Genomic DNA, 72,089 nt, shown 5'->3' with positions numbered 1-72,089 from the left:
AATTTCTTTTTTTAAGAATTTAGATGCTACACCACTTGGTGCATATATGTTTAATATTGATATTGCTTCATTATCCATGCTACCCTTTAGCAAAATATAGTGTCCTTCCTTATCTCTTTTAATTAGATCAATTGTTACTTTAGCTTGATCTGAGATCAGGATGGCTACCCCTGCTTTTTTGACTTCACCTGAAGCATAGTAGATTTTGCTCCAACCTTTTACCTTTAACCTGTATGTATCTTCCTGTTTCAGGTGTGTTTCCTGTAAACAACATATTGTAGGATTCTGGCTTTTAATCCATTCTGCTAACCACTTCCTCTTTATGGGGGAGTTTATCCCATTCACATTTATGGTTAAAATGACCAATTCTGTATTACTTGCCATCTTGTTAACCCCTGTTTATGCTTTTCTCCTTTCTTTCCCCCTTAAACTCTCTCCAGTATTAAACTTGTGAGCACCGCTTGCTTCTTATAGCCCTCCCTTTTTAGTATCCCTCCCCCGACCTTAGAGTTCCTTCCCCTATCTTACTCCTTTTCCTCACAGTTTCCGTATTCCTTTCCGCTTAGCTTATTCCTTCCCTTTTCACTTTTCCCTTCCCACTTTTCAATGAGGTGGGAGAAGTTTCACCATAAATTGAATATGTCTAAAATTTTTCTCTTAAAGCCAATTCTGATGGCAGTAAGATACCCACTATATTCATCCTCCTCCATTATTTCTCTCAGATATAATAGGTTTCCTTTGCCTCTTTGTGAGATGTAGTACCCCACTTTACCTTTTTTCTGGTACAATGTCCTTTCCACCTCTACTTTCTAGAACAAGGTATACATGTATTCTTTATACATCTTTATAGCAGAAATATAGTTCCCAAGATTTCTTTTTACCTTGTTAGATTTCTCTTGAGTTCTATATTTGTAGATCAAACTTTTTGTTAAGTTCTGATTTTTTCATAAAAAATAGGTGAAATTCGCTTATTTCGTTGAATGTCCATCTTCTTCCCTGGAAAAAGACGCTCATTCTGGCTGGGTAACTTATTTTTGGTTGCATACCGAGTTCCTTAGCCTTTTGGAATATCATATTCCAGACCCTTCAATCTTTTAATGTGGACGCTGCTAGATCCTGGGTAATCCTTATTGTGGCTCCTCTATATTTGAATTGGGTTTTTCTAGCTGCTTGCAGTATTTTTTCCTTCATCTGAGGGTTCTGGCATTTGGCCACTATATTTCTTGGTGTTTTGATTTTAAGATCCCTTTCTGTAGGTGATTGATGAATTCTTTCAATGTCTATTTTACCCTCTATTTCTATGACTTCTGGGCAGTTCTCTTTGATAATTTCCTGGAAAATAATGTCCAGGCTCTTTTTTTCATCATACTTTTCTGGGAGTCCAATAATTTTCAGACTGTCTCTTCTGGATCTATTTTCCAGGTCTATCATTTTCCCAAGAAGGTATTTCACATTTTTTTCCATTGTTCGAATTTTTTGGTTTTGCTTGACTTGTTGTCTCCTCAAGTCATTCAATTCCATTTGTTCAATTCTGATTTTCAATGAAGTATTTTCTTCACTCACTTTTTAAATATCTTTTTCTAATTGTCCAATTGAGTTTTTTTTTAATTTAAATTTTATTTTATTTAATAATAACTTTGTATTGACAGAATACATGCCAGGGCAATTTTACCAATTGAGTTTTTAAGTGAGTTGTTTTGTTCTATGGAATTTTTTTCCATTTTGCCAATTTTATTTTTTAGAGAATTATTTTCTGTTTCCAGTTCACTAATTCTATTTCTCAACGATTTGATTTCCACTCTGTCTTTAAATGTGTGGGATGACTTCTCTAGACTCTCTTGCCAAGTCTCCCTCTACTTTTCCCATTTTTCTTCTAGTTCTCTTGTGAGAACCTTTTAAGTTTCTTCTATGAGATTCATCTGTGCTGAGGAACAGATGATCTCCTTTGGGAATTCACCTAGAGCAGTCTGTTTTTAGTCTCCTCGAGGTTTAGTGTCTGCTCTCTATCCATATAGAAGCTGTCAGTGGTTATGGTCCTTTTCAATTTTTTGCTCATTTTGTCAGAGAAGAATCAAAAACAAACTAGCAAAGAAAAAAAGAAAAAAAAAAAAGGAATCTGCTTTCTTTTTTGGGATGGGTGGTGTTACCAAGCTTCCTGTACAGACTGGGGGGGATAGCATGGAGGCCCTAACAGGACAGCAATGGCTGTGCTGTGCCTGTGCTCTGAGACTCTGAGAGCATGCTGAGACACTGTGGGGGAGGGATGGCCAAGTCCCGAGAGACTCCAGCTGTTTGGAGTTGTATTCTTCACCCCCTGTGTTTTTAGCTTCTCTGCTCGTCTGCTGGCTTGCTGCCAGGGCAAAGTATCCAATCCTGTAGCAAAGCTCTCCTCACCCCTCCCCACTCTGGTTTGCTCAACTATGAGCTGCCTGTCATGCTCTCGCTGCCACTGCCAGCCCTCAGCCTGCGCCCAATCTAAAACCGTCCCCACCCTCGAGCAAAAACAGACCTTTTCTGGCAAATTTTAAGGATGTCTTCTCTTGGTAACTATTTGTGGGTTTTTTTTTTTCCAGTCAAGCATTGATTCAGAGGCTTGTAATGAAATGAATTCTGAGAGAAAATGCAGAGCTTACGCAGCTGTGTGCTTCCTCTCCCCCATCTTAGCCAGAAGTCGACCAGCAGAGAAATTAAAGCCAAAGGTAGAGGGTATTCTAAAAAAACGCCAAAACCTAACAAGATCTGGCTATATTCACCCAAAACCGGTGAAAAAAAAACCTGTGACTCAGCACAGGCCTCAACACAGCTGTGCAGCGGCATTCTGTAGCACAAGGCTATAGCGGGGCAGTCACAAATCTGCACAGCAGGAGGGCTTAGCCTCGGGCAGCCTCTAATCTGCACAGTGGGAAGCTAGGCCTGGGGCAATAGAACTTCTGCAACTTGACTGTGCTTCCCTGGGCAGAGACACTTCTGGTCTGTTTGGGGCTATTCGCTGGTCAACTGCTAATACCCAAAGCCCCACAGCGAGCTTAGGCTTGGAGTAGTGACACTTTCACTCTAGCCCCAGGCAGTCACTAATCCGCACAGCAGGGTTCTTCACTGGGCATTTCCACAGCTCAGCCCCTCCCAGGCTTGAATCATTTACATTGGGGAACTTTTCCCAGAGCACTCCCATACCTCCCCGCTCTTTGCAGCCCATTTGAAGGACAGCTACTGTCCATATATCTATCCCTGCTCTGCAGAGGAAGCTGGTAACCTCCTTGCCCTCAAGGCAGACCCTAAAGGCTTTTTTTTTAAATGAGTAAAAAAATCAAAAGGACGATTGATAGCTTCTATACAGAAAGAGAGCAGGTTTTCAACCCCAAGGAGACTAATAGCAAACAGTTTCTAGACAATATCCCAAAGGGGGATGTAACCTAGCCCCCATCACACAAATCTCTCCTAGAAGAGACTATTAAAAATCTTAAAAGAGAGCTAGAAGAAAAATGGGAAAAGGAAAAAGAAGCTAAGCAAGAGGGTAACAACTTCCTGAAATGCAAATTGGAAAAGGTAAAGAACTCCCAGGAAGTGCAGAAAAACAGAATTTGTGAATTGGAAAAGGTAAAGGTTTCCCAGGAAAATAGGATTTGTGAATTGAAAAATATAATGAAGTCCCAAGAAAGTAGGATTTGTGAATTGGAAAAAGAAAATAATTCACTAAAAAAAAAAAAATTAGTGAAATGGAAAAAAATTCCATAGAGCAAACAACTCATTTAAAAACTCAATTGCACATATACAAAAAGATGTAAAAAAAAAAAAAAAAAAAAAGCTAATGAAGAAAATAACTCATTAAAAATCAGAATTGAACAAATAGAAATGAATGATTCATTGAGACATCAAGAATCAGTCAAGCAAAACCAAAAAAGTGAAAAATTAGGGAAAAAACGTTAAATATCTGCTTGGAAAAACAACAGATCTGGAAAATAGATCTAAGAGAGATAATCTGAGGATTATTGGACTTCCCGAAAATTATGATGAAAAAAAGAGCCTAGATAGTATTTTACAGGAAATCCTCAAAGAGAACTGCCCAGATATAATAGAATCAGAAGGTAAAATAGACATTGAAAGAATTCATCAAACACCTTCTGAAAAAGACCCTAAAATAAAAACTCCAAGGAATATTGTGGCCAAATTTCAGAACTATCAGACTAAGCAAAAAATATTACAAGAAGCCAGAAGAAAACAATTCAAATACAGAGGTGCCACAATAAAGATCACTCAAGATCTGACTGCCTCCACTTTAAAGGATCAAAGGGCCTGGAATCCGATATTCTGAAAGGCAAAAGAACTTGGAATGCAGCCAAGAATAAACTATTCAGGTAAGCTGAGAATTTTCTTCCATGGAAGAAGATAGACATTTAATGAAATAGAGGAATTCCATTTGTTTCTAAGGAAAAAACTAAACTTAAACAAAAAATTTGCTCTCCAACCACAGGACTCAAGTGAAGCAGAAAAAGGTAAAAGGAACTCTTGAGAACTGTATTTCTGTTGTGGATATACATAAAGACTACATGTATAATTTTATTTTACTGATATAACATAAAAAAGGGAAGTAGAAATGGAAAGGGGATAGTGTCAGAAAAAGGGAAAAGGGGAGCTAAAAAGAGGGAAACTACATCCCATGAAGAGGCAAAGGAAACCTATCATATCTAAGGGAATTTAGAGAGGGGGAGGAACATTGTGTGAATCTTACTCTCATCAGAGCTGGATCAAAGAGAAAATAATTGACATATTAGTTTTACAGAGACTTCTCTCACCTCATTAAAAACTGGGAGAAAAAAAGGGAAAAGGAAAAGCATAATAAGGGAAGGGTACAAGAAAGGGAAAAGGATTCAAAGGGGGGAGGAAAGGATCCTAAAGAGGGAGAGCTGCGTGACGCAAGTGGGGCCCATAAGTTTAATACTGGGAAAGGGAGTAAAAGGGGGCAAGAAAAAGAAAAGCATAATCTGGGGAATAATAAGATGGCAGGAAATACAGAATTCACTGTAAATGTGAATGGGATGAACTCTCCCATAAAGCAGAGGCAGATAGTAGACTGGATCAAAAATCAGAACTCTACAATATGTTGTTTACAGGAAACACATTTAAAGCAGGGAGATACATAGAGAGTATAGGTAAAAGGCTGGAGCAGAATCTATTATGCTTCAGGTAAAGTCAAAAAAGCAGGGGTAGCCATCCTGATCTCAGATCAAGCAAAAGCAAAAATTGATCTAATTAAGAGAGATAAGGAAGGAAACTATATCTTGCTAAAGGGTAGCATAGACAATGAAGCAAATATCAATACTAAACATATATGCACCAAGTGATATAGCATCTAACTTCCTAAAGGAGAAGTTAAGAGAGCTGCAAGAAGAAATAGGGAGATCTCAACCTTACACTCTCAGAATTAGATAAATCAAACCACAAAACAAATAAGAAAGATATTAAAGAGGTAAAAAGAATATTAGAAAAATTAGATATGATAGATATTTGGAGAAAACTGAATGGTGACAGAAAAGAGTATACTTTCTTCTCAGCAGTTCTTGGAATCTATACGAAAATTGACCATATATTAGGACATAAAGACCTCAAAATCAAATGCAGGAAGGCAGAAATAGTAAATGCTTTATTTTCAGATCACGATACAATAAAAACTACATTCAACAAAAAGTTAGGGGTAAATGGACCAAAAAGTAATTGGAAACTAAATAATCTCATCTTAAAGAATGATTGGGTGAAACAGCAAATTATAGACACAATTAATAATTTCACTCAAGATAATGATAATGATGAGACATACCAAAATTTGTGGGATGCAGCCAAAGCAGTAATAAGGGGAAATTTTATATCTTTAGAGGCTTACTTGAATAAAATAGAGAAAGAGAAGATCAATGAATTGGGCTTGCAACTTAAAAAGCTAGAAAAAGGACAAATTAAAAGCCCCCAATCAAATACTAAACTTGAAATTCTAAAATTAAAAGGAGAAATTAATAATATTGAAAGTAAAAAACATTATATTTTTGAATTATAATTAATATTGATTTAATTAATTGAATTAATGAATAAAACTAAGAGTTGGTTTTATTAAAAAAATCAATAAAATTGATAAACCTTTGGTAAATCTGATTAGAAAAAGTTAAGAGGAAAATCAAATTGTTAGTCTTATGAATGAAAAGGGAGAACTTTCCACCAATGAAGAGGAAATTAGAGCAATAATAAGGAGTTACTTTGCCCAACTTTATGCCAATAAATTTGATAACCGACGTGAAATGGATGACTACCTCCAAAAATATAGGCTTCTCAGATTAACAGAGGAGGAAGTAAATTGCTTAAATAGTTCCATTTCAGAAAAAGAAATAGAACAAGCTATTAATCAACTCCCTAAGAAAAAATCCCCAGGACCAGATGGATTTACATGTGAATTCTACCAAACATTTAAAGAACAATTAGCCCCAATGCTATATAAACTATTTTAAAAAATAGGGAATGAAGGAATGCTATCAAAATTCTTTTTATGACACAGACATGGTACTGATACCTAAACTAGGTAGGTTGAAAACAGAGAAAGAAAATTATAGACCAATCTCCCTAATGAATATTGATGCTAAAATCTTAAATAAGATATTAGCAAAAAGACTACAGAAAATCATCCCCAGAATAATATACCATGATCAAATAGGATTTATACCAGGAATGCAGAAAGGTTCAATATTAGGAAAACTATTAGTATAATAGACCATATTAATAACCAAACTAACAAAAACCATATGATCATCTCAAGAGATGCAGAAAAAGTATTTGATAAAATCCAAGATCCATTCCTATTAAAAACACATGAGAATATAGGAATAAATGGACTTTTCCTTAAAATAATCAGTAGCATCTATTTAAAACCACCAGTAAGCATCATATGTAATGGGGATAAACTGGAACCATTCCCAATAAGATCAGTTGTTAAGGCAACTCTTAAGACAATTTACAGTCATTTGAATTTTTGAAAATTTTATTTGGCTACTTTGATAAAGGAAGTCAAACATGGAGGGGGAATTTGCATGACTCCATCTTAAGTATAGGCAATGATGATTATACCCTTGATCTTGTCATCATTCCAAAATGTTTAACTTTCATTTTCATAAATTTAGAAATTCTTTTGACTGATCAAAATCTTTTATAATCTTCTTCTGTATAGCAATTTTTCAGTTATGTCTAACTTCTTGTGATTCCCTTTGGGATTTTCTAGGCAAAGATACTGAAGTGGTTTGTCATTTCCTTTTAGGGTTAAATAATTTACCCAGAGTCACACACATTAAGTATCTGAGGCCAGATTTGAATTCAGGAAGAGAAGTTTTTCTAACTCCAGATCCAGCATTCTACCCACTGTAACTGTCACTTTGCCTAAAGATCCTTATGCTTTTTCTTTGTACACACCAGGACTTTCATTCCTTGCACTCCTTAATTCTTTCCTACATCATCACATTTGGACTGGCTATACTCTTATTTTCCTAATTTCCTAATTCTTGCAGAGTCAGTTCATTATACTAACTTCTACTCTCAAATTCCTTGTACCCTTGTCCCTACTGCTGATCATGTATGGCCAAACTCCCATTCTTTGATCATTCACCTCCTTTGCTCTCATTCATGTTCTGTTGAACAAAGCTGGTTGGGTTCACTACAAATCTAAATTATCTAATCTCAACTGGACCTTCATTTCAGCAAGCCAATCATTTTACTCCAACCTAATTCACTAGCTATCTCACTCTTCATAGATTATTGTTTCTTGTCTAGTCACCTGGCACACTTTCCCCTCTTCCTATTAAGAACCTCACCAAATACTTGACAGAAAAAAGAGTTTATTCTCAAGACAGATTCCTTATACTGGCATTATTAATCCTGCTTCCTTCCTTCTCCAACAAATTGTCCCAAATATCATCTCTGCTCTTCCTTTAATCCTTCCCTACTGCCTAAAAACATATCCATGCCCCCTCTGCCTTCATTCTCAAAAAAACTTCACTTTATCTGATCTGAGTTATGGTTCTGTATCTGTCCTATATTTCCAATCTTCTTACATTTTGCTTTCTTTCATGCACTCAATTCAGCAATAGCCACACTGGTTTACTTGCTATTCATCACATTTGGCACGCCCATATCCCAGCTCTGTGCTGGTTAAATGTTCTCCCTCCTTGCCTAACTCTGTTACCTTGGCTTCTTTCAAGACTTAGCTCAGATTTCATCTTCTACAGGAAAGCTTTCCTAATAGTTACCCATCCCTTCTGCCTGCTGGTATCTTTTACTCTCAGATAACTTTTTATCTCTCCTGTCTGGAATGCAAGTATATACACACATACAAGTGTGTGGTCTGTACCCTATTATGTTTGTCTATATCGTTAAAATGAGCTTCTTAAGAGCTGGGATTGTTTTTGCTCTTCTTTGTATCCTCAGTGCTAAGTATAGGTGCCTGGCCCCTATAAATACTTAATGCTTGTTGACTGACCAGCTGATCCATTTTCATAGTTAATGATCAAACTTTTTACAATTTGGTAATTATCATTTGTACGATGTACAAAGCCTGGGTTTTAAACAAGCTTCATGAGCTTTATGCTCCATAAAGTTACATTTTTGAGTCCTACAGTCAATGCTAGAAGGTACCTCAAATTATCTAATCTAATCCTGTCAATTTATAGGTGAGAAACTTGAGGTCCAGCACCATAAAACTAGTGACAAAGTGAAGAGTAGGACAAAGTTTCGTGATTTTTAATTCAGAATGTTTTATATTGCATCTTACTGCTTGGCTGGGCATCAAGGAAAATATTTATTAAAGAAATAAAGTGATGATTTCCCTATCAAGACATAAATGAGGTCTGACTATTGAATTATTGCCACTTGATCTTTGAAAAATTATGGAGAACAAAAATAGTGTCATTAAAAGCTGGAGATAGGCAAATAGCCTGATTTTCAAAAAAGTTAAGATTGGCATCTACAGTGTCTGAAAGATCCTGCAGATCTGTAGCATGACAGGTTCTGTCTTAGGGTCATTCATCCACTGGATGCTATTTAATGGGTTTTCAAGCATTGAATTAGGGAAAATGATTTTATGTCTGGCAAAAGTCAAGTATATATTATTAAAAGTTTGGTTTGGTTTTAGTAAGAGAAGACACAAAGAACTCTGATGGACTTATTAAGATGGACTAATTTAAATCATGACAGACTAACCTCATTTCCCTTTTTGATAGAATTATGTACTGATAGGTCAAAGGAATATCTCTATAGACAAAGTTTACCTAGATTACCTAGAGTTCAGCAAAGCATTTAAAAACTAATATGCTATTCTTCTGGACAATACGGAGATATATTGGTTAAATAAAGCAGAGGGATTCTTAACTGTGTTTAACAGGAATGTGTTTAACAATGCCAAATATAAAAATTTGATTCATTTAATACATATATATATATGTATATATATATATATATTTATAACAGTCCTATTCTCAGGGCAAAGAATTGGAAATTGAAAGGATGCCCATTAACTGGGGAATGATTGAATAAATTGTGGTACGTGATTATGATGGAATATTATTGATCTGTAAGAAATAATGAACAGGGTGCTATAGAAAAATCTAGAAAGTCCTCCATGAACTCAAAGTGAAATTTACCATGTACATAGTAATAGCAAAGTTATTGGATAATTAGTTGTGAATAACTTTGGTATTCTCAGCAATGCAATGATCCAGGACTACTCTGAAGTTCTGAAAAATGCTACCCATATCCAGAGAAAGAACTGATTGTGCCTAGATACAGACTGAAGCTTTTTTTTTTTTTTAGATTTTTTTCCTTGAGGATTTTGGGAAGGAAAGGAGGAGAGATCTATGTTTTGTTTTGCAACATGATTTCCTCACATGTTCCTTCCCAATGAGGAATGGGTGGGGAGAAGAAAGGAGAAAAGCAATATCTCCAAATTTAAAAACGAATGTAAAAAAATTGTTTTACATGCAACTGATAAAAATGTTGAAACTGAAAAGAATTTGATTCAGAGTTTTCTGATTTTTTGCTTTGTATCTGCATTTCTTGCATCAATCAGCATGTCAATAGGCTAATCTAAAAATGTAAATTCTCTCTAAAAGGTTTCAAATTTGATTTCCTAACAGTAGAGAGAAAATTAATATTTGAACTAACTTTCACTATTTGATCTAGTTTTTGGCAAAGTAAACTTAAAATTGTGTTAAGATCAATTTTGTTGATTTTTAGCAAAAAGAATTCCTACAAGTGACCTGAACCAAAGAAGTCAGTCAGTTGAAAACTACTCAGATTACACCTAAACTTCTCTGAGGGAAAATTGAAAGAAATTGACTACATCAGATGTTTCCAGACAACCAAGTGGCTGTATAAGATGTGATTTCTATGAAATGGACAATTTTTTTTTTTTTTTTTACTGTTTACTTTTCCCCTTTGTGTCTCTTATCTGTAATATCTACTTTCTAAAAGGGATTGCTCCCTTTGATTTTGTCGCCAATCAATCTCCCTCTTTCCCCTCATATTGTTTCTCATCATTATGCCCTACAATTAAGAATCTTTAATGAATTGGTATTATCAATGTCTTTCAACAGAATCAAATAGGGGAATAAGAGCAATGATTAGGGCCCTCCAGCCCTTCATTCACAGGAAAGAGAGAACTGAAGGAGCTGACGTGTTGAACTGTAATGGACTAAAATTTAGGTCATTTTTACAGATGAAACAGCCCCAGAGAGATCACTGTTGTGACTCAAACCCCAGTTCTCCATTGTACAATGCTTAAATTCTTTCAAAAATGAGATCTCATAGAGAGGTTAAGTATTCAAAACTCAAGTTTTAAAAGATGAAGAGAAGGAATGATGAGGTATCCTACTGACTTCCTGACAGAGAAGGGATAGGCTCAAGTAATAGAATTCTCTCTTATGTACTTTTAGATATGACTAATGTGGGAATTTGTTTTGCTTGATTGTATATTATTTGTTATAGGAATTTTGTTTTTTATTTTTCAGTGGGAAAGGAGAAGGTAGGAAGAGAAAATACATTTTTGTTAATTGAAAACATTAAAATTTAAAAATGCAAAAAAAAAAAGTAACGATTTCCTTCTTGAATTTCTCATATTATAGTGTAAGTTTTTGATACACCTGTCCTGTTTGTCTATTAAACTGTAAATCATAAAAGTACAAGGATTCCATCTCCCCAAGGCTTAGTATGGCATTCTACATTACTACAGGCTTTTAATGTTTGTAGAATGAACCCTTTTAAGTAGCAATTTATACAGAGCTGAAGAGCAATTTCCATTCCTAAAAACATACATGGACTGAAGAAAGATTTAGTCAACATTGCAAACCACTACCCAAAGATGACATTCACAAAATTTCAAACTTCATTCATGTTAGCACCACTCAACATCTCTTCTGTCATTGAAGGAACAAGACTAAGTAACTAAATTGTTTCCAAGTGTCATCTCCTGTGGAGTCAGTTCTGTGAAAAATCTAATCCATCTCTCTAGAACCCACTTCTAGAGACAACTAGACAGGAGACAAAAGGATGGGAATTATCTCAGAATAAACTGTGGCTGAAAAAAAAAGACTCAATCTCATCATTATACAATGAACATCCAGCCCCTTCTACTGATTATACCAGGACTTTCAAAGTAGACTATGGGGGTGTAGGAAGCCTTTCATTCATGCTAATACATTGCTCTGCCCAGTGCAGCACAGCACACCACCACATTAGGAATTTTTTGGTTAGGCTGACTATACCCCTCAGTACTTTTCAATCAAAATCACATTTCAACAGAAACTGATCAGTAGTCACATACACAAGTTGAGACTCATCTCTAGGGCTAGTTTTAGGTTGAGATTCATTCATCCCTAGGGCTGGTTTTATATTGGGATAGAGGAAGCAGCCTGCATTGGGAAGTAACCTTGCCCCCAAATCTTCCTGCATCTATTCTGGAAATTCTATCGTTAGAATGTTCTTTCTTTGGGCTAAGACATTTTCCCCAGGGATCTGCTTATGTGAATTTAAAACACCCAGAAAAATTCTCAAGGCAACTAGTAGCCCCTCTTTCAAAAGGGTAGATGAAAATTGAAACTCTGGGCATTTTTCCAGGAATGCAGGCTTGGGTCAGCATTAGGGCACAAAAACTAACTTGGCCTGCTTTACAACTTCGCCTTTAGCAATCCCAGTTTACTCATCACAAAACATGGAAGCCTCACCCTAAGAAAGAGAACTTCTAAAAAGCAAGATAAGACAAGTAAGGGTGTATACCAGAACCATTTCCAGGCTGTAACCTCACTACTTCCAGATTCACTTATTTCATTCAATCCATGTGCAAATAGCCATACCTCAATTATCCATGCCAAATAACTCCTGTGACTCCCTGTTGCCCCACTAATAGGGCTAAAATTTAGTATTTGTGAGTACCAGGTCCCATTACAGCTTTCATCTTGTTCTCTTTATCCTCCATAAACAAAACTACACTTAAGACTCACCCTTCATGATTCCCTTATACCTGGATTAACCCTCTTTTCATTACCTCTCCTCCATGATTCATCAAAAACAAAACAATACAAAAAAGGTTCTCAAAATCCTGCTTCCAAGCAGGTTTTTTGATTAACCCAGTTGCACCTATCAACCAATACTATCTCAATGCAATCAAACTTTTTATGTAATTTATTAAGTTACTTTGTGTAATTTTCTTTCTATCAGTTTGTATTTAACAGTATTATACCTCCTAGCTACTTAAAGCCTTAGTTTTACTTGTATATTACATGATAAAGCACAGTGCCTCCTTGTCACTTTTCACTAAATGTTTTATGATATTCTTCAAAATGGCTGTAATAATTCTCTGGTGAAGTTTTTGTTTTAAAAGGAACACTCACCTACTATAAAAATAGGTTGTATCATGAAAGAGAGAACTATCTGGTAAAAAAAAAAAAAAAAAAGATTAATTTTTGATTCTTCATTACATTTGCTGGGTTTATAAAAGATTCAGTATTCTCAGACCACATGCTATTCTACATCTCCTTAATAGCACAATGTGTACAAACAGAAAACGTTGACTTAATGCATCTAATTTGAACAGCTAAATACTATGTTTTAGTCAAGAGAGATCAAAGATTATTAAAATATGGGACTTTAAAAGTACGTCTTTTGCAAAAAAAAAAAAATACTAGCAGCTTATATAATTAAAAAAAACCTTTTATTTTAATGTTATAAATTTACAGTATACCTATCAGCATAATGTCAATCAGTGTGTGTATGGTGGGGTCGGGGAGGAGAGGGAGATAGAGGAATTAAGATTCAGTAATCATTCTAGTCCCCAAGCAAACTATGTTAACATAGTTGATGTTTACCATCAAAATTGAAACAATCTGTCACATGAACTTGTGCTACCTAGAAATTTTCCTTAAATACTTAAAATCTGATTTCATTAAAACCCAGCTCAGTAGATTATTATATTTCTCTTCTGAGGGCCATTGAGATTAAAAAAAAATGCTATACACACCAAAAATCATTTCAAATATTTAGCATTATTACTAATATACTGATTGTATAATTAAATCATGCTCCTACCACCCTATTAATAGAATGAACTCTGAATTCTAAAGTTTTTGCTATACCCACCAACAAGCTATTCCAGAGTAACATTAAATCTTAAAACAAGTGTGCATGCCACAATATCACTTTCATATAAAAAATATGAGGCAACAAACCTATGTAATTATTTTTATAACCAGGTGAAATGAAAATGCAGCACTAAAGCTACCTTGTAGTCACTGCAAATCACATTCTGATATATTTTATTAAACCAGCAAAATATTCAGTCATTTAAAAAAAATAATATACAGGCATCACCAGCATCTGTTAACATTTCATTTGGTAGATGTTTAAACATTGTTCTCCCCCAAACTTCCAAACACCACAATGGTACAAAAACAATAACCAAATTCAAGTGGAATTTAATGCATTTACATTTATCAGAAGTTCTTCCTTCAGGTTCAGCCAGGCATTGGTTTCTAAGTGCTTAGACTTTGGAGTTAGGTAACTATTAAAGAGGTAAATGTAATATTACCTATAACTTTTTGTTATTAGTTAAGACTGGGATACTATTAGAACAAGTTTTGGCAAAGGAAACACACACTGTATAATCTGCATTTTCAAAGTAAATTAGTAGTCTCTGATGAAAAATCCTCATAGATAGCAACTCTATTACCATTTTATGTAGCAAGCACACCCTTGATTGTATTAAAAAAAATTGGGGGTGGGAGAGGGAAATTAAATTTCAGACTGATAAGAGTTTTAACAATCTTGTAAGCACTCAAGAATACTAGAACCAAGAGTCACTGGAGCAGAATAGCTATTCCAGTAAAATTCACTATTAGAAGACTATGGTTCAGTTAGAGAGGATATCTGGGTCTTTAATCCCATCAATAATCTTCCAAAGGTCTATTTTTAAAGAGTTAAAATGGCCCAAACTCTTTTAGGCAACTGAATCAATTCTTTAGAAGATAAGGAATTATCTTTTCACATTTAACTTTGGAAGTCAGTGAAAAGAAATTTTAATCCGAAAGACTACTACAAAGCAAGGGGCACTAGACATGGGCATGGGACTGGGGTGGTGCCATGTTTTGCACGTCCTTCTCTAACTGCTCCAGTAATAATTTCAAGACATCACAACTAGAATTGTGTGATAAAATAACTGAAAAAAACCATAAAACCTTAAACACACTTCTTGCTGTCTTCTTTTGAGGTGGGACATGAGAATAATGCATTGCTATGGTGGTTTTTAGTACCTTAATTTGGTGGTTACAGTGTACTGTACTACTAGATACTCCCCAACTCAGGCATCTAAGATCACATCTAATAGTGTACAGACTTTATCAAGACTACAAACATTTCTCTCAATGTACATATAAATTCTAAAATTTAGACCCATGTCACAAGTTATCTTATTTTTGCTCACATTCATAGTTTTTACATCAAATTCTGTGGACCCTTTCCTCAGAAGATAGCAATCAACAAGAAAGGAACTCTCACTGGAGTTACCTCTATGGAGGTTGTCTCATAAATTAATACCAAGTAACCAATGTTTCAGTAGTAAAATGATTACTGGCTTTTCAAATTGTATTGCATCCTCTACAAAGTTAATATAAATATGAAGCCCTGAGAACAAACTTTCATATAGAACATTTCTATTAAAAAATATCAAAGCTTTGTGATCTGACAATTATAAATTATATACATATATATATGTATATTAAATAAATACCTTTCCATAATCACATGTTTAAGTATCAAAAGGTAATGATTGTCTATGTCAACCAATGGGATGGTGAAGAACAAATATGAAAACAATTCATAAAGAATCAATACTATTGAAGATTCATTAGCTATCTTCTTAATCTTCCTTTCTTTTACTCTATCTTCTCCTCTCTTTAAGATAAAATGGTATATATTCCTACCTATCTGGTTTGAATGACTCACAGACATGCACTTGCAGTGGCTTTAATTTTTCATTCAGTAAGCTGCACAATAATGTTGTGATGTATACTAGACTGAAAAGCTGTAAACATAATTATTCCATACTTTGCCATGGACAGAGAACATCAATTTTGACAGTGCACTTAACTATATTCTCCCTGCCTCTCCCACTGGAAACCTCTTCCTATATATATCAAATCCCAACCCAAAATTTGGTATAAGAATTTTAAAAGTTTTATATCAGTAACATTTGGAATTATCAATATTCCAAACACAGTGGAAAGAGTATAAAATATAACCAATGTTTAGATGGTGATTACCATGTCTCTTCTCTAAAATCTGCTGAATTGGCCACTTGACAGATATATCCTTGGTCCTAACTGCATAGTAAAGAGACATGTAAACTAATGGTTTGATTTCACTACCTTCTTATGTGGCATTCTCTGATAATTTAGTTTGAATCTACATGAAGTCATTATTCACACTGCATCTTGCTGCAAAAGACTATATATCCTTAGAATATTGTTAATTGCCCAGCAACTGATAGCTCTACCAAGGCAAGTAATACTCTTCAGAAGCCATATAGCCCAAATAGTAATTTGCCCTTTTGAAGAGACATATTCAATCAACTACCTTTCAGTTTTTCCCTCTCAAATATTTAAAAGATTAACATTCTAAACAAATTGAATTAAGTTCAAGGAAAAAATACACACACACATACACACACACACACCCAGAAATGTTTGCTCAGTTTTGCAATATTTTAAAGATGCAGTACTTCTTTGGCTATAAAACAGTTTTGTTTTCATAGCAATTTCAGTGTATACAAGCAAATTAGAATCTAGTTTAAGCTTATGAATCAAGTCAATTTTCTTAAATAGGGCTCTTGAAAATCTGCATACAGAAGGAACAATGAACTCAGGAAATTTTCACAACCTGGGAGAAGAGGTACTTTAATAAGGGTTATTGTGTACTATTTGGATAAATTTTATACAAAGTAAAAATCATTCTGTAGTACAAAAGAAAAATTCCTATTGTACTAAATGCCAAACTTTACATTGTAACATGGGTTTTGTATATCTAAGATATTTTGCTCTTTCATATTATATAGAGTCAAATAGGTAATATGTTAGTACTTTATAAATTAATGAATCACTAATCATTTTAGAAGTATAGCATTTCCCACCCAGCCCCATCCCCCTAATTTTTTTTTTCTTTAAGGGGAAAAGGAAAATGATTCTTCTTCAGAGATGAATATATCATTAAATTTCTCCCTTATGTGGTCAGTCACTCTGCATACTAGTCAGATGCTAAAAATACTGATGTGTAAACTTACTCTTTTGAGTAGAAGTACCAGGAGGAATATTACTCTCTATCAAAGAAGAGGGAAAAAATGAAAATCATTTATTGCACAGATTTTCAAGTTAAAAATAAATGAATTAAGGACTGAGTTTAAAAAAAAAAAAAAAAAAAAGCCCAGACTCCCAACTGGTCATGTTTAAGAACAAACTATTAAAGAACAGATATATTTCAACACTTCACACATATGTTCAGGAGTGTCTTACATAGATTATTTTTTTTCCAAACAAACATGAGAAACAGAAAATGCCTAAAAGAGCTGCAAAAAGTCGTTCTTGATATTTCTGACCTAAAGTTTTAAATCTAATATCATGAAAATACCTGGTCAGATAAAAATGCTGTTGTATAGGCTGGTTAATTAGGACTGTCATATAGCTAAGATCTCAGCTACAAGACTTCTTTACTTATTGGACGTCATGGAAGAATGATAGTTCCACAATGTGTAAGCCAAGTAATGCCAGATAATATTTAGGTGCCAATAATCAAGGCAACTATGTTAGTGCATTAAGGCGATGTTACTTAGCTGCTTTCAAGAGAATGTTAGTCACCAAAAACATCCTCAGAAGACAACTACTTGTGGCAATTACAATGAACAAAGAATTTTTTTTTTTAAATTTAAAAAGAGGGCAAAGAGGCAGAAAAGTTATCAGTTTAATGCCTGTAACAGAGCCCGCTTTACCTTAAAATATATACTATGGGGGAATGTGAGGAAATTGTGTTCTATTGATTTTTAAGCTTGTTAAATTAAAAGAAAATAGTCTTTTTACCATCAAAATATGTCTACATATTAAAAATATTGGTGTGGCAAAATGAATAGTCAGAGAAAAAATACTGCATCTTTAATATAGTGAGATGTAAATTGCTTAAAGAAATGTAACATTTTTTCTTTGGGTACTAGAACAACACTAACACAGAAAATAGGAAAAAGGAAAACTATTTATTAAAGAAATTTAACCTATGAATTAATCTACTTAAATTATTATGTCTGATGTTAACAGTTTGGATTGAAACATGCTCTCTCAAAAACATCTAGATTTTAAAATCAAACTCTAAGGGTCAATTCAAATAGCATTTCATTTTAATAATCATAACTTAATACTCTTAAGAGATGAGTATATCATTTAATTCCTCACTGAAGTGGTCAGTCACTTTTTGTAAACATCGGTCAGATGCTAAAAATACTGACTTGTAAACTACCCTCACAGATTCTTTTTTTTTTTTTAAAGCAATAAGGTATAAAACCAGAACAGTCATTATTGTCTCAAACAATCCCATGTAAGCTGTTTGCATGAGTATTTTTTGAGATATGGATTTTTACTCAATCTAACTGAAGGCAAACCGTTCTTCCACTACCAATAAATCCATAAGGCAACTACATTTCCAGCTGGCCATAAGCTACACTCTTTCTTGTTTGAGAAGTATAACTAAGAGGGCCTCTAGCCAAATACCAAAAGCTATTTTTCTTCCCCTCCCCCCAAATCCTCGGCTCCTTCTTCTCTTGAGGAACCTGAAGCTGTGGGCAGCGGGAGCAGCAGAGTGGAGGGGTATCCATCACCCTAGGTGCGGTTCAGCGTCTGAAAGATCCTGGAGATCTGTAGCATGACAGGTCCTGTCTCAGGGTCATTCATCCACTGGGTGCTATTTAATGGGTTTTCAAGCATATCTTCAAATGCTGTGGAAAGAGGAAGAATAATTATCCACCTCATGATGTTTTCAGTACATATAAGAGATAGGAATGGGGAATCAAACCTCTGATTTCATTGGTGCAGGGGAATTTTCCAGTGAGGAAACTTCCTTTATCAATGTATTCTATGCAACTTATATTCCTAAAAAGTTCCCTAGAGCACCAAGAAGTTGTCAGTCAGTAAGCATTCATTAAGCATCTACTATGTACTAGGCATTGTGCTAAATGATGGGAAGACATAAAAAGTTAAAAGACAATCCTTGTTCTCAAGAAGTTCACAATCTAATGGAAGTTAAGTGAATTGTCCAGATGCACCCAAGTGTATGTGGGAGAGGTGAGACTTGAAATCGGGTCTCCTTGACTTCCTCCAATATGCCATGATAACTGATATAAAATTGATATAAAAAACCTTTTGTACAAGGTAATTTTGGAGGTTGGAGGAAAGAGAGTTATCATTAGGTGGTAGAATCAGGAATGGCTCATAACTTTAAACTGAATTTTGAAAGAAATTAGAGGTTCTAATTTCCTTGGGTGATAAGGGTGTGCATTCTAAGCATGAGAGAACAGCCTATGCAAGAATAGGGAGATAAAACATCATATGCTGAATAAGATTAGTTTAGCTAGGATATAAAATGTGTTAAGGGAAAAAAATATGTTTAAATCTGCAAAACCTGGTTGAAGTCAAGAACTTTAAATTATAAACAAAGGAGTTTACATTTTATCATAAGCCTCGGAGCCAAAATGGTAGAGAGTAGACAGGACACTGCTTGAGCTCTTTCCAACTTCCCTCAAAACCAACACTAGATCAAGACTCTAAATGGATTTTGGAGTGACAGAACCCACAAATATTCAGAGTATAATAATTTTCCAGCTTAAGATATCTTAGAAGGACTTGGGCAGGGGGGATAAGGCCCAGCATACGAGTGATGCAGAGAGACCCAGCACAGTGCAAGGAGACCCAGTGTGAGGAATCTAGCAGGAAACTCTTAGCCAAAATACAGCAACGTTGCCTACTCTGTCCTGACCCAAAAGGCTAGTACAACTATTTCAAAGTCCAACTCTTTTTATACAGTAAAATAACTATTTGGACATGTATACATATATTGTATTTAACTTATACTTTTAACATATTTAACATGTATTGGTCAATCTGCCATCTGGGGGGAAAAGGTGGGGGGAAGGAGAGAAAAAGTTGGAACAAAAGGATTTGCAACTGTCAATGCTGAAAAACTACCTATGCATATATCTTGTAAATAAAAAGCTATAATATAAAAAAATCCAAAAGGCTAGTACATCAGCAGACCAGCTGTGAGACCACCACCACAACTACAGAAGGCAAACTGTGAGCCACTGAACCCAGCATATCAAAAGGGGACTTGGCCAGGATCACCTAACACAGTGGGAAAGCCTGCAGCACAACCAGTCCTAGCAGAGTCAGTGAGAATTTTATTAAACTCCTGATAAGAAACCTTGTAACAATTAACCAACTTATAAAGTTTCTTAAGAGTGTTTATTATTAAACACTTGGCATTATTTGAAATGGAAAACTACTAATCACCTGATCCAACACATAGTGCTAAAGATATTACCAAACCAAATTTCTGTACTTTAAAATGTGCAAGTACTAGAAAGTTTTTTTGACCAATAAAATTTCATTTCATACTAAGTTGTCATCAACGAGAGTTTTTGTATCTTTCAAAACATGGCAGTTTCTTTAAACTATTATGAAAATCAATTAAGATTCAGTTTGATATGTTGTGAAACATGAATGTAATGGAGTATTACTGTTCTGTGAAAAGCAATTAATATGATAAATATATATAAGAGGAAGATATAAACTGTTAAAAAATGAAGTAGGTAGAAGCAAAGAAAATTATACAGGGCTATAACAATGTAGAAGGAAAGAACAATAAAACAAAAAACCAATACTATACAATGATGACTAAATTTGGCTTCAAAGACAGAACTTGAAAAATACTCTCCCTCTACTTCTTTGTAAGGTGAGAACTATGGAGGTGATTCATCACATATAATCTCACACTTTTTCTTTTTTTTTTTCTTTTTTTTTTGAGATGATACATAATTTATTGTTTTTTTTTTAATTTTTATTTTATAATAACTTTATATTGACAAAATCCATGCCAGGGTAATTTTTTTACAACATTATCCCTTGCACTCGCTTCTGTTCTGATTTTTCCCCTCCCTCCCTCCACCCACTCCCCTAGATGGCAAGCAGTCCTATATATGTTAGATATGTTGCAGTATATCCTAGATACAATATATGTTTGCAGAACCGAACAGTTCTCTTGTTGCACAAGAACTGGATTCAAAAGGTAAAAATAACCCGGGAAGAAAAACAAAAATGCAAATAGTTCACATTCGTTTCCCAGTGTTCTTTCTTTGGATGTAGCTGCTTCTGTCCCTCATTTATCAATTGAAACTGAGTTAGGTCTCTTTGTCAAAGAGATCCACTTCCATCAGAATACATCCTCATACAATATCGTTGTTGAAGTGTATAATGATCTCCTGGTTCTGCTCATTTCACTTAGCATCAGTTCATGTAGGTCTCTCCAGCCTCTCTGTATTCATCCTGCTGGTCATTTCTTACAGAACAATAATATTCCATAACATTCATATACCACAATTTACCCAGCCATTCTCCAAATGATGGGCACCCATTCAATTTCCAGTTTCTAGCCACTACAAACAGGGCTGCCACAAACATTTTGGCACATACAGGTCCCTTTCCCTTCTTTAGTATTTCTTTGGGATATAAGCCCAGAAGTAACACTGCTGGATCAAAGGGTATGTACAGTTTGATAACTTTTTGGGCATAATTCCAGATTGTTCTCCAGAATGGTTGGATTCGTTCAATGCATCAGGGTCCCAGTTTTCCCGCATCCCCTCCAACATTCATCATTATTTTTTCCTGTCATCTTAGCCAATCTGACAGGTGAATCTCACACTTTTTCAATGTGTCCAGTGGTTTCCCAAAATTTTTTTTTCTTCTATGATAACAGAGGATGGCTCTTTGGGAAGAGAAAAAAGGATACCTATACTGAAAAATTGAAGTGATATAGAAATAAAATACATTGATACAATTTTATTTTGAAAAACCCATTTGGAAAATTTAAGGACTAGTACCAAAATAATTATTCCAAGTGATATCATTATGGAAATTATTAACTTGATGACTAACATGAGATTGGTACATGTAGATTCATTTTTTATTCCAATAGATTTTCTCCAGGAAAGGAACTTTCTTTTTGACTATGAAAAATACAGCTGCACCACAAAACAAAGCTCCAAGCAGGTCAAAGCCATGTGTTCATAGTTATTATTTCAGCCTTGACAGAGCTAACATAAAAATCTATGATAAAAGTTTCAACTCTATGTACATTCTTTCTGTATTGTAATTTTGTTTTTTTCAGATTATGAAATAAACCACATATAAGTTCTAATCTTTTCATTTAATTCAACTTCTGTGCCTAAAATTATTAAACTATGCTAGATTCCCACAAACATAGTTAATTAATTCACCTACAAGATATTTTAAGCCTTAAATTCAGGCCAGTTTTTTTTTTGTTATTGTTATTATTGTTGTTTTTGTCCTATATAATATGTAATTCTCTAGCAGACCTAAATTTCTAAGTTCTCATTTAGTCATATTGTGGATCACAAGATCTTGGCCTGCCCAAGAAATTATAACTCCTCACATTTCTATCTATAGTACCTTAAATGTTATAAAATAAAGGAAAATTCTGGGAAGATGATGGAATAAGTCAGAAAATTCCAAGTTCTCTAGCTATCCTCCCACAACACAAACAAAACTGTGCCTCAATAAGAACGTAGACCAGAAAGAAAATATAAGAGCTGGGACAAAACAGTGGTCCTTCTGGGACAACCAAAGAAGCCCAGAAGAAAGACTCCAGGTTGGTGATTATCATGATCCAGGACTGAAGTTTGACTCAGGATGAAGGTTTGACTAGTGTGAAGTGTAGACTAACTCCACTGAAACAGCAAGCTGAAAGTCCTGGGGCTTAGCTAGATTCAGAAGTAGTCTGAGGCCCAATCACATGAATTTCACTTCCTGGATGGTGCAGGTAGCTGGGGGTCTGAGTCTGGGAAGATTGAGGGAAACATCTTCTGATAAGGAACACCAGACCCAACTGAGCTACTGAGATATGGCCCTGGGAAAGAACAAGCACACACATTCAGTAAGCACTGACGGGGTGGGGTAGGGAAGCTGCTGGCTTCTGGCACTTAGGAAAGGGTAGAGTTTTCAGTTTTGGATTCCAAGCCAAAGGGAGGAAGTGAAATAAAGCCAGCACCATCCTTCTCACCCCAAAACTAACAAGCTCTTATTTAAAAAAAAAAAAAAGAAAAGAAAAGAAGAAGAGCAGGCAAAGGAGAAAGAATCCAACTAGAAAGCATTTCCTTTTTGGGATAGATACCTCTTGTGGTATTGCTGGACCAGGGGATATGCACAGTTTTGCGGCTCTTTGGGTATAGTTCCGAATTGCTAATCCAAATGGTTGACTTAGCTTACAACTCCAACAACAGTGTATTAGGGTCCCAGTTTTTCCATGTCCCTCCAACATGCAACATTTTCCTTTTTTCTTACAATAGACACTCTGATAGATGTGAAAGTGGTACCTCAGAGTTGTTTTGATGTGTATTTCTCTGATTGGTAGTCATTTGGAGCATTTTTTTTATGTGATTATAGATAATTTTAATTTCTTTGTATGCAAACTGACTTCATATGCTTTGACCACTTATCAGTTGGGGAATGACTTGTATTTTTATAAATTTAATTTACTTCTCTATAAATCTGAAGGAGATCTTCATCAGAAATACTTATTGCAAAAATTTGTTTCCCGGCATTCTGCTTTCCTTATAATTTTGATTGCATTGGTTTTGTTTATGTAAAACCTTTTTAATTTTATATAATCAAAATGATATGTTTTACATTTTGTAATGCTCTCTATCTCCTTTTGTCCTAAATTCTTACCTTATCAATAAACCTGACAGATAAATTAAAAAAAAAAAAAAAAAGAAAGCCTTTCCTACTCCAAAGAGTAAAGTTAAATGGTTATCTGCCCAAAAAGAATTCACGGAAGATGTCAAAAAAAAAAAAAAAAAAGACTTTAAAAATCAAATAAGAGAGACTGAGGAAAAACCAAATAAATAAATAAATAAGAGCAATCCAAGAAAAACAAGATTATGAAAAGAAAGTCAACTAACCAGAAAAGGAGATCCAGAGAGAATATTGAGGAAGAAAATGACTTTTTGAAAATTAGATTTGGGCAAGAGGAATTTTGTGAAGTTATAAAAGACCAAGAAATAACAAAACAAAATATGAAGAAAGAAAAAATAGGAGAAAATGCTAGACATCTCATAAGAAAAATAACAGATTTGGAGAACAGAACAAGAAAAAAAAACATAAGAATAATTGTACTATCTCAAAGTTATGATCAAAAAAAGACCTGTGACCCAATAATACAAGAAATAATTAAAGAAAATTGTTCTGAAGTGATAAAACAAAAGGGAAAAGTAGAAATAGAAAAAAAAAGTCTATCTGAAAGAGATCCTACAAGGAAAATACACAGGAACATCACTGCTAAATCTCAAAACCCCCAGATGAAAGAGAAAATTTTACAAGCAACAACAATAACAAAAAATTCAAATATGCTGAAGCTACAATAAGAATTGCATAACACCTATTAGCTGCTACAATAAAAGACCAAAGATCCTCTGAAATAATATATATTGAAAATCAAAAGAACTGGGGTTGTGGCTAAAAAATATTCTATCTCACAAAATTAAGTATAACACTGAATGAAAAAAAAAAAGAAGATTCAATGAACTATCAGGTTTTCAAGATTTTGTCCTCCTAATACATTGTTGGTGAAACTATGAATGGATCCAGCCATTCTGGAGAGCAATTTAGAACTATGTTCAAAAAGTTATCAAACTGTGCATGCCCTTTGAACCAGCAATGTTCCTACAGGACTTTTGTCCCAAAGAGATCTTAAAGGACGGAAAGGGACCCACATATGCAAAAATGTTTGTGGCAGCCCTTTTTGTAGTGGCAAGAAACTGGAAACTGAGTGGACGCCCATCAATTGGAGAATGGCTGAATAAATTATGGTATTTGAATGTTATGGAATATTATTATTCTACAAGAAAATGATCAGCAGGATGATTTTAGAGAGGCCTGGAAAGACTTACATGAATTAATGCTAAGTGAAATGAGCAGGACCAGATCATTGTATGCAGCAACAAAAAGATTATACGATGATCAATTCTAATGTACATGCCTCTTTCCAACAATGATTGAGGCCTGTTCCAATGATCTTGTGATGAAGAGAGCCATCTACACCCAGAGAAAGAACTGTGGAAACTGAGTGTAGACCACAATCTAGCATTTTCACTCTTTTTGTTGTTGTTTGCTTACATTTTGTTTTCTTTCTCATTTTTTTTCTTTTTGATCTGATTTTTCTTGTGCAGCAAGATAATTGTTTAAATATGTATACATATATTGGATTAAACATATATTTTAACATGTTTAACATATATTAGATTACTTGCCATCTAGGGGAGGGATGAGGGGAAGGAGGGAAAAATTTGGAATACAAGGTTTTGTAAGGGTCAATGTTGAAAAATTATCCATACATGTGTTTTGAAAATAAAAAGCTTTAATTAAAAAAAAAAAAAAGACTTTTGTCCTAAACAAACCTAAACTCAACAGAACATTTGATATGTAAAAGCCAACATGAAAAACTAATTGCAGGGGATAAAGACAAATTGTTTATGTTTTATACATGGAAATGTAAACCATGTCTAATATTGTCACTAGTATTTGGACAGTCCAAAAAAAATATCAGAGTAGAGTGGAGGATGTGACTTCAGAAAGCAAAACTGTACAGGAAAAGGTAAAAACAGTAATTGTGCTATATGTATGCAGTATGAGAACAAGAACGAACACAGGGGAATTAGATGAGGAGAGTTGGTAGTGCTGAAATCCTATTCACTCAGAAATGGATTAAAAATGGAACAGCACATATATATCCCGAAGAGATATCCCCTTCAAAAATCTATAAAGAAATAAGAGGGGAAAGGAATAGAATAAGGCAGGGCATAGAAGACTGTGTCAATTAATGGGAACAGGATAAGGTGTACAGATTAATGGGAAATGAGTAAAAGAGGGAAAGAGTGAAGGGAGAACAGGGAGGGATCCTTGGGATGGAAAGGTCAAGTAATAGCAAGGGAAGTTAATGGGTAGAAGTAAAATAAAAGATTTAGCAGGAATATACACAAACACAATAACAATGATCAGGTGTAGAATTTATTAGATAAAAAAAGTAGTAGTAGTAATCATTGATCTCAAAGAAAAAAAGATTCAATCAAAAGAGAATCTACCTTATATGTCAGCCATATTAATATAGCTTTTAGATGTTTGTATATGTAGGCGTGTGTGTGTGTGTGTGTGTGTGTGTGTGTGTGTGTATGTGTGTGTGTGTGTGTGTGTGTGTGTGTGTGCATAAATATATCCAGGCTTAACTGTAGCCTGCTTGAGAGAAGTGGGAGGCAGAAAAGGGGGAAAAAAGAATAAAGTAAAAAGTGCACAGCAGAGAACAAAAGAAAACCTACATGGAAGCAAAGAAAAGATGAACAGTTTCGAATACAAGGTCTTCTATTAGTATATATGTTTTCTGGAAATGGAACTTTACTATTACACATTTTAAATTCTACTTTAATGGTCTGCTGCACAGGAAACTTTTTTTTTCTTTTTCCCCAATTTGTATTTAAAAATAAAATTCTTTTTAAAATGTATAAAATGTTTTCCTTATATTAAAGGATAATGTATATATCATTAGACCCATTTTATTTATGAGAAAATTGAGACTTAAAAAGGTTAAGCAACACGCCAATCATGATACAAATACTAAAGCTGGAGGATACCAGATGAGAGCTACTTCAAGCATAAACCTATTCTCAATTTTTTTGTTTGGAATAGCCAAGATTCTATCTGTATGCAAAACACTGCAATACTTACCTAACAAGGTTTTAGGATTAGTTAGTCCTAACTGCACAACTGGGTTGTCAAGGATAGCTTGAAAGAGAGGACTATCAGGATCAATTCCCTTATCTAAATCTTCTGGGGAGGGTTTTCTGTCTCCCAGCAGCCATTCACACTGAAAAATTCAGGAGTAGTTGTTATTAGAATTAATTCCCCAACAAATATAATTTTTGTAAAAATTAAGGAATCAACCACATATATAATTACTTTATGTTCCCAAAAAAAGAAATATTTTCTTAGTTCTTGAAAAATTCTCAAGATTTACTAATAGAAAGTAAAAATTAAAATTAAACTAAGTCTAGGTTGAAAGTGATGTACAATGAGGAATAGGCTCCAGAAGAAAAGGAATTATAAATCTGACTACTATAGTCATTCAGCTTAACTACCTTGGTTTCTCCACTTATAAAATAAAGGCAACAGCAGGATTTTCCTGTACTTCACTTTTCCTACAGCTGTTCTTTATTCTTATTATCACTTCTAGTGCCTCTCAGTGACCCCTCAGGCCATTACCACTTTTTTGAACGGACTTTTCTTCCTTCACAGTACTAACCCTATAGTTTTATTAATTCAACACTACACTGTTTTTTAATCTTTAATCTTATGTGTTGTCAAACTCCAATCTTAGGATATTCCCAATATCCACCTGCTTCTCTGCTGATTCAAGTGCAGAATAGGGCTTGAGGAAGGAAGTCACACCATTGTGTTCAGTAAAAATTTATGTTCTCTAATTCTAGCCAGGCACTAAATGCAGCAAGGTAATCCTTTTTTTAACTTCTTAACTGATTCTAACTCTACCCAGATGTTCTCTTCTTAAGCTTCAAACACTAAGCTGACAACACATACTTTAGCAAGAAAACAGAGGCCTTTTACTGTGAATTCTCTCTTCTCTGCATTTCAAAACCCCTTGACATTACCACTCCATTTTTTTTCTTCCTTTATTTATTCCAGTCTCTGATAAAAGAGGTGCATATATTCACCAAGGCTACCGCTTCTTTATGTATCAGTGATGTAATCCCCTTCCAATTCTTTCAGCAGAATGAGCCTAAATTTATCCTCCTACTTTCTCCAATCTTCAATCTCTACCTATTCTTTCCTATTGCCTAGAAATTTTCTTATCCTTAAAAAAACATTTTTTTGACTCTACTTCTTAAAGCTATCATCTGATAACTCTCTTCCCTTTCTCAAACTCCTAGAAAAAGCTGACTCCGTTTCCTCTTCTCTTACTCACTTCTAAAGTTTTTGCAATGACTTCCAAACTCACCACTCAACTAAAACTGCTCTCTCCACAGTTACCAGTGATCTTTTAATTGCCAAATTCAAAAGTCTTCTCTCAGTTTTCTTACTTTTTGACTTCTCTGAATCATTTGGCACTATTAATACCTCCTGCTCTAAATTTTCATACCTAATCTTTTGAGTCTCCTCCTGTCTAACTACTCCTGCTTAGTGTCCCTGGCTGGATTACCATCCATATTTCACTCTCTATTTTTGTTGCCCAAGTTTTAGTCCTGAGTCCTCCTCTTCTCTTTTTACATACTTTCTTGGATAACTTTTACATCAACACTACAATCTTCTGCTTTTAAGATAAGGAGAGAAAATAACTTTACATCTCACCAGTTCCCCTCCTTGCTATACATGAGAAAAAGAGAAATATTATTTCATCAAATACAAGACTCCTCCCTTAAAGGGGAAAGGAGAAATACGATTCTATCACGCTTCCTGCCTGGTCTTCTGTGGTTAAGAAAGGAGAATAACACCATTTCTTTACTCCCAGCACTTGTCCCCTCACCTAAATTGCATAAGGCTCTGAAAGGACTCCAATTTGAGGCCAATGAAACTCTACAAGAACTCATTCCTCAATGGTTATCAAACCTGATCATACTCAACTCATCTCAATGATTCTGAACCTCTGATCTCTCATTCCTTCAACCCAATACTTCCAATATCTGGCTCTAAAGCCCTTTCAAAACCTGCTTCATGGGTAATAAACAAAGCTAACATTTTAAATCTTCTTATTTCCAGCTTCTTCTATCTTCTAACTCTCAATTAGATCTTCCTGATGGCACAACCTACCTGACTTCCCTTTGCAGCACTGGCTACATTTCTCCCCAAATTCATTGGTCAAAGAGAGAGAATAAATACTCTTTGCTCTCCATTGCCACTTCCAGCTTCTTCCTCTATCACCAACACTCAGTAGCCTCTCTTCTCTTGTGGTTCACTCAATGCATGTCTATCAGTCAATCAAAATTCTGGTAGCTATTGTCTACTGACCTCCAGGATGACCTCTTTCTTCCCTCAATAAGTTCAATGACTAGCTCATGAATTCTCTCTTTTCCAACTCCTGAGACTTCAGCGAGCGCACGTGTGTGTGTGTGTGTGTGTGTGTGTGTGTGTGTGTGTGTGTGTGTGTGTGTCTGGGGCAATTGGGGTTAAGTGACTTGTCCAGAATCACACAGCTAGGAAGTATTATGTGTCTGAGGCCAGATTTGAACTCAGGTCCTCCTAACTTCAGGGCTGGTGCTCTATCCACTGTCCACCTAGCTGCCCTTTTTAGCATATATATTAACACACTTTAATTTAACAATTCCTCAGTTTATCATTTCAATTACCTATTCCTCCAACCCACCTAAGCCAATATGAAGATGGTCCTACCCCTGATCTTACTATCACCTTGCCATTATGCTACTTTCATATTTGTGAATTGTGAAAATCCCTTACTTTATCATAATTGACTGTCATTCAATCTTTTCTTCCTCCTTATAACCCTAAACATTGTTTTGTCTTCACTGTGACCTCCCAAACCTTGGATCCTCATGTCTCTCTCAGGCCTTCAGCCTAGCACTGGCTACACTCTCTTCCCTTCTCCAATTTGACTGCTGGATGAACTAATTCAAGCCTACTTTGTCCTCTTTTCAAGTCCCTTAAGTTTTTGTTGTATTTATGATTTTATCATATGAAGCCTTAGCTTTAGATCACTCCTATCATCCTCCATCTTTGTTCCTATATGTATGCTGCTGAACAAAGCTAGGGGGAAAAAAAATCAGAAAACCATACTGAATGGATTCACTATTACTGTTACATAATTAATTACATAATCCCAACTGGGCAATTTTTTTACACTACTCTAAATGATCAATTAATTCCCACTCAACACAGTGGCTTTTTCAAATCTTTTTATATGAGGCTATTTGACAAGAGCTCTCTCTTCTGTTCCTCAACTTACATCATTCAGACACTTTCCACTTCTACTTTCTCCTCACCCCAGTCTCACACGAAGAGATGCATACCTCTTTGCTAACACATTACCTTCTCATGCAATGATTCCATATTATCCTGTCTTCTATGGAAAACCATTCTCTCCAACATTTCTACTTTCCCACTTACATCTCCTTGTCTACTGCTTACTTTCTTACTGTCTACAACCATAGCCATTCATCCTCACATCCATACCCAATGTGAATTCATACTCAACACAACCTCTTTGTGGTTAAACAACTTATGAACACAGGTTGTATATAATCAATACTTCCATTTTCTTTCCACACTCTCTTAATTTTCTATAGTTATTAGACTTTTAAACACATCATTCAACTGAAACTGCTCTCTCCAAAGTTACCAATGATCTCTTAATTGACAAATTTAACAGTTTTTTCCCAATCTTCAATCCTTCTGATTTCTCATAAAATGCCATTGTTGTGGGGCAGCTGGATAGTACACTGGATAGAGCACCAGCCTTGAAGTCAGGAGGACCTGAGTTCAAATCTAGTCTCAGACACTTAACACTTCCTAGCTGTGTGACCCTGGGCAGGTCACTTAACCCCAATTGCCTCAGCAAATTTAAAATAAATAAATAAATAAATAAATAAACAAATAAATTAATAAATAAATTAATAAATAAATAAATAAAATAAAATAAAATGTCATTGTTATCATGGGGAAAAACACATCCTAGGTAAGAGGGATGATATGTATAGAATCAGGAAAAGATAGAATGAGAATGAAAAACAGAAGTAGTACAGTTTGGATAGAATAGCAGATGTCGGAGAATATTATTAAACAAGGGGGAAAAAAATTAACCACACTCTTCAAATTAGGATTAGAATATGAAGTGAACAAAAATTTCCATTTCAATTGACTATTTTTCAACTATGTAGTACTCACCGCTGCATTTTGCTGGTTGTTGTTGACTTTCAGTGCATCCACCACTTCCTTTTCATCAAATCCCATCTCCATCAGAGCAATGACAGCCTAAACAAGAATTCCACAGCTCATTAAATACCATGCTCACTGAGAACAAGTCAGCAAATTCAACAAACAAGTCATCTGACATAAAACTAACCATTTTTATTTGGGGCAGGGGAGGAGAGGGGGGGAAGGTTTGAAGACCAAGGCAATTGGAGTTAAGTGGCTTACTCAGGGTCACATAGCTAGTAAATGTCTAGTGTCTGAGGCTGCAGACCACTTTTATTTAATGGTATTTCAGCAAGGTGCTTCTTAATTCAGTACCAATAGATTTACTATAATTATTTTACTCTGTAACTTTATTGCAATACGATAGTGTACTGACTATCTAAACAATCTGATAATTACCAATGCAAAGAATAATATAAAATGATCTTACTAAATGAAGATAGGAAATATCAGTAAAGAATGCTCAGTGTTAGAACTAGAAAGGACTTCAGGCATCATCTAATTCAATCCGTTCCTTGTAGTTGAAAAGATAGTCAACAAACATTTCTTCTTCTTCTTCTTCTTTTTCTTCTTCTTCTTCTTCTTCTTCTTTTTTTGCTGAGGCATTGGGGTTAAATGACTTGCCCAGGATCAATAGCTAGGAAGTGTTAAGTGTCTGAGACCACATTTGAACTTAGGTCCTCCTGACTTCAGGGCTTCGGAATATCCACTGCGCCACCTAGCTGCCCCTCAACAAGCATTTATTAAACACTTCTGTGCTAGGCACTGTGTGAGGTGGAAAAAACAAAAAAAGGCAGGGGTACAAATAAGGTAGTTGGGACCCTGAGAGGGGAATTAAATTTTCCAAAGTAAATCAGTCATATAGAGCCAGGGTTAGAACTCAGGTTTCCTGTGTTTTAGTCCAGTGTTACTGCCACTATGCCATGCTATCTCCTCTCAATAATCTAGGAAAAGATTAGAAAGAAAAACTCCTCTCCTACCAATATTAAACATTGATGAAGAAAATTTTCAGAAATCATATCTGTGATCACACTGTATTTCCAGAGCCATTTCTCTATAAATCAAAAAGAATCTGTATTTTATAATGATCTTTGCTAAATAAAAACATAGGACCATTTAAAACTAAGATTTAGAGCTGGGAGGGCCTTCAAAGAATATTAGGCATGGAAGGAGCATTAAGAGAACATCTAATCCAATTCCTCCATTTAAAAAATGGGGAATGTAAAGCATAGTGCCTTCAACATAGTAAACATTAAATAAATACTTTATCTATCATGAAGGTAAAGTAACTTGTCCCAAATCACAGTTAGTTAGTGGAAAAGCTAGGACTAGAGGAGCTATGGTTTTCAAACTCCTAGACTAGCACATTTTTCAAATACATCTAGACTAATCCCAGACTAATACATTTTCTGCTAACATAGCTACATTATTCTGGGTGTACATGGCTATTATTTGTTGTAACAGTGACAGACTAATCAAAGAGAGAAAAATTTTTCAGCTATTTTACATTTTAAAAATCATTATTAAAGAAGAAAATACTTAACACATTTCAAATACCTACCAGAATGATGTAGAGGAAAAGTTTTTTAGGCAGCATTAGGTTATATAGTATTAAATGAACTGATAATATTAAGCAATTTGAGAATAGTAATAATGATTAGAATGATGATGATGATAGCTAACATTTATATAGTGATTACTATGTGCCAGGAACTGTGCTAAGCACTTAATTATCACATTTGATCTTTCCAACAATCCTGGGAGGTAGGTACTATTATTATCATCATTTCACAGATGAGGAACTGAGGAAAACAGAAGTTAAGTAACTTGCTCAAAGTCACATAGCTAGAAGCAGTCTAAGGTCAAATTTGAATTCAGATTTTCAGACTCAGTTCTCTATCCAATGTATCATTTTGTTTCCTCAGAATAAAATAACTAAGTTAGAAAGGCCAAAGTGATGCAAAGAGGTGAAATAAAGCTAGCTCAGTAAAATATAATTAAGGGTAAATCCAAATCTCAAAGATCATAACCTTTTACATCTGTCACAAGCAAAAATATTAGTTTTAATAATTTCCTTTCTTTTCTAACAAATCAATTCTTTTACTTGATTAAATAACATGCCACTAAAGCATAAAGCTACAAACATCATCAGCTGATCTATAGCTCTGACAAAGAAAACACAACTCATAGTGCAGCCTTTTTGCTTCAATCTATTGTTACATATGACCAAGTGACATTTTTGTTATTGTATAAGAATTATGAATCAATATATTATTTTATGCTTGCAAATGTCCTAAAAAGGACATTTTCCTAAAAAGAAATCATAGGGATTCAAGTTTAGATGAATCTGGTCTATTTGGATCATAGGCCATTAAAAACACTTCACAGTGTTTCACTTCACACTTTTTTTCCCCCAAAGCAGAAACTAACTTAGGTTAACTATCAAGTACCAAACATTCTTCCAAAAGCATATAAATAACCAAAATCCTGAAGAACAAGAAAAAATAAAACTTTCACTTAAAGGCTGATATGCATACTCGTGGATCTGGTCGAAATTCTCTTTTCCTACGGATCTTCTTGAAGATTTCTGTTAGCTCATCCTTGACTTCCTCCCCCTCTGTCTTAGATCCCCCAGAAGCTTGAGAGGAGGAGGAGGCGGCAGAAGCACCTGCTGCTTCTAATGAAGCTTGACCTGGAAGAGGAGTATCCACAGTTGGATCTTCTGCATGTTCTATCAACCACTCCATGGCCTGTGTTACTGACATGCTGTAAAATAAGAAAAGTTTCTCTAAAACATCAATGAGTTAATTACTGAAGTTTCAGTTAATTTCTTAACTTTTTCTTTCAAATCCTTGGAAGAGACTTTTTGTTTTATTTTAACAATTCTAATAATGTTAACTGGAACTATCCTTATTTTTAGAATTTTAAAAGAATTCAGAAATAAATTTAGAGATACATCACTATTTGCTGAAGTGTCTTGCTACCACAATGCACAAGTCTTTTTTAATGAGAAGATTATGAAAGAAATTTTTTTAAATACCATTTTGAAGCAATGGTTATAACTCTGTAATCAAAGGAGAGAGCACACAATACAGTTTTATGTTCAACAGAAGAAAAAACAGTTCACAGGCTATTCTTTGGTTTGTAAGTTGCTTTTATTTTAAATGTGCACATGAAGAGGTAATTTACTTGAAAGCATTAAGACTTGAGAATAATACCAAAGACAGATAATCTTGAGCTGCTGCTATTACACATATATATCCCACAAAAACTCTCACATGGAGGAAAAAGAATAGAAAACAAAATTTTCCTACTGTTTTATACTTAAATTCAATTGTCTTTACCAAAAAAAAAACTTTTTTAAACTTTTGATATGGTTATCTCTTCACAAAAACCTTGTAAGTATAGATAAAACAAGCTGGTATGTACAATTTACAATATTGAAATATGTGAGGTCTTCCTTGAATGTTTTTGTAATACAAAACAATTTGAAAATTCACGTTCAAATCTATCCTTAAAACAGTGGAAGAAGAAAGAGAATCAGGGAAAGAGAAAAACTCATTCTTTGACATTTATAAAAATACATACTGATTGAGACGAAGTGCTTTCACAGCTCTGTTCTCAGGAAAGCCCATTTCTGTAAGTTGTCTTAAAGCCACTTCATCAACTCGGTCATCATCATCCTCATCCAACATTGCTATTGTAAAACAGAAAAAACAGTGTGACACAGTATGAGTAAAATAGGAACTTTCATCTACATTAACAACATGTTAGAATACATGGCATTCATATTGCCTAAATACATTTTAAATTTAGACAAGTTGTCATCTAAGTAACTTGAACATGTCTGAAAGGCACAAGGATATTGATTAATGCAACATTAATTAATGCAGCATATAATAAATGACAAAATAAGGAATAAATACATATCTAGGGAGAGACAGGGACAAATGCAGAGAGAGCAGTTTTCTTTCTGCCAGTTTTCCTATAAGAACTATAGGTCACAATCAACTGATTAAAAAATAGCATGAGGAAACAACATATACATTCAAGTACTCGTATGCCATATACACTCAAATACTACATACCATTTTTATTAGATTATAGTATCATAAAATAAATCTGGGGTGTGAGCATACCATTTGCCTTTTTAAATAATTCAACTGCATCTGGGTTCAGTGCTAACAATTTCTGTGCCACCTCTATAAGTGACACCAAGATCTTCCTGAGTTCTGTCTGGAACTGCAATAAAAGAAAAAAAAAGTATGTGATTTCTGCAAGTCTATAAAAAACTGAAGTAGGTTGATAGTACCATTATTTTATACTAGAACTTTCATATATAAAGAGGCCATTTAATTTATTTGAACTATCTGATTCAAGTCCTCAAAATTATGTTGGTATTTTACAACAAACAGGACAAAATCTATCAGGGCAGGGGTACTGAAGGAAGAAAGGTATTTATTTCTCTATGTTCTTATAATCAAAAGGAAATGACATATGAAATTAGCTGAGTACTCAAATGTAATCAAATCCTAATAAATGTGGGAATCCCTAGTACACCATGAATCTTTCTGGATAATAATAATACATGTCTAAAAGCACAAAGTGAGGATAGCTGGTTAACAAAATATATTGAGCAAATCTAGGTTTGCTTCATTTAATAAACATAGCATCATGCTAACTGGTTGCTAAGTATTCTGTACATCTTCTCTTTTGCTTTATTTAATAAGAGAAAATGGACTTCCCTTTGACAGAACAAACATACATAGATTTCTAATTTCAATCTTACTAAAATAATGACATGTCTGAATATAGTTTGCTATGGCAAATGGGTTTTCTAAATTATAAGGAAGTAACTGCTGGAAATACAGTAGGAAAAACATTATAATAAAGGTATTATAGGGATTTTGATGTAGCAGAGACTAAATTATATTAACTCTCCCCTCAAATCACACTCTTTACCATAACCCTTTTCTTTTCCCACCAAGAACTACTCCTTTCTCTATATATACCTAGCACACAGCATATAGTAAGCACTAAATAAATAGTATCTGACTTACATATAGAACTCCAAAATAATATAGATTATAAAATGAGTTCTATCCTCCAATAAAATAACAAAAGAGTATTATTATGAATTTTGGCAATTTTGAATCATCAAGTTCACAGAACAGAATAACTCATCAAGAATACATCAAATAAGAAAACATATACATTGGTCTCTTTAGAACAATTATGGTATCTTGATTAGCAAAGAAATATTTAAACAAATCTAAAGAGAAGTATTTTCTATAATATCTTTGAGGAGGAAAACTGATCATACCATCATACAAATTCAGAGTGTTTTATCAATCTAAGTCAAACTATGAGAACATAATCAAAGTAGTTGCTATTCGGTCTATATAAACAAAACTCAGTCTCTTTAGTTTAGGTTATATCCAAATTAATGTGAAACTAACATTTTCAAATCAACTGAAACTATGGGAACCAAATCTTCGACATAAAATGACTCAAAATAAATTTATTTGAAAAATCTATATAAAAGCATGAAGGAACCGTATAGCATCCAGAAAAAAAGGAGAAAATGTTGCCACCATATTCCCTACCTTCATTAGACCATATCTATAGTATTACATTCAATTTCATCTATGTCCTATTTTAAGAGAAATTCAGGATGACTTAGTGACAGACTATGGATACCTACATGCCACCTGAGAACCAATATAAATGAAATCCATAGAGATTTATCACTATAGGGTGCTAATCAGATGATTCATCTGTCTGGACACAGAAACTCATGAAGACTCTACTAAGCTGTGGTGCTCCATTAAACTAAGATACTAATCTGTTTCAAAGGATTATTCATAGTGATGAACTCAGAAGCACTGAATTAAGTACTGAAAAATTTAGAGCATGACCAGAAGTAGACAAGATAAACAAATCATTTCACATGAAGAATATTTGAGGAACTAAGGATATTGAGTCTGCAGAAAAAATTTAAGAAAAAAATATGATCATTGTCTTCAGCTATCTGAAGGACTATCACATGAAAGTGGAATTTCTTTTGTGTGGTTCCCAGTGGTAGAATACATATCAGTAGTGAGAAGTTAAAGGAAAGCAAATGTTACTGCAATGTCAGGAATTAAATAATTCTAGTAATTAAGAGTTGTTTAAAAGTAAAAAGTAAGTTCCTCATTATTGGAAGAATCTAGGTATAGACAAAACAAAGTTGTGGAAATAAAATTCATACTTAGGCAAGTAAAGAAAAGATCATACTAGATGCCCTCTAAGATCTTTTCCAACACTAAGATTTTATATTCTATGAAATCATCAGTATACTTACACAGTATCTTATTCTCTAATTGAATTTTCTTTTCTTTTTTTGGTAAGGCATTAAGTCACTTACCTAGGGTCACAAAGCCACGAAATATTAAGCATCTGAGGATGAATTTGAACTCAAATCCTCCTGACTTTAGGGCTCGTGCTCTATCCCCTATGCTATTAGCTGCCCCTCTAATCCAATTTTCAAAGAATCTTTTTTTACTTGCTGTTAACTGAAAATCATTTGAACTTTAATTTTTTTTCACTAGATGAATTTTGAAATGTGTCAAATGAGGTTACATCTTTAAATACTCACATCTCTCATGCTGTGATGGGCTACAGTCCTGTCCACACTGTGGGAGGGAATATTTGCTGTTGCTTTGAGAATAGCATCTTTATCTGGAGCTTTCTGTTCTTGCTTTTTCTAAATAGAATTAAGAAACTTAGTAGCACAGAGTCATCAAAGAAGGAGAATAAATAAATTTAGTAAATATTTGATAAAGCTTAGAAATGAAATTGCCTGGCACATCAACAAATATAAATTTTCTTTAAGACAGATGGGTCCAGAGAATTTTTAAATTAATTCTTTGCATTGCTTAGTCACAAAAATATGATGTCTTAAACTGACTAGGGTGACTAAAAATGAGGAATGAGAGAAAATAAAAAATTAATTTTTAAAGTCATAGGTCTGACAAGATGGCATAATTTTTGGAACTCTAATTGTAACTGGGGATGTGGATAAGTTAATTTTAGGGAAAGTTATAAATAATAACGCTACCTTATATTTATAGCCTTCATATAGCCCTTTAGAGGTTACAAAATGCTTTACATACATTACCTCATAGTAGTCCTGTGAAGTATAGTACAAGTATGCAAGGTGAGAAAATGATGTTGAGAGGCTATGTCACTTTCTAATGTTACAAAGTTACTGAGTGGTATAATGGGGAATGAAACCAGATTTCTGAGCCCAACTCCAGTGTTCTTTCTACCACACCACCCTGCCTTTCTTAACCTTATAGATTTATACTCTTTTCCTCTCTACAAATAAATACAACTTTATGATGAGTCACAGAATTTTATATCTTTCATAAAATGTCAATAATACTTAAATAAATTTATAGTCTCATATATTTCTTATATATGCATAGCTCACAACCTACCCATACCGCATCTTGGGCAATTTCTATCCATGTTTCTGCAAAAAGTTATACACAAAATATCTAATGAATATCTAATGAATGTTTAGGTCAGGGATTCTTAATCTGAGGTCTCTAATTTTTTTTAAATTGATATCCAGATTTTAATATAAATTGTTGCCTTTGTATTCCTATATATTTTATTTTATTCCTTTAAGTACATTATTCTTAAAATGGGTCCAGACTGTCACAGAGGATCATGACACAAAAAACTTAAGAATATTCACAGCTTTTTAATGTACAACACCTAGATGAAGACATAATGAAAAGGCTAGCTAATTTAATTCTATTTTCCTTGTTTTTCTAGTTCAATAAGATTTCTTAAAGCCTATATCCTAAAGGTGAAGACTAAAAACAAATGGAACTTGAACAGTATAGAGCTAAAACAGAAGTCAGAAAAATAAACTAACAGGATAAAAAAATCTGCCTCGTATGCATTAGACACAGGGCTTTTAAGTCTGTATAGTAACAAGAATGATAGCTTGACCAATGCTCAAAAATGTAACTTGAAAACTGACTTTTTCCCTCAGCAATTCTCATCAACTGAGAGTAGAAAGGTCTATATATGTTGTAGAGATGTTTGGCTGATTCAATGTGAGTGCTGGAGGCCAGGTGTAACTAAAGATAAGAGGTCACACAGTGGCCCAAAGCCACTCCCTCACAATTTGGCCCAACTGGAGATGGTAGGGCAGCTTGAGATCTTAAAATAACTCTTTTAGTATAGTGAGTACATGAGCATAGCCCTCTCAATTCTGTCTTAAAATAGTTTGGCTTTCCACTTCTCTAGGGAATGATCACTTTCTCTAATCCATCATAAAGCTTTCTCTACAAACCTTAAGCTACAAAAGATAAGTTATTTTTCTTTAAATTTCTAGAGACCTGAGTTAAATAAATACACATAACATACTATAAAGAACCCAGATTTTTACCTTCTAAAACAGCTCTTCCTGAATGCTCACATGCTTGGATTCTGGTATAAGAGCAATATGAAATTATATCTTTAAATTATGCAATTTAGGCTTTATGGCTAAAAAATGTTAGAAAGCTAGCAGTTCCTTTGTTTGGAGAGGGGATGTTTTCTTTTGCATTTAGTTTAGTTTTGTTGTTTTTTCCCCCCCACTAAAAGTCTATCATTAAATACCAAGATAAGGGATTATATGAACTACAGATCAAATCTCACTGGTAAAGTAGAAAGAGACTAGAGTGTTTTCAGAGGACTTAGATTCAAATACCATCTCTGCCACTCAGGATGGCTTTAGGGAAGTCACAGGTCCTTCTTTTTAGTCATTCCATCACTTACTAAAATGCTTGTTAAATAGAAAAAAGAGAAAGAAAGTAAATCCAAAGTAGTTTACTTTGTTGTTTTCTGATGCTTCAGAAAAGAAAGGAGGAGGTTGATAAAATCTCTGGATTTGCAGAAATAATACTTGGGGTTCTAGTCTTATAACAGGAATAGTGAAAAGAGCACTAAATTTTATGACAGAGAACCTGGATTTGAATCCTGGCTCTGGCAATTACTGCTTCTTCTGCCTGAATCAAATCACTTTACTTATTGGGCCTCATTTGTAAAATGAAGGTATAGTATTAAATGACCTTTAAGCTCCCTTCTAGCTCTAAATCTATTATACTAAGTTCCATAGTTTTGGTCACAGAACAATGTAGCTGTAAAAAAAAAAAAATCCCTACATCTGTGTCTGCAACTTAAGATGAAAGAAGACTAACACCTAATAACTTTATAATCAAATAGTGAAAAGATGAATTCTTAACAAAGAGGAAGACAAGAGACAGTATCATGAAACACCACTTTTCTTACTCAGGCTCTTTTTTGTGCTAGTTTTTTAAAAATCTACATATGGGAAATAGCACTAGGTAAGCTCTTGTAGATGATCTGTGCTTTTCCTTCAAGGCTAATACAGACGGTCTGAGGTATGAAAGAGTGAGGGGAGTAATGGATAATTTTAGCTTACTAGTAGCATAAAGCAATTGAGAAGAGCTCACTGATAGCAGATATCACCTACCCTATTCACAAGGCACAATTAGGTCACAGAGCATGGCAATTATGGGTCCAGAGATGAAAAAATTAATTTGTTGACAAGATCAAAGAATACAAAAAGAGTTATACACCCATAACAATACAACACTGTGTTGATAATCTACTGAGATCTGAAAATAATTTTAACAAACAGATTACTGATCTGTACTGGTATCAACAACAACAGAATTTATCTTAACCTGCAAACCCCAGATTCTAAGATTTCAAACTAATCAGCAAGAATTTATTATCTGAAACTAACCTTTTCCTCAGCTGAGACATCACTCATCTTAGGAGGAGGAGGAGGAGCTCGTTTTTTTACCAATAGTAAGACATCTAGGAAAAAATTATATTTGTCAACAAAATTTTAAAAAATTGTAATATATATATATAAAATGTACTTGGGATTATTAAAATGCTGCATTGCCTGGGTGAAAGGGCTTGGGTGTTATCTCTAGGTCTCTTCTAAACCAAGGAATCTTATGAAAACACACCTGATTTACATAACAGCAATTGCACTATGGTCATACATACAACTGCATGCAAATTGTGAAAAGTTATAAAGGCAGTAGTTAACAAAAGTTTTAATAAAAATTATGATACAGAATTCAGGCAATGTTTCATTGCAAGCTATTAGATATATTATCTCCATGACACTGATGAAAGTTGAGAAAGACTAGTAAGGATTTGCACAGTGGCAAAATTGGGGGTGGGGGGTGGGGAGCGGGGCTACTGATTCTGAAAACGATCTGTAAGGTTGTTAGAACTAACCAATGAGTATATTTTATTAAGACCTATTTTGTGCCAAACATTGTGCTGTGTACCTGGGATAGAAACACAAAGAATGAAATAATATATACTTGTAAGGAGCTTATATTCTAATAGGGGAAACAGATATAAATATTTTGCTGTTCATTCATTTCAGTCATGTACAATTCTTTATGACCCCATTTTAGAGTTTTCTTGGCAAAGATTCAAGAGTAGTTTGCCATTTCCTATTCCAACTTGTTTTACAAATGAAGGAACTGAAGCCAACAGGATTAAGGGACTTGCCCAAGGTCACACAGCTAGTACGTGTCTGAGATTATCACATTTCAACTCAAGAAGGGTCTTCCTGAATCTCAGCCCAGGACCCTATCCACTGTGTCACCTACTTTTCCACAGAAACAAATATAAATATGTACTAAATAAATAAAAAGTCAAACACATAGTAATTTGAGAGTGTTAAGGGGAATAAGAAAAAGCTTCATGTGATGTTTGAGTTCTCTTCAGAGAGGAAAGTGATTTTTCTTGTGAAATGAAAGTGAGAGAAAAGTCATTTCAGGCAGGGGGTAAAATAAGGGAAGACATGAGAAATAGTGTCATGTATGAGGAATAGAGCGACAGATAATTTGCCTGAATCACAGAATTCAGAAGGAGTAGTAAGGTACATGAGACTGGAAAGACAGGATGGGAACAGGTTATGAAATGTTTTAAAAATTTAACAGAAGAGTTTATCTTTTTTGCTAGAAGCAAAAGGAAGCAACTGAAATTTACTGAATGAGGGAATGACAGATTTACACTTAAGGAAAATCACTTTAGCAACAATGTATAGGATGGATTGGAAGAGGGAGAGATTGGAAGCAGAGAAGCCAATTAGGAGGCCATTGTAATAATCAAGGAGAGAGATGAGGAGAGTCTGAACTTAAAAGTGACAGCTGTGTGAAAAGAGAAGATATGAGAGAAGAATATGAGCTGTGAAGATAGAAAAGGCAAGACAAGCAACTGACTAAACGTGTGGAATGAAGGAGAGTGAGGAGTCAAGGAGAACATTACTGCTGTTGAGAACCCAGGAGAGTGGAAGAATTTCAGCAGAAACTGGAAAATTTAAAAGAGAGGTGCATTTTAATAAATTCTGCTAAGACATGTTGCCTTTGGGAGATCTCTGGGATATTCAGTTTGAAATGTCCAACTGGTAATTTGTGATATGGAGTTGAAAGTTAAAAGATTGTGCTGAATGTCTAGATCTTTTAACAATCTGCAAAAAGACTGTAGTTTAATCTCCAGGTTTGGAGGCCATTAAAAGAGAAAAAGAGAAGAGGTCCTAGGACAGAGCTCTGGAAACATTTACTTAGGAAGACAGGAGGAAAGCCAAAACAAGGTAGTATCACAAAAATCCAGAGAAAAGAGAATATACAGGAGACTCTCCTCTGATGGTCAACTGTTTTAAATACAACAGAGAGATTAAGGAGGATGCAAAGTGAGAAAAGACTATCAGATCTGGCAATTAGGAGATCATTGGTATTTTTGGAGAGAGCAGTTTTAGTTGAATGATGAAGTTGGAAGTCAAATTGTAGAAGATTGAGGAAAGGAGAGGAAGTAGAGGCACTGAATACAGATATCTTTTTCTAGAAATTTGGCTCAGAAATAGAGAAGAGATGTAGAGTGATGGTTTGAGGAAATGTTAAGCTCAAATGAAGGGTTTTTACAGATCATGTTTGAAGGTAGTTAAGGAGAAATTGAAGATTTGTGTGATAGAGGGGATGATTGAATTTGCAGTCTGTTAAGAGAAAACTGGATGGTACAGGAGCTGGCCTTGACAAAGAAAAGGGCTACTTCATTGTCAGAGATGGGCAATGAAGTTTTGAAATGAGGAGAATGGGCAAAGATGGAGCTCAAATAAAATGGCCTCAATTTTCTTAGCAAAGTAAGAAGGTCTTCAGTTGAAAGAAAGAAGACAGGAAAGAGAGAGCTGAGGGAGACAAAAGGAGGGGTTTGGAATTGCTCCTGAGGAGAGTTAAGATAGGGAACCAATTAGAAAGAAACAAAAGAATTATTGTGATATAGTGAGGTCCAGTCGAAGCTAGTCATGAATATCCTGTGAATATGGTTGTGTGAATTCCTCCAGATCTGTTTAGGGGGTGGATGGTAGGAGTGATCCAAAAACTGAGATTTGGCAAGATTTGAGCAGCTATAGGAAAAGAAGCAAGGGATTTGAGAGTAAAGTATAGAAATGAATTGGTCAACTATAAAGTCTAAAAAGAGAGGAAAGTGAGGTTAGTAGGGGTAATAGCTTGAAAAATTATTGAAGGATGAAGGATAAAAGATTTCAATGAAGACAAAGATAAGGATTAAGAAGAGTGAGGAGACAGTGAGAAATGGAATGAGAGGTCAGAATTAGAGATATTTTAGAATTTTGATTAAAGAAGTAAAACACATCACTACCATTGTCATAGTTAGCACATTAAAAAGCATATTGAGGTGTGAAAATTGTTTTACAAATATTTCATCTGCACATCAACCCTAGAGGTGGGGTTTAACAGATGAGGAAATTGAGGCACAGAGGTTAAATGACTTGCCCAAAGTCACACTGCCAGTAAATAAACTCAGGTCTTCTTGATTCCAGAAGTTCCATTGGTTGACCATCACCATTTTTATGTGAAAGGCCTTAAAAATAATTTAGTACAATTATTTCATTTTCCAGATTAGGAAACTGAAGTCCAGAGAGTTTAAGTGACTTGTCCAGAATTTTATATATAGTGAGTAGTAAAGCAAATGTGTGATGTTCTGGCTCTACCATGCTACCTCCCTAAGATTAGCATATGTATATATGTATGTATGCATGTATACAGATATGTGTGGTACATGTCATCTAAATTTCAAAGAGAACTTACATATAATAGTTGCTTAATAAGAGTTTATTAGAATAATCTGTCAAACACAGACATATAATTATAGTTATATGTAGTGAAGGACATGGAGATGATGATGAGTTCTAAAAGACTACATAGTATAAGCCCTATCAGGCTTTAGTAAACTGAGAAGGCTTTTGGTATGAACCCAGCAATATTCAAGTACCAACTTGTTTAGAAGGACTAAGTTACTAGGTAACAGAATTTTTCAGGTCCAGCAATTCAAGAAAACCATATACCAATTTGATGGAGGAAGTCCACACAGACAAAGCACAGATTATCTTGAATTTTGAAAAGATCTCTCTCTCTCTCTCTCACACACACAAACACACACACATACACACTCACATTCATATACAACACACACACTCACTCTCACTCACACACAATATAATAAAGTATATATAATTTTATAGACATTTAACTTTAACATGCAAGCCATGTGATGTTAGTGCTATAAGACACACACTCTCACACTTTCTCTTTCTCATTCACACACACAGCATAATAAAGTATATGTAGTTTTATAGACATTTAATTTTAACATGCGAGCCATATAAATGTTAGGGCTATAAGGAACTTTAGAGTTCTAGTCTCATATAATTTATGACAAAATTACTACTATTTATATATTAAAAGATAGTTTATACTATAAAAATGACTCCTCTTCCAGTTAAAATTGTCAAGTTGACCAAACTTACAGAAGCTCTTTCTGAGGCTTATATTTTGTTTTGAAAAATAATTAAACTTCTTCTAAAACTTAAGTGTTAAATGTCTATTTGCAGTTCTATCATTTTGCAAAACTACTTCAGAAAGCAAACAAAAATACTTTTAAAATAAAATCAGCGGTATTTTTTTGCTTCTTTTTTCATAGTAATTCTCAGTACTGAAAATTAACACACAAATCAATAAAAAAAATCAAATTTCTGTTTTCATAATAGTACTGCTATAATGCAACTTAATCATGAATCTCTCTTACCTTTATCTTGAATATTTTCTTCTAAGATAGTTTTGGTATCTGTCAGGACCCTCTCTGAAGCAGCATGTATTAATTTATGATGTGTTACACTTTTGGGGTCTTCTAAGTTCCCAGGTACACACTAGAAAAAATAATAAAACATATACCAAGAGAATCAGAAATAACCAAATTACTATACTAATCATTGTGGTAATAAAATATAATCATAGACATGCTCTTAACTATGCTAGCATTTATTAGTTGTCCTTTCTAGCTTACAGATGATAGTTTAGGCTTAATAAGTATTAACTAAGAAAAAGCATTTAGGCTTGGTTTCAGTGCTGACAAGGCAAAACTACCCAGGTAATGACTCCCAGTAGCTGCTCTGCTATGAGGTCTCACCTCCTCTCAACACATTCAGTTTAATATTATAAGGACCATTTTAGCAATTTAGAACAATATTTACTTTTATAAGGTGCTTACAGATGGAGAAAGAGGCTGTGACTAAAAGTGCTTTTGATAGCAGCTACTGCTTTCTAGCTCATTCACTCAACTATATACTATCTTCTTGACTGTAATAAAATAATACGTAATAATATAATATTGTAATAATAATGTAAGGTACTCAAAAACATCAAATATTAATCAATTGAAGAAACTAGGGATGATTAGCTTGAAGAAAAGAAGACCTAAGGGGATAATGATAGCCATCTGAAGTGGTGTGGTATACTAGAAAGATCACTAGATTTGGAATCAGAAGAATTGGATTCACATTTTTACTCTTGTTACTTATTATCCACATACAAGTGAGGAAGTAATAACATCTTTCTAAGGCCAGTTTCCTCTTTTGTAAAAAAAAAAAAAAAAACAGGAGAGTGGACTAAACTATCTTTAAAGTCCCCTTCCATCTCTATGTCTTAAAAATCTCATGATTCTCAGGCTTTCAACTTAATAGTTTTCAGCAATATTTACTGACTCAATCAAATACTGAAATACATGATTTTTTTTTCAGGGGTTGGGGTGAGAAGTGGGGAAGATACTATAAATTTGTGAATTCATTCATTCACTCAATCAACAAACACTTAGTAAACATTTACCATGTGCCAGGCAATGCTAAGCATTGGACAGAAAAAGAAGAGCAAAAATCTAATGCCTGTTCTCAAGAAGCTCATATTCTAATAAAGACAGAAAGCAATAATAACATATACAATATAAATGAAATCTTATTTCCCTCATGATCTTAGAGGGAATGTACTAGTAGCAAAGGATCCAGAAAAGGCCTTCTGTGGAAAATGTTAAGCTGAGTTTTGAAGGAATCATAGAAAGCTAGAAGTCAAAGATGAGAAAGGAGAATATTCCAGGCATGAATAACAGCTAGTGTAAATGTGTACTTATTTTCTCACAATTGCCTCCAACATATGTCATTTTTCTTTCTGTCACGTTAGCCAATGTCACAAATGTGAGATGGTTACTGGATTCCTCTGAAAACTGCCTGTTTCTATGCTTGGATCATTTATCAAATGGGTTAATGGCTCTTATTTTTGTAGATTTGACTCAATTCTTCATATGTTTTAGAAATGATACTTATCAGAGAAACTTACAGCCAGCCCAACTGCAGAGTCAGACGATAGTATAACATGTGTGAAGAACAGCAAATAGTCAACGTACCTGGGTTGTGAAGTGCATTGAGAAGATTAAAGAGTAAGAAGCTAAAGGTAGAAAAGAACAAGGTTATAAAGGGCTTTAAATTCCAAGGATTTCATACTGGATCCCTGAGATAATAGGTTATAGCTTATTAAGTAGAAGAATGACATAGCCCTGTACTTTGCGAAGATCACTTTGGTAACCAAGTGGAAGATGGATTGGAGTGGGGAGGAAGGTGGAGTACGAAGAGCAATTAGAAGGCTATTGTAATAGTTCAGGTGATGAGAGTTTGTACATGTGATGGCTATTGAGTGGAAGGAAGAGGATGTGCATGAGACTTGTTGTAAAGGTTAAAAAAGGCAAGATCTAACAACAGTTTTGATATGTAAGGTTAATGAGAGTAGAGATTGAAGGATGATGGCAGAAGACACCAGCCTGTGAGATGAGGAAAACTGCTGCATAACAGAAAATCTGAGAGGAGAAGGATTTCATTAGTATAAGACTCTCAGTATGGAAACTCTTTCTACCAATGCAGTTCAGCAACTTGGTTGTCCCAGAGGTTATCTGGGACAAAGACATTAAATAACTTACTCATGGTCACATCACCAACATGTGCCAGAAGCGGATTTTGAAACAAAGTCTTACTGACCCTAAGTCCAGACTTCTATCAATAGGTCACTCTGCCTGTCTTTGATGTATGATACTATGTTGATAATTAGTACAACCTAGGAACAGTTTCCTAAGCCAAGGAAGATAAAATCAGCTAAATGTGACAAGAGGATCCAGTATAATTTTAAAAGTTATTTCTCTGCAGCTTTCTCTGCAAATAAACATAAAAAGTGGTCAGTCAAGCAGTTTTACAATTTATATTAAATATCCTATTTATATTATTAAATGCCCCATTTTATATCATTTTGCAATTTATATTAAATATCTATTTTAGATCAATAGAAAGAAAATCTGTGCTTTTCAAAACATAGATATCATTAGATGAAATGAAATAAATGGTTTTAAAATCACCAAAGAATATAAATATTTTTTTAAAAAATCAATGTTTTCTGCTTTTTGTTTCCTCACAGAGGGTGGGAAAGAGACATCCTTTGGGATGTCATAAATAAAATAATTATATCTTTAAGTTAAAATATTCATTAAAAAAGGCAATTATACCTCTTAACCACCTCAATCATAATGCAGAGAGGAAAAAGAATATTTAATACTATTAGTCTCAGTTCTGGCACATTCAGTAATTATCAGTTTTTTATAAACTAAGCTTGAATGGAGGATTTATAGTATGTGCTCAAAGATCACATAGCAAATTTTAGAGTCAAGATTTCCATTCATACACAAATTCTTTCTTCTAATTCTCTTCCCTAAGCAATATCATAACCCTATCTACCATATACATATATATGCACAACAATAATGTGCTCTCCTTCCTCTTTAGCCACATGATTAGATTCTCTCCAAAGTTCTATCATTCCCTTATTCTCACAGAAAAATGTTTTCTTCTGACCTTTCACAATAATCTTAAAATAATTAAAATAAAATACAATTCGTTCCTACCTTAATTTCCAGCTATGCATAATTCTAGACAAATCATATACAATGGAGTTTAGAAACAATCATTTGTCTCAATTATACAAGGTCTCAATTCTTTATTTCATTAGAAATAAGACAAAACTTTTGTAATCCATCTCAACATTTAGTTTGAAATGAAAGTGACAGCATGACTGTTCCACTGTGATAAGCATATGTCTTGTATGTATATAATGTTCCATGTGCAACAGCATTTTTGCTTAGGTCACATAGTAGTTCCCGATTTCACCTAACTTGTCTATTTTAGCACTATGTTGTGACACATGATAAAATATATAAGATGGAATGCATTGACTCATCTTTACACAATGTTTACTGACCTACAGTGATAACTTTTAAGAATATTACATAACAGTATATCTACTTGTATCCATTCAATAAATAATGGTTCAAATTTTATATAGGCAAAAGTAGAGTCAATGAAGGTAAAGATAAATCCATTCACTAGACTGAATCAAGGACATAAAACAAAATGAAAACTTTTATAAGAATCAACATTCTAAAAAATAAAGGATTTCTTGGCAAATCCTTTCCTTTGCATTTTAACTAAGAATAACCAAGAATAGCCAAGGCTGAAAAAACTTGCCATGAATAATCAATGGTCATTTAATTATATTTCTGAAATAAATATACAATCTCTTTTCTTACTTTAAAGCTGGAATTAAAACTAAACTCTTATTTCTTCATAAAAGCACCAAATTGCAGTATAAGTAAAAACCTAGATATAAAATCCATTAAAATAGTACTCATATATCTCAGGGGACTTAGCTCACTGTTGTCATTGAATAGTTTCAGTCACATTCAATTCTTCATGACCCCATTTGAGGTTTTCTTGGAAAAGATGCTGGAGTGGTCTGCTGCTTCCTTCTCCAGCTCATTTTACAGATGAGGAAACTGAAGCAAACAGTTCAGTGACTTCCTCAGGGTCACACAGTTGCTAAGTGTCTGAAACCACATTTGAATTTACAATCTTCCTGACTCCAGGACAGAAGCTCTACCCACTGTACCACCTTGCTATCCATAATAGTTTGAGATATCATTAAATTAGGGACATAATCCTTAATTTTTCTTTTAAAAGTTTTTCCTTTCATAAACCAATTAATTCTAAAATGTAGTCCTATAGATTTCTGATTGGTACTGCTTATACACTTGGCTGTACTATCAAGTTTATAATCTGTCAGACTCCTAAGACAGGTGTGACTTTCATCAAGAAAATTTATGTTGATAATTGTGGAAATATAGAAGAAATGCACATGTTTAACATATTGGATTACTTGCTATCCAGGGGAGGGGTGAGGGAAGGAAAGAAGAAAAAAATTGCTATACAAGATTTTGCAAGGGTGAATGCTAAAAATTATCTTTGCATATACTTTTAAAATAAATGGTGATTATTAAAAAAAAAAAAAAGAATATTATGCTTCTGGAGGAAGGTTAGAAAATGTAATCTAGAATTATTTAGAAGAATTCCACTAAGCATAGGTATGATTGGTTTCATTTTTGTAAACACAATGCAGGTACTTAATAAATGTAGTCTTCCCCATTAGAATGTAAGATCCTTGAGGGCAAGGACTGTTTTGCTTTTGTTTTTGCTTTCCCAAAATGTAGCATAATGCCTGGGGCACTGAGTAGGCACTTACTAAAGTCTTATCAATTGATATTAAGTATGTTGAAACATGTTCAGGAATTAAAGCTCTTCCAAAAAGAACAATTTTTCAACAAATGTAAAATGAAAGGCATATAAAAATATTATTTGTAATATGAAAATATATACATGAATTAATAATGAATAAAAAAGCTACAAAAATGACATTGAATTAAAAGTGAAGCAAAAAATAGTATGATTCTAAGTTTTAAAGCTAAACAAAAACACTTTAAAACTTGAAATGGTAACATTACATTTTTATACTCAGGATAATTACTAATATTAATTAATTAGGCTTAAATGTGGGATAGGTAATAATAGCAAGTTAAATACTCTGTTCAATGAATTACAAGTAATTACACAATTGACAATATCTTCACCAGATAAACCCCTTCAAAGATCGAAAAATAAAAGATATGGAGACTGCTATTTACCTGACTATAAGACTACCACATGATCATAATCAGAATTTTTAATCTTCTATTAAACAACTGTATTTTCCAAATAGCTCAGTTACATAAACCTTATCCATAATACCTGACATGCCTTCCTGAGTACTTATCTTTTATGTTTTTAAGCTACAGAGGTGAGATACAGTGAAGGTACAGGATTCTATAAGCTCTCAAAAACACTCATGGCACTTTGACATTTTTTAAAACTGTGATATTTCTTATGAGATTTCTTAGAGATGGCAGTTTTGTATCATTTTTCTTTTGTTATCCTTAGATGAAAACCAGTAAAAGAGAATGATCATTAAGACTTTAGGATGAGAAGAACATTTAAGTAAAACAGTGTTAAGAGTCATTTTCCACTTAAATATACATTTTTATGACAGAAATGAACTTTTTTCTCTCTGAACTATGAAATAGCTGTTCCCAGAAACAATATTTTTTTAAAAAATAATTGGATATGTGGATTATAAAGTTCAGAACCTATCTTATGAAATATAATTTTTTAAATACAAACCTCATACTGGTCTGGTGAGTCTGAACAAGATCTAAGAAATGGAAGGTAAGAATGAGTAATCTCTATTACATACTAAGCTGTTTTAGAACAGATTAAGGTGTGGTAGAATATAACAAAGATATTGACATTTAGGTCACCAATTCAACTAATGACTCAACATGAATCCTACCAAGCTTAGCTGCAGCATAGTTGGTCAGAATATACATTTAACATAATTACAGTTATTGTTACTGACTGAACTAAATTTTCTAAAGAAGTTGATTTGCCTTCATATTAATGATATGATCTAAATATTGTGTTAGTAACCATGTTTTTAAATTTAGACAACTGGTTGAGATCTTAGCATATAACTCAAAAATATCAGAGGTTTTTTTTTTTTTTTAATATAACTAAACCCATAGTTCAAGAGGGTAAATTTTTTCATCTTTAAAAATTAAAAAAAAAAAAAAAAAAGATTTGAAATACAATGGTGATCCTAGTTTGCAAAAAGACAGTATGGTAAAGACAGTTCTTTCATTAGTGTTATCATCATCTTTAAATAATAACATTATTAAATTTCTAGATGTGAAAAAAAGAACATTCATTCCTTTTCATCAAAGATGGCAAGAGGGAAGAAAATCATTGATAGACTAAGCACACATGAGAGAAAAAAATGAGAAGATATAATAAAAACTGAAATATATACTCTGGTATTACTGCTCTGCAGCAGTATGTGACATTCAGGAACTGGTTTCCAGGGTGACATTCACATATAAAATTTCAGAATTATCACTTCCCTGACTAATGAATTCTGACTGCAGCTAAGGGATAGCTCAAATCCAGTAGAAGGATAAGGGATGTGAGGATGAAAATATTTCTGACTACTTAGCTATCATTACACAGTAATTTATGTCTCCCTCACTCAATGTGAAATACCCTTGGTGGCCTGTCCCATATATCTGCGGAGGCTACATAGAGAAGAAAAAATTCAAATTAGAGAATTTAATTAAAAAAACAACATCTATGCATTCTAATACTTACTTGAATGATAAATTTCAAGAATATACTAATTATCATCCTATCTAAATTGGCTACCTAATTTATCCCAAGGTATTCCAAAAATTCATTAACATGTACTTGTGATCAGTGAAGAATTTTCCATTTCCTGTTCCCTATTCATAAAATATCATCATAATGGTAATGTAAATCTATACTATTAGTTAAAAAGCTTTGCTAAGCTATATGTCACTGACAAGTAAGTTACTACCTACTAACCACTTGAAGTATGAACTTTATAAGCAGGTTAATTCAGTTTAATTTTTTTTTTTTTTACAAAAGTAGAAACATGTTTCAAGATCACCTACTATCATAGTAAAGCTGTATAAGAAACAACAGTAAAGTCTCACAGTTATTTTACAAATAGACTAAAATGTAAGAAAAGCAGGTTGTGTCCTAATTTTCCTTGTTAAAGGGTGCACTGATAGTTTTCCAGAAATCTAAAAACCATATTGAATCTTCAAGGGAAAAAAAAGTAAGCTATCTTAAATGTATCACCGGGTCATTAAGTATCATTGTTTTGATCTGCGCATGTTATATTTAACTCACATGTATATAATACTTTAAAGTTTATAAAGTCGTTTCTATGAAACCACCTTACAAGGCAAACAGTATATTATCAACACCATCTTATGACTAGAGAAACTAAGCTCAGAGAATAAACAAGCTAGCTCAGTAAGCAGTGGAAAGTGAAAAGGCCAGAATTTAAACTAAGGCTTCTTTTCTTAAAATCTCTATATTCATACATACAAATGCTTTCTCAGAATTTAAAATGAAATAAGTTCTGTTCTTTTCTCCATAACTCTATACCTACTAAGTAAACAATTGCAGGCCACACTCCATACTTCTGTATGTAATTCTGTAACAACAGCTACTCTACAAAATAGTTTTCATTAATCTCTGAAAATAATTATAACTAGTTTAGGTGGTTACCATAACACATCAAAGAATCACTGGGGCAAAATTTATCTACATTTTAAACATTCAAGGATAACTGATATTATAACATATAGATTACAACATGTACATTACATAGTCACATATAATATGAATATTTTAAACATAAATATTACATAAACACTTCGTGTAAGGGATTATTGTGGTGACAGAGTCTACTGCTTTTCTCCCAATTATGGTGAGACAACAGCTTCAGGAATAGTATTTTATGTAATCAATGTGACAAGTATCCTATTTAATTAGGCATTTATAAATATGGTCTATGAATTGTGTTATAAAGTTAAAATTTACAGAAATGAATTTAAGTCTCCAAAAATTCATTTCAGCCATTAGTTATATTACACACACACACACACACACACACACACACACACACACACACAAATACATAGACAACATCACATTATTTCATTTGTGTGCAATAAACTTAAAAGTGGTCATCTCAAAAAATCAGAAATCAGTCATCAGTTTTTTTCTTAAAGGTGCTAAGTTCAGACCAAAGAGGAAACCTTGAGAGAAGAGATAATGTTTTAGGGATTTCAGGTAAGGAAAAAAATAAACAAACTTGTTTTGGCAAAAGCAACAAAAATAATAGCTAATAAGAAAAGTACAAAATGCCAGGTTTTATAGGGACAATTTTAAGGTCTCTAAAGCTTCATTTAAGCATAATTTAAAATGCTAATTATGAGTTTGTAGTGGACTGATTAACTGAAAAAAAATTAAAACTTCTCCAGAAAGACAGGGACCTGTGATTTCATAAATACAGTAAATTCAGATTAGGAAATTTCTTCTCCCAATGAAGGTTAGCATCTTCTCTGCCTACAGCACGGAGAGGTTAAGTAACTTGATCAGGGTCACATAGTTAGTAATGTCACAGATATTTTGAATTGAAGTTTTGGCTTCATCCTGACTATACATTACTAAAATGACAAAGGAATATAAAGATCCTTTTCAAAATTTCCTTGACTCAAAAGAGTTGAAACAAATTATATAAAGGCAAGTATCTAGTATCCTACCTGTTTCCCTCTATAATTTCATAGTTTCTCTGGAGGAAAAAAAAAGGAAAAAAATAATGGAATGCTAGAACTAGAAAAGTCCTTTAAAGATCATCTTATTCAACCACCTTATTTTGCAAACGGAAAAATTGAGATCTAGAGATGCTATCCCTTACTGAAGTTACAAAGCTTGTTGTAGCAAAGTTAGGACTAGGACTCAGTGTACTACAGAGAGAGAGAGAGAGAGAGAGAGAGAGAGAGAGAGAGAGAGAGAGAGAGAGAGAGAGAAAAGGAAAAACCAAAGGAAATAGAATGGAGGTAGGTGAAAAGGAGTTCACAGACTAAGAATTTGTGATTGAAGTCAAGGGAGATGGGAGATGAGGGGAAAAATTAGAAGTTAAAAGAGGAAGGGAGGAAAAAGGAAGAAAACTAGAGGAGAAAAAAAGTAAAAAGATATAGAAGAAAGAATAACAAGAAATGGAAATATAAGAGGGGAAGAAAATAAGTGAAAAAAGATTACCTAAAGGAATGAAAATACAGATGGGCAAAAAAGAAATGGAAAAATGAGTTAAATGGGTTTAAATTGGAGACAGAAATTAAGAATGAACAAGTGAAAAAAAGGATGAAAGAGGGAAAAGATACAGATACTATAACTGGGGAGGAGAATGTGAGGAGAAAATAGGAAAAATGTGAAAAGATTAGAGGATGGGGTGGGGCAACTTCTCAACTTCGAATGCCCTCACATGCATACTCTATATCTATGCCAGGACAGATATTGATGAATATCCTTGCTCATTATAGTTATGTCACTACAGATACGAATGAATATCTTAGCTTACTCCTCTTTCAGAAAGTAAACTCTTTAAGAATAGGAATTGTTTCATTTATATTTTATCCCCATAACAAAAAATAAAATAAAAAGTACTTAATACTTATTAGTTGTTTGGGGGAATAAACTATAAACTGAGAAAAGGAAGAACTGGAAGAGGGAGAAAGAGGTTAAGTGTGAGAAAAAAACAAATGGGAAAAGGGTCAAAAGGAAAAAGAAAGTAGATTAAGCAAGAGAAAGAAACTTTAGTAAAGGACGATAAGGAAGGAGACAAAATTCTAAATGGGAAAAAGAGAGGAAGAAGGAATGATGGAATAAGGAAGAAATATCAGTGAAAAAAGAAGAGTAAAGAGAAGAGGGTAACGTTAAGCGGAGGTAGGAAAATGTAAACGGAGGAGAGAGCAGATCGGGTCTCATCTGTATGCCACCGTAGGAGAAGGGGACGCGGGACCTGGGGTTAGGGCGGGGTGAAGAGGGTAGAGGGACAGCCGGGTGAGGGGCATGGGAGGCAGGGCCCGCTGGGGTCCGCGGTGGTTCCTTACGTGTTTGAGGCAGCGCTCCTTGAGCTTCTCCACCGTGGTATCCTCGGTGACCTCCTCCAGCCACTCGGTGCCTTCCATGGTGCAGATATGAAGCCTCAGGACCTTTCTGGCGAAGATCTTCTCCTCCTGCACGAACATCGCTACCCTCCCTCAGCGCCCGGCAGGGCCCGGGCCTCGCTCGCCTCAGTCTCCCTCGGCCTCAGCCACCCGCCGCCGCTGCCGCCGCCTCACACGACCCACCTCAGCCGCCCCGGGGCTTGGGGCCCGCGGCCCATGAAGGTCACCTCGGTGGGACAAGCGAGAGAAGCAGAGAAGCTAGTCCCCAGGCACCCCAGTCCCGGTCCCAACCCCGGCTCCGGCCCCGTAGCGACCTGTCACTCGTCGCCCTCAGCCCGCAGCCGTCGCCCTGGCTCGCTACCCGCCGCTGCCGCCACACGCCGGAAGTGCGGGAGGAGGTGCGCCTCGGGGCATGCTGGGAGTTGTAGTCCCCGCTAAGCCTAGCCTTAGAGAGATCCGGCTGACCCTAAGGGGGAAGAGTTCGCAGGGTAAGATTTTAGAACGGGAAGGGACCTACGAATAAAGAAAGAATATCATGACAGAGAGACCTCAGAACATGAAATATAAAATGTTAAGACTGGAAGGGAACTTGAAAATAAATACTTTCATTTTGCAGATGAAAAAACCTGAGAAACAGCGGGAAAGGGACTTGCCCAAGTTCACAATTCTAATTCAGTTGGATAAGGATATTGACCCAGCCTCTAAACTCCCCTTGGAGCTGTCCAGTTCTGAAAGCAAACATTTAGAACGCGACGATATTTGCAGAGGTGACCTTGAGGGAGGCTCTTCTAAAGGAGTCAATTCAACTTTATTTGTTCTTGTGAGCAAAGGACTATGCTAGAAACCGGGGTTACAAAGACAAAACAACCATGACAAATAGACAAAAAAACCATACTCAGAGAGCTTACGTTCTACTGCGAAGGTACAATATACAACAAATAAGTGTAAAATATTATCAAAATAACTTAGAGAAGGAGTGCTAATAAATAGATTTTTAGGAACGGTTTTTTAAAAGTAGCACCCGATCTGCTCTTTGAAGGGATTTGAAGAGGTGGAGATGGAAGGAATACATTCCAGATATGGGAGGGCGTGATGAACTATGTGGGAACCAAGTATTAATTAACAGATAGAATCTGTTGAGCACTTATGTTCCTGGCGCTACAGTCAATACTGGGGATAAGGATGTTTTTGTTGGAGATGGGTAGAACCTGTGTGATGAGGGCTAGGGAAAAACATCTTTCCAAGAAAAAAAAAGTTTTAAAAGTCAAAGAAAGGGAACTACAGAAGTTGTAAATACAAACCCTTATTCTGTATTTTATTAAACAGGACAAGCCACTAATTCTAGCTGGATGGAGGCTTCCACTATCTTCTGTTCCATTTTGATAAATTAACAACCAGAATAAACATATTTTATCTCCTAGCTTTGCCCCTTGATTTATAGACCTTCAGTCAAACAGTCCAAAGTAGGATGAACTATTCTGCAGGAGCATTTTATGGTCACTGAGCAGAGTAATTCCTCAATAAGATAAAAGTACAACCATGTTTTGCTTTGACTGATTAAGGGATAGTCTCTACCCTTAAAGAACTTACATTTTAAAGAGGGAAGACAATACATAAAGTGTAGCTATAGATTTGAGGTGGGGGAAGGGTACCAGATCAATAACCCATCTCTTTTTGCTGGAACTTTCAAAAGATCACTTCTGGCCTTTGCATTCCTTTCTCTACCAAAGGCTTACTTATCACTGGGAATACAAAAGCAAAAAAAAAAAAAAAAAGACAAATGAATCCTATCCTCAAGGAATATTCTACCAAGAAAATATATACTAGGATATGTAAATACAAGGTAGTTTTTGAAGATGGTAAAAAGTGATATATGGGGAGATCTGAAAAAGCTTCAAAAAGAAAGCTGCACCTTAAATGAGGCTTGAAACAAGTAGGGTTGTAAAGAGAAGTACAATTCAGGCATAGGAGATAGTGTAGACAAAGACTGAGAGAAAGTTTGGGGAACAGAAGGAGGGAGAGAATTTAGAACTCAAAATTAAAAAAAAAAAGAATGTTAAAAATTGTTTTTAAATGTACTTGAAAAATAATATTTTAAAAGTTTAGAAAATAGGTTTGGTAATTCCAGTTTGGTAGAAACAGAGTATATGAAGAAGAAAAATATGAAGTAAAACTGGAAAGATAGGTGAAAGCCAGATTTAGGGGAAAGGGGTGTTAAATGTAAAGGTGAGGAATTTGTGTTTCATAATAAAAGTAACAAGAAGTAGGAGGATTTTTGAGTGGGAGAATGACATAGCCAGACCTGCTTTTAGAAAAGTTTTAGAAAGAAAAAAGAATCCACTGGAGAAAAGCTGCCTTTTTTTCAGCTCTGACATTCTATATCCTAAAGTCTTTTCATCTCTAATATTCTATGTTCTAAGGCCTTTCCAGCTCTGCCATTCTGTGCTCTAAAATCCTTAGCTCTGACATTTGACAGTTCTATCAAGGGGAAGAGGAAAAGAACTGACAACAGAAGTATCATTTCTTTGGATATCTCTGTCCCTGTTCTCCCTGTCCCTCCTGTCCCTCCTCTTTTCTGGAACTTGATCTGAACTTCAACTAGCTTGGTACAGAAGAAAGGGAGAGAAATGGGACAGAAAGACTGGAGGTGGCTTTTGGTTCTAGCTTCTATGCTGAGCAAGCTACAGTGGCTAAAGACAGGTTTCAGTTTCCAGGACAGCGGTCTGGCTTTGTGCCCCAGCACCAAGAGTTCCCTTGAAAGAAAAGGAATCTGTCCTTGGCATTTTCTGTGGAGGAGACCACATGAGGTTATGAGTTTTGCTCCCTATCTTTCATTCTGCGAAACCTAAGATAGTTAGTGGGGGAAAGGATACTAGTCTCTGAGGCTACCCCACTAATTCAGAAGTTTTTCATCCTGATTTTGGGAAAACAGGGGTTTTATTTAACGTCAATGTCCCAGATGATCGCCTGCTGATTCCCAGATATATACACTGGGAAGAGAATTCAAATAATGGAATCTCAGAATTCTAAGGTTTCATAAAGATCCTGCTATCCAATACCTTCAATTTATGAATAAGAAAATTAATACACTGAGAAGTGCCTTTCTCAAGGTCACAGACTCTCAAAAGTGGAAGGGACTCAAAAGTTAGCTTAGGGGAAGCCAGTCTGTGATATCCAACCTTATAGACCTTCAATCATGAGAACTAATTGCCCATGTGACCGTCTATTCTGATCTTAGACAGTTTTTATTATTAGGAAGTTTATTCTTTCATGGAACTTAATCAAATCTGCTTTTGCAGCTTCCAGAGTCACACAGTTATCAGCACAGTTGGAAGTAGGATCTCAATCTCCAAGGCTTTTAAACTACCCCAGAGATTATAAACCAATTACCTAATTTCTTTAAACCTTGTTTGACATGCAGTAGAAATCCATCATTGAGGAAAGTGCAACTGCTCCTTTAAGTCCTCAGTTGTTAAACAGAAATGAATCTTGAGGGAGACTTTGACTTTACAAAATCTCCCAGAAGCAAGGCCTATTTGGAATTCTCAAAGGTACCAAAGTGCTTTAATCTTGGGGGGTGGGGAGGGGGGAAATAGTTCCCAGAACTCTGAACAGAATAGACTGGGGACTTCAGATGACATGTTGGAAAGTTGGACTTCAGAGCCTCTTTTGACGTCCCCAAAGGATGCAGAAGCTCTCTCTTGTCACCATTCCAGGAAGTAGAGAAGATAGAGATGAAGAGGACAGATGGCTCAGCAGAGCTTCAGAACTCAAGCCCTAAGTGCCACTGATTAATTAATGGTAGCCTAGCACTTTGAAGATGAAAGTGCAGGAAAGGTATTTTTAAAAGTTCTGGTGCTAAGGTTGGACCTCTCTTTTCCCTACTGTCTCCAGGGGAAACAGGGTAGATTGGCAAAAAGGCAAGTTGGTAAAGTTCCCAGAGCTGTGGAAATTGGTTAAATTGACCACTAGAGGGAGATAATGAGCTGCATATTAAGAGGAAGCGAGAGGGAGAGAAAGCAAGACAGAAAAGGAGAGATAGCAGGATAAGGAGAAGAGGAGGAGCGAGATGAGAGAGAGAGAGAGAGGAGAGAGAGAGAGAGAGAGAGAGAGAGGAGAGAGAGAGAGAGAGAGAGAGAGAGAGAGAGAGAGAGAGAGAGAGACAGAGAGAGAGACAGAGAGAGAGAGAGAGAGAGAGGATGAGGAGGACGAGGAGGATGAAGAGATGAGTAAAAAGTTAATGCTCAAATGGATGTCTTATCTCATTTATTCTCTCCAATGATAACAGATGGAAACCCCTCTATGTCTGCCCATCCTATGCAACTTTATGTCCTTCCAAAAGTTCACTACAGGTGGTCCACCCAATGTATTGGAGGATTTCCTTGCTTTCTCCTGACATTAGACTATACAAGTAAAATGCTCTTGTCATCTTTCACTCTTGTCCTATGACCAGTCCATCTTTTTTTTTCTGTCATACAATCCAGTCTTTTGATGACATTCCTTATTCTGGTTCTTTGGAGTTCTATGTATTGTGGCCTGCTTACAACCACTACTCTTTCCCCCATTTTAGAGCAGGCCCAGGTATCCTCTGCCTGCTTTCAGAAAATGAATTGTACTGGTGATTAAAAAAATCCTTTTAATTGGCTGCTGACCTGAAACTAAGTGGATATACTTAATGTTACCAGGACTAGGAAATACCATCCTCCTCCCAGATTGGGGGTAGATATGTTTTGTATTGACCCTTTTGATTTGAATCTGTTCTTTCCAAGAACCAGAGAAGAGTGTGTAGAAAAGAATGAATGAACCTCAGGATTGATGGATGTCATTATATTGTACTTCAGTCTTTGTATACCTTCTAACTTTGTAAAAGCTAATTGATATTAATTAGTTAATTGATATTGGAGAGATGCTAATATGTTAACTCATGCTAGGAAATACTAGATGGGAGCTCATGAATAATAGTATGAGAACTCATAATCCCTGAGAATTACCCAGAGACTCTGAAAGGGAAGAAATAGTAATTCATTCTGGGTATCTGACCTGCTATTCTAAGTGGCGTTGGGAAACAGCCCCAGAGCATATACTACCATGCGGTTGTATTGGTAAAGTGTTTGAGTTGAAAAAGATAAAACTTTGCTGTTATGGAAAGCCTAGAGTTGGTTTAAAAAAATTTCAATTTCCCAAAAGCTCTTCCCTGTCTTCACTCCTCATTTTTAACTCTGGGCTCATCTCACTATCCATCTGCATTGACTGTCCCAAATATAAATACAAGTTGTTGCATATTAGAATATGGGCAATAGATAATTCTTCACTCATTTGGTCTTTTCTGTGTGGATGGACAGGCCAAACTCCTTTTGGTGACTGCATATCTCTTTTGGGAGCCTGCAGTGTTTGGGGGATTGATGCAATCAGCATAATGCTACCTACAAACAGAAAACATCACCATCCACTGGGGATCTCACTTCAACCAGGACGCCATACTAGATCTTCTCCATCACAGTGACAAATATTTCTTAGCTATCATACTTCTCTTCCAATTTTATGCTTCATTTGATGATTGTTATCAAATAGTCACAAAGAAGACATTTCTGTTATTAAAGCTTCTGAGTTATAATCAATGATCTTGATATGCAGACAGGTAACCTTTTTGTAATAGAGCCTATAAAATGGTGTTTTGCTCTAAGAAGTATAATGCTTTTTTGTAACAATTACTAAATACAATGACATCTTATATAATAATTATAATAATTACAACTCATTTGTCAAATGAGGAACAGTTGAAGGAATTAAGGGATTTTTTTTTCTTTTGGCCTTGAAAAAAAAAAGGTCAGAACACAAGAGAGCTATCTTTGAAGGTGTAATCATGGAGAAGAGGGACTACACTTATTCTGTTTGCCACCAAAAGGAATATCAGGAACAATGATTAACAATCTGAAGAACAATTAAGTTTTTCCATGATCCCTCATACAATTCATAAATCCAAGCTTTGAGATATGAATCCAGTTGTCCTAATTCCAAGTTAGTATTTCTTCTGCTATACCACTTTCTATACCTTGGGAGTTGGAGTACCTACCTATACCCTTTCTTCAGAGCAGGTTTAGAAGGAAAAGGACCACAAGGAGAATAAGTGGATGAAGGAGTTGATGCTAAGGAAAGGGAGAGAAGGCATAGAATGAGAAAGGTGCTGACAAATTTGCCTATGCCACAATTTTGCCAAAAACCATCACTGACTACCAGTATGGCCAAGTTTGTTTAACTTCCTGGATCTCTGATGAGCCAGTATCTGTCTACATTCTTAGGTGTTTGAAATCAAATGCTATTTACTTTGTTAATAAGTGGTACTGGGTTTTGAAAATAAAAAGCTTTAATTAAAAAATAAATAAACAAACAAGCAATACTGGGGATCTTGGATAGCCACTTGCTAGGATACTGAAAAAAGAAGATTCCATCACTACAAGAGGGATTGTACTTGATGACCTCCAAAGTCCTTCTCACTTCCTGATCATGGGACTTGGAATCAGGAGATCTGGGATTAAGTTCTGATTCTGCTCCTTGGTAGTTATATAACCACCTAAGCAAGTCATTTAAACTTTCTAGGACTCAGTTTCCTCATCACTATCTATTCCCAGCCAATCTGACAGTCTTACCAGGTGATTTTGATAACCATACCAGAAAACAAATTCTGAAAAATTTAACCCTTTCACTTCTGGAACTGTCTCCCAGGGGCCCTTCTATCATTTCTCATAATTTCAGGAAAAACTGTGATGCTTCACTTCAAAACTGTTTTCTCAAGAAGCTTGGCATTTCAGTTTCAGTGGAAACATTGATTTTTCACACCCTTCAACTTCTTTAATTACAATAAAATCAACTCCAACTTGGTTCTTGGAAAGAAATGTAAATCCTCTCCCCTCCTATCCTACTCATCATCATTGTAATCTTCTGGAGAAAAATGTCCCTCTAGTCACTACTTCCTTATGAATATTGTCTTCCTTATTAGGGTCTGAACTCCTTGAAGGTAGGGACTATTTTTGCTCTTGGATATTTATCCCCAGTGCTAAGCACAATGCCTAACATGGCAAATGGTTTAAAATGCTTTTTATTTCACTCATCTATAAAATGGGAGTCAAAACATTATAATCAGGAGTGTGCTGGCAAATTGTTTTCATTTAATATTTAATTTTCCCACTTATATGTAAAAATGTTTTTTAATATTTGTTTTTTTTTAATTTTTTAACTTTTTAAATTTCAAATTCTCTCCCTCTTTTTCCTTTCCTTCCCCTATCACATTGAAAAGGCAAACAATTTGATATAGGATACACATGTGCAGTCATGCAAAACATTTCCCTATTAGTCAAGCAAGAAAAATAAAAATAAAATTAATTATGCTTTGATCTGTATTCAGACTCCATCTTTTCTTTCTCTGAAGATGGATAGCATTTTTCATAATAAGTCCTTTGGAACTGGTAAATATTTTAAATAATAAAGTGTGCTGGTAAATGTTCTAACAACTGATTCTCCAAGGGAAAGTGGACACAAGATATGCTTTCAAGTTTAATCCACATTATTAACATTTTCTCCATCACTTTCTTAAGAAACAAAACAATAAATTAAGCCTGAATTGTTACATTTGCTGACTCCTAAGATGTATAAATGCTCATTGAAAATTTAACAATTGGCTCTCTTTCCAGAGAAAAAAGGAAAGCAGTAATGTAGATTAGCTATCAATCAATATATTGCTAAATTCAAATCATCAAATAATTACTAATTATTATGAAGAGAAAAAGTAGAAATTCTCAGAAAAAGAGGAGGAAAAGGGGAGGGAAAGTCAAAAGAAAGAAAAAAAATGCCTAAAGGAGGGAAAGGGTCAGAACATTATATTTGTAGAATCTTAAGCCTAGCACTAGCCATTCATTCAAAAAGTATATATTGAGCAACTCATATGTATCTAGTCCAGTCCTTAGCTAATCACTAACTAGAAAAAAAAGGGGGAAATGTTTTCTGTGCCTTTGAAGAGCTTATAATTGGATCAGAAAGACAAGACTCACTTATGAAACATAGCAACATATGACAGAGGACACAATTACAATGTTCCCTTCTTTGTCAAATAAAAGAATTAGAACTGATGATATCTAAAGCCCTGTTTCCCTCAGAAAATCCCAATTCTATCATTCTCTTAAAGAAGGAAAAACAGGAAAGAAAACTTCTGTCTTCAAAATTTTTATAGTCTAGTTGGAGATAAAATTAATTCACATTCAAAATTTTAATTTCTTGATTTTTCTATCCATCACTTCTTCTTCCATTGTTCCTTCTTTTTCCTCCCAAGTAGAAGGCCTAGTGAATGCTCTTGAGGCAGCAATTCAGGAGACCCTTCTTAGGAAATGAAGAAAATAGCCACTATACTAAAATATACTAAATCTAAAAGATAGCAAGAAAACACAAAAGGTCAGTCTTGTAGATAATTGCTTAATCAGGAATCAAGATTCATCCCCAGTAGGAGTAAGAGCCAAGAATTTTATTTTCATATTGTTAGTGAATACTGGATATGGACTCCAAGATACTTAGATTCTTTCTCCACAATTAATCCATTGTGTGATACTGGGCATTAACTTTGTAGGTCTTAGTTTCCTTATTTGACTAGTGGGAATAGTAATAGTCCCCTGGGCTCTCTTTCTCTCAGGATGAATGAGATAATGGATATTACAGGGCTTTGAAAGCATAAAACTTTTTTAAAAAAGAAGTAGTTATTATTATTATCATCATTATTATGCCTCTACAAAACAATAACAACCACCACCACCCTACCCTGATACTTCATTGTGGCACAGAGTTGATTCTGAATTCTTGAAGGTTATTCCAGTGAAAGGCTTTGACTATTATCCTATTGACAGATTGCACCTGCTGTTCAAGAACTAGCCTAGCTAATAAAGGATCATCACTAGAAGGCTGGTCACAACAAATCATGAAACAAAAACAAAAAGACAAAATTATTCTCAGTCCTGTGCAGCTCCCTTCTGCGGAAACAATAGGGTAAAGAGTTCATGTCTAGAATGCTCTTCTTGTTCACCTCTCTCTCTCTCTTAGAATCCATGTCTTCCTTTATCGTGAGTCTATGTATGTTGCATAGGGAAGTATGTATACATGCACCTGACATCTCAATGGGGCTCATTGAAAGGCATGAATGGATACCTCTGGAATCTTGCCTACCACTTGCCAAGACAGACTGTGATTCCTCTCTGAATGGAATCAGGAAAAATGTCTCATTAAGACTAATTAAATTGCTCTCTGAGAAGGGTACAAAACTAGATTATAGTTCTCTACTCCTCTTAAATATTGCTGGTCTAATGGATTTATTTTTTTCTTTAGGTTCAAGCTGTTTTCCTGGTTGCTGTGTTTTAAAGAAGAAGGAGTACCTCAAGTTTACATCCACAGACCTGACTTGACACTACCAAATTCTACCAAAAAGATTATCAAAAATGATGAATAATAAGTGTAGTGGTCTGGAACCTTGACCTCATTATCTCTGAGATATGCCTGTATATATTTTCTCTTCCATTAAATTGAAAGCTCCTTTAGAGCAGGGCTATTTTTATTTTTTCTTTGTATCCTCTATACTCAACACAGCACATGCCATATAATATGCACTTAATAAAAATTTGATTGATTACTAAGAACCATATGAGGTTTTAAAAATATTTTTAACAAATATTTTTTACATGTTCACTATTCTAAATGTGAGATCCTTGTAAACAACTAATAAATTAATATACTCCCAGAAGAACTAAGTACAGACATATTGGTATTCTTGCCATAAAAAAATTTGAAGATAAAAAGAATTGCAATGAAATCAAATAATGACTCATAGATTCTCATCAGAGAGGCAAACAAAAGACTTGGCAGAGTTCTTTCATTATGATCCTAAGAGTAACAGGAAAGATCACTCCATGATACATTTGGTCTACTGAACTTTCAATCTTTATAATATGAGGTACCATATCATTTGAAAATTGGGATCGAGGATGTTTCCATAATAATTAAACCTGTGTGCCAACATCTGTTGTAAATAATGAAAAAGTAGAGGGATCATTCAAATAACTCAACAAAATCTTCCAAATCAAGTCAAGAAATCCTTTAATATTTGGTGATTTCAGGAAAAAGATGTACAAGTCAGGATGGTGAAAAATATGTTGAAGAATAGATTTTAGAATTAAGAAAAAGCCCAATGCATATAGGTGATTTAGGGTTATCATGCCAGTATTTCATGAACATTTTCCTCACAAAGATAATAAGGAGGTATTGGATATGAGAATACTGAAAATCATATAAGAAATGAAATAGAATGAATTTTAAGAGATAGGAGATGACTGGTTACTACTATGGAGTCATTTCGGTATTAGTTTATCTATGTATAATTAGATCATCCATTGATTGGAAAAAAAGAAAAAAATTAACACCAAAATAGAAGGATAAAGATGAGATGTCAGTGCATGCTATTATAACAGTTCCAGCTTGACCTATCTAAACAAGTTCCTGACTGAAAAACAGGCAATGAACACCACCATTTTGTGGGGAAAAAAATAATTGTTGCAAATTAATTGGCACAACCTGCACAAACAAACAGAGCCTCCAAATTACCTCAATCAACAAATCACTTCTTCAAGAATTGGTTATGCAAGACTAACCTTTTCTTTTTTATCTTTTATTTTAGTGAAGAGTTTCAAAAAGTAACTCATGCTATTCTTAGAAAATATAGTGTGGGTGACAGTAATACTAATTATATTGATTTAGAATTATTGAAGATTAGTCCAGATTAAAAAAGTGACTACCTTTTGATTCAATATTACCTTTGAAGGAAGCATCCAGTGTAATACTCTAATGACCTGTACCTGGCTTTTTGCTATTTAACATTTCTTTCAAAGATTTGAATCAAGTTATAGTGTGCTTACATGACACAAAGTAGGAGAGAAGGAAGGGAGGAAGGAGGTGACAAATATTTAACTACTTAATATGTTCCAGGTTCTGTGCTTAGAACTTTATAAAAATGAAATTATTTGATATTCACAGCAAGCCTGTGAAGTAGGTGCTGTTCTTAAGCCCATTTGAAACTGAAACGAGATTAGGTGATTTGTGTAGGATCATACAACTAGAAAGTATCTGAGGCTGAATCTGAATTCAAGTCTTCCTAACTCCAGGTTCAGTGTTCTATGTATTATAATACTTAGCTGCCTGAATGGATATCCTAAGATATTATCCCTCAAAAAGCTAACAAGGAGTTATCAGTAGCCATCAACCCTATTTTTAATGATTATAAAACATTATAAAGATAGTCAATACATGCATCCAATTCAATTAAATTCATTAAGTATTTTTTAAGCATCTACTAAATTTATGGCAGAGGATTAAGCACTGAAGAAATAAAAACAGACCTCCCCCCGCCAAAACAAAAGAGGTCCCTGACCTCTGGGAACTTATATTCTACTAGGGAATATGGCCTATGCATTGGGAAATAAATACAAGATAATTTGAAGGGAAAAAGTGAAATAACTAGAGGAAATCTCAAAAGTCTTTCAATAGGAAATAACTCCTTCCCTGAAGGAAGCTAAAGGCTTAGTGCCTTCTATGGCACTAAGGAGAGTATAGAGTATATTTAATATACATAAGGAAAACTAGACAAAGACATGAGAAAGGACAGATGGAATTTTGAGCTTGGGAAACATCTAGTTGGTCAGTTTGGTTGAATAGTAAAAGGTATGGAGGAAAATAAGTTTGGAAATGAGGTTACAGTGACATTGTGAAAAGTTTTAAGTGACAAACTGAAGAGTTTGGTACTAGTAAACTACTGAAAATCATTGAGAAGGGAAATGATATGGTCAGACTGGTGTTTCAGGAAGACTATGGAGGCAGCTATGGGGACGAAGGGCTGGAGAGAAGAAATACTGAATGCCAAAAATCTAGGAAGCTATTAAAATAATTGAGTTGAAAGGTGATGAAGGGCATAACTTGAGTGTAGTCTTGTGAGTAGATAGATGATAAATATAGATGTTGCGGGAAGCAGAATGACAAAACTCAGCAACTGACTAGATACAAGGGTAAGAAAGAGTGCAGAGTCAAGGATAACTTTGAAGTTCTATGATATTATCCTTCTCAAATTCCAGCTAAAAAGCCAGGAATCTAGATTAGTGTATAGTTCCCCAAGGGCTTGACAGAACCAATATTCAGCACCAGTTCCTGTTAAGAAATATATGAAAAAAAGAAAAACTTTCAGAATGTTTTTCAAATCATGTCCTCATAGTCATATAATTGGTTAAAAGTTAAAGAGAATATGGAATTTAATTGTGGTTTTTTAATTTGATAAGTCCAATAAAGCATTTTACTTAGTAGGGTTAAATATAATCTTTAAAGCTTCTGACTAACAAAGTTAAAAAGTTAAGATCATATGCGATTCTTTACTGGATATATAGCACCTGGAGCATTTCCCTTCTTTTATATCACCCAGAAAAGCTACACCAAGTTCACATTATTCTATAGGTTCATATTCACTCAAAAATTAGTTCACAAACTAATTTTTTTCACTTTTTACATGGCAGATAGAAGATATAATTAGTTCAAAATGCATTTAATTGTAAGGATGTGCTGCTGAAAATGAAAGAAATTTTCTCTTTTACTAGCACAGTTTGTCTCTGAGCGTAGAAGGAGCGAAGATAGTTGGCTAAACAACTAATATACCTACCAGAAGCACAGACTGGCACAGCTATTTAGAATGCAATTTTAGCAAGAGCCACCAGATGGTGCTCCAAGCATGGATGCTTTCTAATACATGTGCAGATGTAGACTTACAGCTTGCATCTCTGTGCATGTGCCAGATGGCACTCCCTAACTCCCAGTTCTTGCTTGGATTTCTTCTTGGCTCAATTTTAGGTTTAAAATATAAAAAACCATCATCATGCCATATTTCATAATTTATCTCAATGGGTTTATATTTGCTCCCATCCCATCAAGCCTCTTATCTTCTTCCCAATTTTTTGAGATCCACAGGAAAACACTTGAATTATAGATTAGAGTACATTTACAGCATGATATTGGAATTAAAAAGATACAGTATTGAAACTCCTGGTGGCTCCATCAGTCTGGTAGCTATCTGAAATAAAAAATTCTGCTTCTATTCCTTTCTTGTCTTCAACTGCATATTCTTACTGTGCCAGAAGTATCTTTTAGGAAAATCCATTCCCCAAATCCTTGTTCAAAGTCAGTGAGGGAAAAGGGAGAAGTATTTACTTTGGTTCAGAAGGTTCACAGTCAGGAGTTTTCTTGATCCTTACCTATGAAATATAGATCACAAATTGTCCCCCTCAAACGGCACCTCCCCAAGAATTTCTGCTTGGTATTGTGCCACAATACTGTGCTTTCTTCTCCAGCTAGGCGCAAACAATATTTCTTGGTGTTTTTGGCATATAAGACAGAGGGAGGGGGTTACATATCATCTACCTAATGAAAGAAGTGACTCCCATTCACAATACAACAAATTCACTAGTTATAAGTCTCTCTGTAGCATGCCTTTCTGATAAGATTTTCCAATGTGGTGACTGCAGGTTATTCTAGTAAAGTTCTTCATTCTCCTGCTAAATGCAACAATTTGGAAATTTACTCCCCGCTCCCTGAATTTTCTATCCCTGCCTGGTGCTATCCAAGTAAGAAAATAGTGGGGAATTCAAAATAAAAGATAAGACTCATTAAAACAAGTGTTGCATAACAATATGTGTAATATGATGATAAGAAAAGTAGCAAAAGAACATTTCCTATTTGGGTACATTCTCCCACAAATATACACAATTGGTAAGAAAAGTTGACACACTTAGAAAACGCACATTGAGGAGCATAAATGTGGAGAACATTTGTGGAATATGGCTCACACCTTTGATGCTTATAAATATGCTGACAGCTGGTGGTGGTATTATCTGCTTCTGCTGGGCTGGCTTCCTGTTGGTCTCACATGTCATGTCATCCCTGACGGTGTTGGGAGCTCTTCGGGTGTGTATGTGTACGTGTTGAAGGGTTTTATATGCTGAATATTGCTGTACTGGGGTCTCATGTAACTGCTGCTGGACTGGTCTCTTGGTTACCATTGGTCACTGCCAGAGTAGCTCTGCTAGGCACAAAATTAGAGATCTTCTCTCTGCATCTGCCAGAGTCATGACAAGTGTCTCTCTCTTTCCCATGAGAGGAAAAGTAGGGTCTGTCATCTGATCTCTTTTAGCTTAAAGTTCAGAGACTTAAGCTTCATTTCTTTAAGGAAGCAGATCCTTCATGCACCTTGTATAAGAAAAGGGAAATATCTTTTCCCCCACCATGAAAGTTCTCTGAATTTTGGCTGTCATCATCTTTCTTTTTCTCCTGATGGAGAAGTCATAGCCAGAAACCATATTTTTTTGAAACAGAATAGACAATCAGCTAAATAATGTCTCTAAGTATAAAGCCTTTTAACCTTTCCCTTCCTACTCATCCGGGACAAGGCCTTTGTTCTATGCTTCTATATGATCGAAGATTATAAATCCTTATTACTCTGGCTTGCTTCAAACTTCAGCCCTTCAGAATCATTTGTTCCCTGTTAGCAAATTACCAAGAGCTGTCTAGATTGGGGTGCTCCAAATACTCATGTTTGATTTCATTAAGCCCAAGAATACTGAGATTGATAACTGATATTTATAAGGGACTTTAAGATTTGCAAGATTTTCATTTGAGCTTCACCACAATCCAGTCAAGTAAGTATTACAGGCCCTATAAAGAATACAAATGAAAAGTGAGGCTTATAGAGTCAAAGTGGGGATTGAACCAAAATTTTTCTTGACTTCAAGTCCAACATTCTATTCACATGACCATTTGAAAGAGTTTAGTCTAGTATTCTGCACAAGAGAAACTAAATGATTAATGAATGCATATTGCTCAGATGACAACATGTTGTTGGATGGGCAGCCCATTGAGTTAGTCTGTCAGGATAGATATCTTGGACTGGCTCTGCAGATGGATAATGAGCTGGACCCAGAATTGAATAGGAGGAGGAGAAAGGGCTGGAGTGCATTTGGGAAATTACACAGTGCTTTTAACAAAATTCATACATTTTCCCAGAATGACAAGCATATTTCCCTAAATTCTTCCTGTTGTTTATTTAAATGGACTAATAATCATTGTGCCTCTACCATTTTTCTGTGGGGTCACATGTGACTCATGAGTATTCTCAAACTGAATTTGTTTTTTCAAAGGACAGACATTATTTTGTTTTTTAAATTTGCTGTAGCGAATATTAATGTTCCCACCTTAGTTAATGAAAGAGCCAGGGCAGCAACAACACAGTGTGTAAGCTGTCAAACACTCAGGGCTCATGGGGCATAAGGGCAAACTTATCCTCACATACAGAATGAGATCTTGACACAAGAGGTGAAGTTACCTGTGACTCAGATCTGAACAAGTCACTAAGTTTATCTGTGCTTTAGATTTTTCGTTAAAATGGGGATAACATTTGCATTACAAAGCTACATTTCTTGGCTGCAGCATGGCACAATGGGAAAAGCCCTTAGTAGAGTCTGGAAGATTTGTATTCACAATTCACCTCTGATGAGCGTGACCATGGGTAAATCATTTACCTTCTCTAAGTCTCATTTTTCTCTTCTGTAAAATGTGACTAATAGTTATAATACTAACCTCCCAGGACAATTGTGAAGAACAAAGAAAATATGCAAGAAAAGTGCTATTATCTAGACTTAAGAACAGGATGGCAGAAAATGTTGTAAATATACAGATTAGACTTACAGGTGCTGCATCCCTTTTCAGGGAGTCAGTTGTTAAACATTTATCAGCATAATATTGCTCCAATGCTACATCATAGCATGGAAATAATCTGGGATTCTCAAAGGATTAGGCAACATGATGAAAGATTAGTTGGAAATACATGGCTATAGTTAGTAATATACTGCATTTGTGTTATTTTGGAGAGGTTCTTCATCAAGCTAGTCATTGCATAACAGGGGTTTTTTTTGGCCACAGTAATTCTCCTTAGAGTTGCTCCTCAATATACAGTTGAGGAAGAAAGGATCAACTATACTACAAAATTATAGAAATGCCTCAGAATAATACTGGGACATCCTACATTATAGGGTGCAATGAAAGGATATTGCAAACCTCAAAGTATGATATAAATATAACATTATTATTATTATAGACAAGAATTGAAGAAGGAAAAAGAACCTGGAATAATTTGGAGGACTTCTCCCTTCAATCATAGGTTCAGCAACAATACTATCTACCACTATCTCCAACCTTCTACCCTTTATCTTCAATCTCACCATTTCTTCTGGTTCCTTCCTCTTTGCCCATAGAATGTTCAGATAATCCTATGCAAGCAAGCAAAAAAAAAAAAAAAAAAAAAAAAAAAAAAAACTCTTTCACTTATCTTTTTACTCCCTTTCAAAACATCTTTTATCTCTCCTCCCTTTAACTGCTAACACTTGCTACCTCCACTTTGTTACCACCCATTCTCTACATATCTTCTTTATTATTGTTTCTGTCCCTATAATAATATTGAAATAGCCAAACCTGGTGACTTTACTCAGGTCTCATTGACCTTAACCTTTCTAAAGTATTTTACATTATTGACTATCACTCATAGTCAATATCAAGAAGATAAATGACATAGTTGATAGGAGTACTGGATTTGAAGTCAAGAAAATCAGAATTCAATCAGACATACTTAATAGCTATATGATCCTAGGTAATTATTTAACTGCATTATGTTTTGGTTTCTTCAACTTAAAATGAGGAACTTGGATTCAGTGG

The 72,089-nt window shown here is 34.7% G+C and overlaps 1 protein-coding gene across 1 annotated transcript; it reads right to left on the bottom strand.

Annotated features, from left to right (window-relative positions):
• Positions 1-13,796: 13,796 nt before the first annotated feature.
• UBAC1 (UBA domain containing 1) lies at positions 13,797-55,645 on the bottom strand. The gene is made up of 10 exons (XM_051980350.1): positions 55,209-55,645; positions 45,024-45,144; positions 40,636-40,709; positions 37,462-37,569; positions 34,964-35,066; positions 34,413-34,521; positions 33,362-33,590; positions 30,795-30,881; positions 26,613-26,751; positions 13,797-18,541 (listed from the first exon to the last, which is right to left on the bottom strand). Exons 1-10 carry the CDS (start codon positions 55,344-55,346, stop codon positions 18,426-18,428), a joined length of 1,224 nt encoding a protein of 407 aa, XP_051836310.1. The 5' UTR covers positions 55,347-55,645; the 3' UTR covers positions 13,797-18,425.
• Positions 55,646-72,089: the final 16,444 nt, after the last annotated feature.

This window comes from Antechinus flavipes, chromosome 2, assembly GCF_016432865.1.
Source record: "Antechinus flavipes isolate AdamAnt ecotype Samford, QLD, Australia chromosome 2, AdamAnt_v2, whole genome shotgun sequence".
In the NCBI taxonomy this organism is placed as follows: domain Eukaryota; kingdom Metazoa; phylum Chordata; class Mammalia; order Dasyuromorphia; family Dasyuridae; genus Antechinus; species Antechinus flavipes.
This window is presented reverse-complemented; position numbering and strand designations above follow the sequence as displayed.

Bases quoted from the DNA above. Each gene is read 5' to 3' on its own strand.
- UBAC1 (XM_051980350.1), bottom strand. From the start codon at position 55,346: ATGTTCGTGCAGGAGGAGAAGATCTTCGCCAGAAAGGTCCTGAGGCTT. The intron at 37,570-40,635 runs GTTAGTTTCAGA...AATTCTATTTAG, and splicing joins ATGTCTCAGCTGAGGAAAAG to AAAAAGCAAGAACAGAAAGC. The intron at 18,542-26,612 runs GTAAGTATTGCA...CTCTTTCCACAG, and splicing joins TAATCCTAAAACCTTGTTAG to CATTTGAAGATATGCTTGAA.